The 72089-nt window shown below is 44.3% G+C and overlaps 1 protein-coding gene and 1 non-coding gene across 2 annotated transcripts; one reads left to right on the forward strand and one right to left on the reverse strand.

Annotated features, from left to right (window-relative positions):
• Positions 1 to 18479: 18479 nt before the first annotated feature.
• On the reverse strand, positions 18480 to 40179 carry POU2AF1 (POU class 2 homeobox associating factor 1). Its single transcript, XM_010985935.3, has 5 exons — positions 39880 to 40179; positions 22288 to 22418; positions 21727 to 21769; positions 21377 to 21642; positions 18480 to 18926 (listed from the first exon to the last, which is right to left on the reverse strand). The coding sequence occupies exons 1-5, from the start codon at positions 39893 to 39895 to the stop codon at positions 18612 to 18614; spliced, it is 771 nt and encodes a 256-aa protein (XP_010984237.1). The 5' UTR covers positions 39896 to 40179; the 3' UTR covers positions 18480 to 18611.
• TRNAH-AUG (transfer RNA histidin (anticodon AUG)) lies at positions 35656 to 35729 on the forward strand. Its single transcript has one exon. It is a non-coding gene; the product is annotated as a tRNA-His (tRNA).
• Positions 40180 to 72089: the final 31910 nt, after the last annotated feature.

The raw sequence follows: 72089 nt of genomic DNA on the forward strand, positions 1-72089 counted from the left end.
TTCGGTGGTGGTTTTTAGCATCTGAAAAATCCAGAAAACATACATAAGATACTATTACCTGGGTACTTCAGAGAGGAGCTCAGCAGAGGACACGGGAGAAGGGTCTGACCCTAGAAGTTCCCATGAGGTCCTGTTTGGTTACACTCACAAGAGGGGCTCCTAATGGCAAGGATTCTACAGACAGAGGGGGAGATACTCAGAAGGGTGGGAGCTTAGGCTGTTGCACCTCCCTCAGGTGGAGGCCCCTTTCTGCCTGTGTGAGCCAGAGGTCTCTGCCCTGGCAGAGAAGTGAATCTGACCAGAACACAAGGGCACAGGGCAGTTTTCTGTTTGTACAGCATCTTAAGACTATCCTGGGAAGGGGTGGGGGTGGGAATCTCTGATTCAGTGTCATCCCTTGCTCACTTCCACCCTTCAGCAGATCGTCTGAGGGGATGGGGATCCCCATGCAGGAAGGACCCCTGCTCACCCCTGATGGAGCTGCAGAGTTCAGTGAGGCTGAACCACGTGTTTCTAGGACACTGCAGATGGTCTCCTATTCAGGGAGAACATTGTGGCATCAGATCTCACAGGCTCAGGAGAGCAATCTCTAACAACAGGTTTTCTTCCTTATCGTCACCACAGCCACCAGTCACTCACGACATCAGGCCCTGGGCTAAGTACATTGCGTTACATTATATTATCTCATCTAGGGGGAGAGTATAGCTCAAAGTGTTAGAGCAGATTCTTAGCATGAGGAGGTCCTGGGTTCAATCCCCAGTACCTCCACTAAAAATAAATAAATAAACCTAATTACCTCCCCCCGAAAAGAAAACTGAAAAAAAAAAATTATCTCATCTAATCCTCATGGCAATTGTAGGCCCCCATCTGAAGGCTCTAGAGAATAAGCCATGGGCTGAACTGATAAACAAGCTGTGAGAAATGTCGCGTAGCCGGCTGGATAAGAGATGGCCTATTTTAATGTATCCAGTATGGAGGGCTGGATGGCCAGTGACAGGTAAGAGCCTCAGAGGAGGACAACCTAAGACAGGCACAGCCGGCTGGGTGAGAGACGGCCTACTTAATGAAGTTTCGTGATGAACTTTCAATCTGTCCTTGATCATGTAACAACCTGTGTTTACTGCAGGAGCCTGGAAACCTAAATAGCTTAAGATTATTAACATTGTTATAACTTAGATGGAATGTCAGGCATCGTGCATGTCCTAATAAACTCTTTTACAAGAATCAATAGAGAACTGCTTCGCTTCTCTTTGCACGGTGTTCATGTGTATATGATATCGCGCCACTGACAGCAATCCTTTGAGGAACCATTTTATAGATGGGGAAGCTAGGGCAGGGGGGCACCAAGCAACCTGCCCTTGGTCACATGACTACTAAGTGATAGAACCAGAATGTGAAACCAGATCTATCTAACCTCAGTCAAGCTCTCAGACAGTCCCAGACATCACACCCTGACCGCTGAGGTTACTATAGGATGAAATGAGGAGAGAATCACCCTCAGTGTAATTCCCAGGAAATTCTGTCTGTACTTTGCGTCCCTGGGACCAGACGGGGAAGGGTGATCTCCGGCAAGGGCTCCCAGGGACGGTCCAATCAGCCCCCCCGAGCCTCAGAGGTTAATACAGCTGCAGTTCATTTGCATTGGTATTGCAGGGCACTGCATCATCCAGGAGATAAGTCTGCATTATGCAAATTACATGTGCCAGGATTCTCCAGAAATTACCAAGCCATGGGGAAATTGTTGAACTGCTTAACCCTTTCCATCCAGCTATGGAGCAAAAACAGACACTGTTGACCAAAGCAAAGGAGTTTCCCAGGACATGACAACCTGATGAGCAGAGGGTGACTGCTCAGGGGTGATATGACAGGCACACAATTCATCAATCGGGTTTGCCCTTACAGCGGATTTGAAGCCCAGTCCCTGCCTCCCTACCTCTTGAAGGGGAAAGAATTTCGTCTCAGGGATCCTTGAGACTCACTGGAGGTCGAAGGAGTCCTTCAGTGGGCCTTGGGAGCTCAGGCTCATTTACTCTAAATGACTAGATGGTGAGGGTTTCTCCGAGAATACAGTATTTGAACTAAGCATTGGAGGTGAATCAATAGCAGAGAAAGGGTGTGTCTAGGATACAGAGGCAGGAAGAGCCACAGCTTATTTTAGGAATATCAAGTGATTGAAGTAAAGTGGACCAGCTAACAAAGGTAAAGTGCTTTTTTTGTTGTTGTTAGAAAAATAACTGTGACAAAGCTAGGAATATTTTTTAAAATCAAAGTTTATGTCTATGAGTTATAAAATTCACCACTTGAACAAAAAACAAGTAAATAACAAGCCAAAAAAATTATTGTCCAAATTCCCTAGACAGATTCCTTTCTGTATTGGAGGTTTGAAAGCAAAAGGTGAGGTCGGCACAAATACAAACTCATAATTGTTATTTGCATAGCTGAGCTCCTGGGTACAGCTGGAGCAGCCAAGCCCCAGAAGGACCAACAGCTTGGCCACCTGGGGCTTAGACTGCCAGGTGAGGAGCAAGGAAGTTCTCCTCCAGGGAAGGTCAGTCTCCCTAGGTGAGTGGCAGCTTGAGACATCAGCTTCTCTTGTGGCTTCCATCAGAAGCAGTCCTGGAATCTCAGGGCACGCAGCCAACCAGAGAGCATCTTATCCAGCCCTCTGCCTCCAGATCAAACTGTACTGCATACAACACAATGAAGATAAGCAGCTGATTCTTATCAAACGTGTGTTGTGACAGTGATGTTCGATGGTCAAAGCCCAGCCCCTCCTCTGACACTCAGAGATCTTGACTATGATGACAATGTCTCATCACATTTACAACCAAAAAATTTTTCTTTAGATTCAGACTTGAACCCAGGGAATGGAACTGTGAGCATCCATTTAGGTGACAGAAAATAAACCACCTTCTCCACATGTACTTCCTATCTTTGCCCTCATTGGTCACTTGACTTGCCACACTGGATTCCTCCAATTCTCACTCCACTGAATCTATGAAGAAAAGCATATCATAGAGTCCAAGAGCCAGGCACTGGAGTAAGACAGGAACCAGGCTCTTGTACTTACTAACCACGGTGCCCTTGGGAAAGTCACTTAATTCCTAGGGACTCAGTTTCATCTCTGTAAAACGGAGGGGGAAAAAAGCATCATTTTCCTGTAAGACTGATGTGAAGATCAAAGGAGTGCATAGAAGGAAAACCTTTTCATAAATAATACACTAAATAAATATAAAATATTATAGTGTTATTTCTACCTACAAAGGATCACTAATACCGCTGAGCAAACAGTAAGCACAAGGAGGCTAAACTGGCTATATTAACATCAAGTAGAGCAGACTTCAAAACAAACAGTACGACCGGGGATAAAGAAGGACGTTTCATAATGATAAAAGGACCTATTTGTCAGGAAGGCATAACAACCTTAAGTGTGTACGTGCCTATTAACAGAGATTCAAAACACAGGAATCAAAAGTCAACAGGATTAAATGGAGAAACAAACAAACTCACAATTCTAGTTAGAGATTTTACCTCCCCTCTTTTGGCCATTGAGAATGACTAGACAAAACTAATCAGTAAATGCACAGAAGACCTAAACAACACTTTAAACCGCCTGAACTGAATTAACAGTTATGGAACACTACATCCAACAATTGCAGAATTTGCTTTTTTTCCTAAGAGAACATGATATGTTTCCCAAGAAAAACCCAACGTTGGTCTACAAAGCAAGTTGGAATACATTTTAGAAGATTACAATCTTACAGAGTATATTCTCTCATAATGGAGTTAAATTGCAAACCAGTAGTAGTACAAGATCTAGAAAATGCCAAAGTATTTCAAGATTAAACAAAACACATTGAAATACCCACAGGCCAAAGAAGAAACAACAAGGGAAATTTTAAAATATTCCTAATTGAATGATAATGAAAGCACAGTGTATCAAAATCTGTAGAATGCAGCTAAGGTAGTGTTAAAGGCAAATTTATAGATTTAAATATGTATATTATAAAAAGCATTAAAAGAAAAATCCATGACCTTAGAATATATCTTTAAAATATAGGCCAAATATAATTCTCAACCAGGAGTGATTTCATTCCTCAGGGAACATTTGGCAACATCAAGAAGTTTTTTTTTTTTTTTTTTATGTTCAATATCATTAATTATCAGAGAAATGCAAATGAAAACTGCAATGAGGTATCACCTCACACCAGTCAGAATGGCCATCATTCAAAAGTCCACAAATGACAAATGCTAGAGAGGCTGTGGAGAAAAGGGAACCCTCCTACACTGCTGGTGGGAATACAGTTTGGTGCAGCCACTGTGGAAAACAGTATGGAGATTACTCAAAAGACTAGGAATAGACTTACCATATGACCCAGGAATCCCGCTCCTAGCCATATACCCAGAAGGAACCCTACTTCAAAATGACACCTGCACCCCAATGTTCATAGCAGCACTATTTACAATAGCCAAGACATGGAAACAGCCTAAATGTCCAACAACAGATGACTGGATAAAGAAGTGGTATATTTATACAATGGAATACTATTCAGCCATCAAAACTGACAACATAACGCCATTTGCAGCAACATGGATGTTCCTGGAGAATGTCATTCTAAGTGAAGTAAGCCAGAAAGAGAAAGAAAAATACCATATGAGATTGCTCATATGTGGAATCTTAAAAAATAAATACATACATACATACATACATACATACATATATACATACAAAACTGAAATAGACTCATAGACATAGAATACAAACTTGTGGTTGCCAAGGGGGCAGAGGGGTGGGAAGGGATAGACTGGGCTTTCAAAATGTAGAATAGATAAACAAGATTATACTGTATAGCACAGGGAAATATATGCAAGATCTTATGGTAGCTCACAGGGGAAAAAATGTGGCAATGAATATATATATATATGTTCATGGATAACTGAAAAATTGTGCTCTACACTGGAATTTGACACAACATTGTAAAATGATTATAAATCAATAAAAAATGTTAAAAAAAAAAGATTTTTTTTTAGGTTACAACTTGGGGAAGGAAAGCTACTGGCATCTGGTAGGTAGAGGCCAGCATTGGCCTTAACCATACCATGATGCATATGACAGGCTCCTTATACAAAGAATTATCTAATTTCTCCAAAGAAGACATACAGATGTTTAACAGGCATGTGAAAAAAGGTTCGACATACTAATTATTAGAGAAACGTGAATCAAAACTACAGTGAGGTATCACCTCACACTGGTCAGAATGACTGTCATTAAAAAGCCTACAAGTAATAAATGCTGGAAAGAGAATGGAGAAATGGGAACCCTATACACTGTTGGTGGGAATGTAAATCGGTGCAGCTGCTATGGAAAACAGTATGGAATTTCCTTAAAAAAACTGAAAATGGAGGAGAGGGTATAGCTCAGAGGTAGAGTGCATGCTTGGCATGCACCAGGTCCTGGTTCAGTCCGCAGCACCTCCATTAAAAGACAAACAAATAAATAAACCTAATCCCCCCCCCCAAAAAAAAACTAAACTAAAATAGAGCTGCCATATAGTCCAACAATCCCACTCCTGGACATATATCTGGAAAAGATGAAAACTCTAATTTGAAAAGGCATATGTACCCCAATGTTCAAAGCAGCGCTATTTACAATAACCAAGACATGGAAGCAACCTAAGTTTCCATTAACAGATAAATGGATAAAGAAGATGAGGTGTATATAGATATATATATGTATATGTATATATGTATATATATGTATGTGTATGTATATATATGTGGTAGAATACTACTCAGCCATAAAAAATAATGAAATATTGCCATTTGCAGCAACATAGATGGACCTAGAGATTATCACTCTAAGTGAAGTCAGACAGAGAAAGACAATATTATATTGTACCACTTATATGTGGAATCTAAAAATAATATAAATGAATCTATACACAAAACAGAAATAGACCCACATAGAAAGCAAACTTATGGTTACCAAAGAGGAAAAGGGGTGGTGGAGGGATAAATTAAGCGTATGGGATTAACAGACACACTACTATATATAAGATAGAGAAGCAACAAGGATTTACTATATAACACAGGGAACAATATTCAATATCTTATAATAACCTATAATGGAAAATCATCTGAAAAATTATGTTTATATATATAACTGAATCATTTGCTGTACACCTGAAACTAACACAATATTATAAATCAACTTATTTCAATAAAAAAAGAATTATTCAGTCAAAACTTTCAATAGTACCAAGGTTGAGGGAAGCTAAATAAATATGTCATCAAAAACATTCCCACATAGAAAATTCTAGGCCCAGATAATTTTACTGGTAAATTATATCAAACATTTCAGGGAAAAATTAACACCAATCTTACACAAACTTTTATAGAGAATGGAGAGAGAACACTTTCCAATTCATTTCTAGCATAATCTGATTCCAAAACCTGATAAAGATACCACATAAAAATAAAATTACAGATCAATAGCTCTCATGAATATAGATTTTAAAATTTTACGCCAAAAAAACTTCATTATGTCCAAGTGAGGTTTATCTCAGGAATACAAGTTTATTTAAATTTCTAGGAAACTTATCAATGTAATTCACCATATTGACAGAACAAAGAAGAAAAACTGCATAATTTTCTCAATGGATCAAAAACAATCACATGACAGATTAAGCATCCGTGTGACTTCTTTTAACTCAGCAAATTAGAATCAAAAGGGTATTTCCTCAACCTTTTAAAGGTTACCCATAAAAATCCTACAACTAATATCACATATAATGATGAAATACTGAACACTTTCTCTCTAAGACTGGAAGGAAGGCAAATACGTTGTCTCTCACCACTTCTATTTAACATTTTACTGGAGGTTCTAACCAATGCAACAAATCAAGGAAAAGAAATAATCCAAACAGATTGGAAAGAGAAAAGTAAAACCTCTGCTCAGGCATGTGTTTACATATAAAATGCTTAGTAATCTACAAAAAAATAGCTACTAGAACCAATAAACAAGCTTAGGAAGATTGATGGATACAAGGCCAATCCACAAATATTAATTGTATTAATAGATACTAGTGGCATTTAGAAAGCAAAAATTTTAAATATAACTTACTTTATAAAGATGTCAAAAACCTAAAATACTTAGTAATAAACTTTAAAACCATATAGTATTTGTACCCTGAAAACTACAAAACCTTAGCAAGAAAAAGCTTAAAAGTCTAAATATATAGAGCGACATATCACATTCATGGATTAGAAGATGCAATGTTCTAATGTCAGGTATCTACAAGTTGATCTACAAATTTAGTGCAATCCCAATCATAATCTCGTCTGTTTTTTTTAATAGGAATTGGCAAGCTGATTCTAAAATTAACCTGAAAATGAAAAGGACTTGAAATATTCAAAGCAATCTTGAGAAAAAGAGAGCAAAGTTGGAGGACTTACATACTTGATTTCAAGATTTGCTATAAAGCTACATTAATTAAGATAGTGCAGAAGTGGTCTAAGAATAGATAAAAGTATCAATAGTTCTGAAAAGAAAGTCCAGAAATAGAATCATACTTGTATAGTCAGTTAATTTCAATAAAAACATTAGAGAAATCTAATGGAGAATGGAAATGCTTTTCAACAAATGGTATTAGAAAAACTGAATGTTCATGTAGAAAAAAAAACCAGAATCTTGACTCTTACATCATACTGCACACACACACACACACACACACACAAATGGATCTTAGGTTTCAATGTAAAACATAAAACTACCAAGCTTCTACATGAAAACAGGATCATATCTTCACAACTTGGAAAGCAGGCAAGGATTTCTTAGGGAAGACCCAGAAATAAACACCCACAAAAGAAAAAGAAATGATAAGCTGTTCTGCACCAAGTTTAAAAGCTTATCTTCATCAAAAGATACTACTAAAAAACTGAATAGGCAAGCTGCACCCTGGAGAAAAATATTCACAAAACATATACCTAACAAAGGAATTGTATTCCGAATATATCAAGAACTCCTATAACTCAATAAAAGAAGACAAATTGCCCTATTTTAAAATGGGCAAAAGATTTGAACAGACATTTCACAAAGGAAGATGAATGAGCAATAAATAAGTGTAGAACAAAGTGAGACAGACCAAAAATTGGCAAGGCAGTGGAGTAACAGGAACTGTCACATGTTGGTGGTGGGAGCATAAAATGGCACAACCGCTTTGGAAAAAGATCTGACAGTTTTCTTGTGAAACTAAACATATATCTACTGTATGATTCAGTGATTTCATTCTTAAGTATTTACCCAAAAGAAACAAAGGCGTATGTACACAGACACACACCAACTTGTACAAGAATGTTCTTAGCAACTGTATCCATAACAGCCCGAAACTGGAAACAGCCCAAGTGTCAATCAATAGGAAAGTGGGCAAACTAACTATGGCATATATTCTTGCTATGGAATACTACTCAGCATTAAAAAAGGACAAACTACCTATACATGCACAAGATGGATGAATGTAAAAAACATCATGCAGAGTCAAAGAGGAGTTACACAAAAGAGTGTGCACTGCATCATTTCATTCGTGTTAATTCTACAACAGGAAACACTATGGTGAAAAGAAAATCTGGTGGTTGCCTTTAAGGAGGTAGGTTGGAGATTGACTGAAAAGAGGCATGAGTAAATCTTGGGGTTCATAGAAATGTTTTGTATCTTGATAGAAATTTGAGTTACACAAGTGAGCTAATTTAATGGTACCCTTGAGATTTATATGTTTTGTAGAGCACAGGGAGCTATGTTCAATACTTTGTGATAGCCTATAATGAAAAAGAATGTGAAAAGGAACATATACATATAACTGAATCACTGCACCAGAAATTAACACAACCTTGTAAACTAACTATACTTTTAATCAAAAAAGAAAAAGACAAATACCATGTGATATCACCTATATGTGGAATCGTAAAAAAAAAATGACACAAATGAACTTATTTACAAAACAGAAATAGACTCACAGATATAGAAATAAACTTTTGGTTACCATGGGGGAGGGGGGGAGAGAGGGATAAATTGGGAGCTTGGGATTTACTATACAGAGTAATATATATAAAAGAGATAAACAAAAAGGACCTGCTATATAGCACAGGGAGCTGTTTTCAGTATCTTGTAGTAAAATATAATGGAAAAGAATATGAAAAAGAAGAGTGTGTATATGTGTGTGTATAAAACTGAATCACCGTGCTGTACACCAGAGACTAACACAACATCGTACATCGACCATACTTCAATAAAAAAAAGTTTAAAAGAAAGATTTCTATGTTTCACCATATGCAAATTTGACTTCACCATTATAAAAAAAAAAAACCCTAATCTCAGTTTCATGTGTGCATTCTGAAGTATCTAGGGGTGAGTGTATTGATATCGGCAACTCACTTTGAAATCCATCTAAATATAAGACAGATTAAAAGATAAATAGAGGGTGGATAAATGAACTAGGCAGATTTGTGATAAAAATGTTCATTGTAGAATCTTAGATGGTGAGTATACGGATGTTCACTATAATTCTTTAAATTTCTGCACATGTTTGAACATTTGCATAATAAGATGATAAGTAGGAAAAAAAAAAGGTAATGCTGATGTGAAAGATGAAAAAACTCTCCCTGGTGACCACGGGGGATAACCCTGACGAATTTAGCCCCTGGTAGATGCGTTCTCCCTGCTGGTACCAGCCCACCAGCTCACCTGCAGCATGGACGGTTCATCCTACACCCAAGCTTCTGATAAACCCAGGTCATTCACTGCATTGACCTTTCCCAGAAAAAGAACATACAGTAAGTCACCGGTACTTTCAGCAAGTCTGTGTGGACCTTCTAATTTTAACAACTGTGGTTACTAGTACGATCAAGTTCATGACTACTGCATTATTTCAGGATATAAAAAGTACTCTTATTTCAGACCTAAAACTGGTGAAAAATGACAGCTGTAAACAGGAAGGTAAATTGTTTTCCAGCCAGGAGATTCTATTTCAACATCAGCTCTGTGAAAACTAATTTGCCTTTAAATGTTGTTTGTGTAAATGTTCCTATCAAACCTGTGAGCTGTTTTTAAATTTTAAAAGCTTAAGATGCAGGACCTTCTAAACTTCAGCTTAAAAGGAACTCACGTTTACAGAAAGATTAGGATCTGTCAGACCTTACAGTGGGCTCTTTAATTATATTATCACATCCATTATCCTCTTTCAAACCTAGTTGTGTCTGCTCTAAACCGTCGTTTTCACTTTGCTCCATTGCCTTGGATGAGGTAATGATGGTTTTTGACATGGGAAAGAGACTGTAACTCCATTTCAAAAGTGCGTCTTGTCAAGGCTTGGACATGGAACACAGCAGCGAATGCAGAGCGGCTGACTCGTCTCTTGAAGTTGGTGCTGAGTCACTGCGGTAAGCCGGCAGGTCTGCTCAAAAACCCCCTCAGCATCACGAGGCTCTCGGGTCTGCCTCCGTGTCTTCAAGTACCTAGACCAGAGTCACCGTTCCCAGGGTGAACAGGGCCAAATGCTGCAACTCTGAAAACATCTGCATCCTGAGTTACTTCCCTAGGTGTGAAGAAAGCACACTTCTAAAGTCCAGGTCTGCCGTGTCACCGGGGCATCGTTAGCGCATCCCACCCCCAAAGCCCTTGGACCCTTTTCTGGCTTGGGTAGAAAGGATTAAGCTATTTCTTTTTAATAAAATGGCTTGCAGATTTCTGTTCAAAAGGGGGAACGTGAATATGTAAATCAAAGCCTTTTGGAAAAACAAAAGAAAATCCCTTTCAGAATAAAGTGAAATACTATTTCGAATCATCTCCGTTAAAACTTCATACTGACCATATCCTTCCTCTGAAAGTCATTTTTAATCAAGTCTACAGATTAGAAGCCTCTGACAAGTAATTTACCAGAACTGAATTTTAGTGTGGAAATTGACCAAAATCTTTTCAAACATTTTATTTCAGCCCTTTAAATATTCTGATTTGGGTTAAACATGTCAGGAAACAAAGAAGTAAGGCAACAAATTCTTGATTTGTAAAGCGCCCTAGCACCTGGTCTAGACATAGTAATTGCTCACTATGATCCTGTGATTTATAATAAGAAAAATTATATGTATATGTATATATATTTATATTTATATTTATATTTATATTTAGTGTTTATCCCCACTCCTTGTCTCAAATGACAAATCTCAGGGTCACATTCCCTAGACCTAGTCCTAACTGAGAACATGTTACGACAGGGTTCTTCAGGCCAGAGCCAATGTCGTTGGCTGTACAACAAAATAATTAAAAGAATGAGCATTGAACCTGCTGGGTTTGAACTCTGATAGAGCCATTTACTGACTGTGAACTTAGGTGACTTAACCTCTTTAAATCTGTTTCTTCCTCCAATAAATAAATAAGAATTAAAATTGTACAGTCTTACTTGCTTTTTGGGAGGGTTAATAAAATGATGGTAACATCTTCACTAGTAAAGTTGGGACAGGTAAATCGCCTGCGATTAGAGCTACCGTTCTGCTTATTTCCCTGCATTACAACCTTCCCCTTGCTCCACGAACTCTGATTTTCTTGTGGTCAGGGCTATGCCTAACTTTCCTTTGAATTCCCCCAGCAAGTACCCAGCACATAAATGCCATTATTGCACGTGGTAAATGAAACAAAGGTCCCCAGTGTCATTTACCTTGCAACTGGTGACAACCTTCCTTAGGCTCCTGGGCCCCGTCTCCTCCCCTGTCTCAGGCCCTTCACACATCAACATCTTTCTCCACTGAAACGCACAGAATCTAAGATAACCAATAAGGACATTAGTCATGGCTTAGTTAAGCTCTACCATTGGGATAAGCAGATTTCTCAGTCCTACACGGCTCATCCTTTAAAGTTTGGTTTGGCTTGAATGTCCTAAAGCTCTCTGCCCAGGGAGGCCCCTGAGTTGACAACAGGCAAAGGCTAAAATGGGGGACTCGTCCAGAGCTGTTGTCCCCATTACCTTTCCAGCTGGCCCAAACTGCTCCGTGTTGAACGCATCAGTCCATTACTGAAGTTTCAAGCACACAGGGGAGGCCAGGGGAGAAGAGCCTAACATCCTGCTCTTTCTCTGTTTCATTCTCGCGTTTGTTCATGGGAACTACACATCTTGAAAAGAAAATCCTCCGGCTGTCGGATAATGGGCATCTGAAATGATTTCAGCTTCTGTCTCTCAACAGAGTGTATCCACTCCAGAGGCTTCTGGTAGTGACTGTGAAGACGACTGGGCTCTCAACCTCTAATGAAGAGATGGTGTGCTATGATAATCCAGCCTGGCTTGGTAGGAAAACAACATTAAGTAAACAGAACCCCAGTGATTCTATGTGTCACAGACAAGGTGCATCTGGATGTCGTTTTCAGCCTTCGGATGTGACAACAGTCCCAAAACCACTGGTGGGGAGGGGCAGGTGAGCAGCAGTCCTGGGCTTGGGTGACATACTGGAGTCACCGAGAGCTTTAAAACTCCCGCTACCTCCTTGGTTCCCTCTCCCAGCAATTCTGTTTTAGTTGGTCTTTCTCAGTCTGAACTTGGGTTTTTGTTTTTTTTTTTAACTCCCCAAGTGATACTAATGTGCAGTCTAGGTTAAGAATCACTCGCTTTTAGAGCTTCCCGCCTGATTGAATTGGGCAGAAGTCATCACCTTGAACTGATGAAAAACGTGCCTTCTCCTAAGATTTTCCCAGATGAGTTAACACTGTCATATTAATACAGATGCAGCTTTAGGACCAGGTGGGATAAAGAAAACCTTTCGTGAGAACTGGATTTTAGTTTTAAGACAGCATGTGAGATGTATCTCATGCTATTACCACTCTTTGTCTCAAGTGAGACAGACCAGGAGCATCCCCTGGTAGAAGCCTTGCTGCTCCTAGACCTGGAACCCACTATGACACTGCCCTTCAGACCAGAGGCGCTTCCCTCATGTGGTCCCCAGAGGAGCTTTTACTGAGAACTCTAGCAAGCAAGAAGCTCAGTTACAAACTCTGATGTGGGGTGCATGCATCCTAGGGATCGCATGTGACAATACACTGGGGTGCAGACAAATAAGCTACTAATTTACATGAAAAAACTAAGAAAAAATAAATTAATATCTACTTGTATTTAATATATGGACTGAAGGGGATAAGTTTGTCCCAGACTAAAGGATTTCCTGGAACACAGGACTCTCACTGCTAAGTCCAGGAAAGTCCCAGGCAAACCAGTACAAATCAATCACCCCAACATGGACTAATACTAGCTCCCCCCCCCCCCCCCCGGTTATGTGCAGCCCATCGTTCTGAAAAAGTCCCCAGGGACAAGCGGAACCTGTGCACGGGAGGACGGGTGACGGTGGTACCCTCGTTCAGCTCATTCGTTTCCATCACACTGCAACTTTCGAAGTTTAGGTGATTATCAGTGTGATTGATTTAAAGGCACAACAGCTTTAAATGATACAATCCTTATAATGATATGAGACTCTTCCACCACAAAAAGAATCACTGATTATCCAAAAAACTCCAAAGAGCTGTCAAACGTAAAAATAAATTGTTATTTATTTTTTTAAATACAGTAATACTAAGTTTTTAATCTCTTTTGGTTCATAAGTTGACTGTCCAAAATATGCTACCCACAGATGTTTTTAAGTAATAAACACGATTTGCATTTAATCCAGCCCATCAAGGTATAGATGACATTTTAATGGTGCTTTCAGAATTCAACGAATGGGGCAAATATTTAGAAAGTGGAAGCCTGGTGGATGTTTAGGAATGTTTCCACCATTATGCCATATTGTTACTAACAAGGTAGGTATGTGTCACCCATAAATACTCTTATCTTTACACTTTCTTTTAAAAGTCAAAGCAGAATTTTTTAGTTTATTTGAAATTTCCACACAAAGAGTTTAAGTTTTTTTTTTAACTCAATGTGTTAAAAAATAAAAAGACAACACCTTCACCGAGTTTGCAAGACTGGTTGACATCAACTAAGATGGAAATTCACTAGCCAAGTTTACACATAAAGCCTTTGCAAAATTGATGGAAGAAATTTTGAAATGATTTTTGTAATTCATTTAGCATAGCTAATAATTATATACTATGTTTATTAAGATTTAAGTATCTTTGTATGGTATCTTTTTCAGCTATGACATCTATTCAGACAAAATCCTGAAATCAATTGAACTTAGACCCAAATCTTCAAACTGGTATATTACAAAGATTTTTAAAGGCAATTAGATACATTCAATAACATTTCTCCTTCTAAATATCATTTATAGTAAATGAGGTCAAAATAACTTCTATACCGTTAATAGATAAAATAATTGGTTAAAATATTATCCATTTTGGATTTACTTCACCTTTTAAATTTCTATTATTGTGACTGTTTTATAATGTATGTTTTATTTATAGAGTAGTTCAAGGGTACAGTTTATGACTAACTAAATATGAATATATATAAATGGACACTTATACTAAAAAGAGACCACCAAGCTAGAAAATTCCTTTTTCAAAGCAGAAATCTATAATAATTTACAATGCCTGCCTATCCCAGAGTTGGCACTCAATAAAAGAACCCCTTCCTCAAGATTTATCGATGTTGGTCCATATTGCAGGATTTCTTTTTTAAGGCTTCATAATATTCCATTGTATTTATAAACTACATTTTCTTTATCCATTGAGGACATTATGCTAAGTGAAATAAGCCAGTCACAGAAGGACAAATACTGCATGATTCTACTTAAATGAGGCATCTAAGATAATTAAACTCATAAAAGCAAAGAATGGAATGGTGGTTGCCAGAGGCAAGAGGAGACGGGGAAAGGGGAGAAGCTAATCATGGGAATAAAATTTTAGTTGTGTAAGGTGAATACTTTCTAGATCTAATGTATAGTGTTGTACCTCCAGATAACAATACTATGTTGTACATTTAAAATTGTGTTGAGGGTGAATCTAAGTGTTCTTACCAAAATTTAACAATTTTTTTAAATTAAAAAAAAATTTAGCTCTTCCACAGCAGTCATAGCTGTACTTGAAACAACTTACAAATAAATTAAGAACACCAGCTTATGAAAGTTTCTACCCACACTCAAAAAAAAAAAAATCTGAGAAGCATCAAGTGCCTATAAGTCTACTAAAGGAGATTCCATTATAACCAATTGCAATCATCTATATCAGTGTTTCCCAAATGGAATGTAATAATCTCCCAAATTAATTCAGTTCAATGAGGAATTACTGAGTGTCCCATATTTGACTCCCAGATGAAGTTAATATGAAAGGAGGTATCTGTGATTTCTGATTTCAAGAAATTCATGTTTAGCTTTAGAACATGTCTTCAAACTTCCACTTATGGATGAGTACAAAATAACATTTGGAGACTTTGAACCTCTTGGTGACACAACTTCGTTATTTTGTACATGTCCAGTTTCTTCGCCTAACCCAACATTTATCTTCTCCTTGCTCCTCTATTTCATGCCGGAAGTGGACAGTCCCAGGGATCAGAATCTTGTAAAGCACCAATCTACACCAAGCTGGCCAACCTCTGCACATTGCAGAGCAGGTGGTTCACATGTCTATCACATAAGAGAGTGAGGACTGCAGATTAAATTTTTAAAAGACCTTCCCCTACAACGGTGCCTTAGCTACAGAACAAAACCTCAAATCCCTTTCCTTCCACATCTTTTTCCTGAATTATGCTCTACATGGAAAATAAGCAAAAAAGACAATGGTGGTGATCATCTAAAGTGAGCTGAATAGCTGGATGTACCATTGTCCCCCCCAAACTGGAAATAAGACATACAACAGAATGGGATGGATCATTAAAAAAAAAAAATTACCCCAGTAAATATTAACAATGAAGGCAGTTAAGTTCAGAGGTTCTCCGCAACTCGGAAAATCCAAGGATCAGTGTGAGAGGAAACTGACTGGCTTCCTGAATTTCCATTTCATTGTGATGTCTGGCCCTAAGAGATGGCTTCCTTTGAACATGGTGCTCGGCATTATACCACATGTCCCTGCATTCTGACTGGTGGATTTTAAGAACCTGCTGTGGAAATACCAGTGGTTGATTCGTCCCTGGACACCTAGCACCATGAGCAGGTTTTCACATCCCATGAATAACAGGCAGACTAACAGAGTTAAGAAGATTTTCTTCCTCTCCCCAGATCCCTACTCCGCTGGAGACCACGCCTACCGGCCTCGTGTGGTCTGCCTGGGAGAACTGGACTGCAGGCACATGGCACTCGTTTCATCTTCCCTTGCATCAGGTCACGTTGCAAAATCAACAAGACTAGTGTAACGTCCTTCCTGGAATGACATTGCCTGACACGGGACTGCAAGCTATGGGGATTAATCTGGTAAGAAATAAAACACTTCGGCACAGAAAAGTCTGAGCAAATCTTTGTTGCAAATGTTACCATCTTAGCAGAAAAACCCAGGAAGAAACCAAGAAGGACGACTACAATCAAGACATTTTACCTCCAGATAAGAAGGAAAAAGACACCATTTAAATCTTAGCCAATACGTCAAGGACTTTATTTCTTTGCTAGTTTTGCCAACTTCAGCTCCCTTATGGAGATTGCTTCTGCATCTTCTCAAATCCTCAAATAGTAAGCAGGAAAAATCTTGCATTGTGTTTTCTTAGTAGGAAACTAGGCCTTTTCATCAAACAGGCCTGAGGCCGTCTCCAAGTCCCTCGCCTACACATATCGCTGCCAACAAAGATGGAACTTCACTATCTAAAATGCTGTCTTAACCTTTTAAATCTAAAAATTGAGTCTGAAGAGAAACAATTCAAGGTAACTTGTTTTGGGATTTTCGGCAGATACTGAGAAATTTGGATCAAATAAACCCAAAGCAGAAAGAATCCAAAAAAAAAAAAAGGTAATTTTTCTCCAAAATTTTTATTTTAAATGGCAAAAAAAAAAAAAAGTATCAAAGAAAGTGCCATGTCCCAGGAAAGTGCACCACTTCTCTATGGAGTCCTCCAACCAGTTAGTGACAACAGTGTCATTAGCAGACAGATGAGCTGGTTCCCAAAGCGCATGGCCACTGACAGCAGCTGAGCCCCCTTGATGACAACTGTGCTCAGGCCCCTACAAATCTGATGATTCTCCAGAAAATAAAAAAAAATAAAAATTGAAATGAAATCTAACGGTCCTGCTGGCTGATGCTCTAGAAGCCCCCAGGAAGGATGGGGCTTGGGGAGGAGGTCTTGGCTCCACATAATTTGGGCTCATGGAGGCTCTTAAGACATGAAAGAAGCCCCTGTGGCAGCACCAAGCATGGACTCGGTCACCACGGGGCTCCAGTGGGCCTCACCTGCACGCAGCGCCACAGAGGGTCTGCACGTGGAAGGACGCAGTCAGGCACGTCCATCACTGTTTACAGAAGCGTAGCATTCCTTCCAAGTACCCTCAAGGAGAGCTCAAAACCACCTCTTAAAGCAATATTTGTCTTAAACTTACTCTCCTTCTCAACAACCAAGAAACCTAAAGCAAAGCCATTCCTCCACCCTCCTGCTCTCACCTGAAAACCTTTCCCTACCCTCACGCCCCACCTCCACCATATACACCCTCCATGTTCCCATCCCTCTTCTGGCCCTCCGATTCGGCCCCACCCGCTCTGATGTTTCTTTCCTTCCCCGATCCTCCACCCATTACCTCGCTGAGCCCCAGGCCTTGAGACTCTGTGGCCTAGCCGTAAATCTGGCCAAAGCTGAGAACACCAAACAAAGGAGCAACTGTGGGAACTGACAGCTCAAGGTCTCTGGCATTGGTTCTGCCCTTGGAGGGGCTGGCAGGGCTGGTCTTGTCTCAGGGCACCTCATACATCTCAAGATGACAGCGGGCAGTGCTTCCTCCAAAAGCACCTGCCTGAAGGTGGCTCAGCAGGACTGCTGCCCCATGGAGGCAGTGAGCACTGGGGAGATGGGGCCTTCTCCAAGAAGGAAACATGGCAGAGAGGAAAACTCTGGGCCCCAGATTTGGCAACACTTGGCATCAAATATTATCTTTAAAATCTCTATAATTCCCTCCCCAAAAGGAACAGAAATGGAAAAAGAAATGAGAAAGGGAGAAGAAGGGAGGGAGGGAAGGTAAGAGACGGGACGGGAAGAAGATAGAGAGGGAAAGAGGAAAGGGGGAAGGAAGGCAGGAAGGGAGGGAGGAAGGAAAGAAGGAAGGAAGGAAGCTGGCTTATGATTCTAGTCTGGGGTAGAAAGTGTAGCTATGAAATGGCTACTCCAAACAGATACGAATCTGAGGCTCAATCCCAAGCTCATTTTTTTTAATTGAAGTATAATCAGTTTACAACGCTGTGTCAGTTTCTGGTGTACAGCACAGTGCTTCAGTCAGACATGGATATGCACATATTCATTTCAAATCTCGAGCTCCCAGTTTATCCCTCCCCACCCCGCTGCCCCTTGGTGACCGTGAGTTTGTTTTCTATGTCTGTGAGTCTGTTTCTGTTTTATATATAAGTTCATTGTCTTCTTTTTTTTTTTTTTTTTTAAGATTCTATATATGAGTGATATCACCAGGCTTATTTTTAAATCCCAGTTTCAGGGAATAGGACTGTCGGGTGGGAGCCAGCCCTAAAAGCCTTCCACAGAAAGCGTGTGGTTAAGTGTGTAGGTGTCGCTTTCCTCCTCCTCCAAAAGCAGCTTGTCGATGGTCAGGGAACTGATGGCCCTCCTGGGGTCTTCCATGTCCTGAAGGACCGGCTCCGGAAGAGAGATGGGGAGCTGGACAAACTGGGGCCCAGGCAGGGCTGGGGCTGGAGGCTGGTACTGCAGGGTGGAGGCGGGCAGCGTGGACAGGGGCTGAGGCCACGGGAAGTAGGTGAGGGGGGCCTGGTGCTCTGGGCCCTCCAGCTGGGGCCCCACTGCAGGCGTGGCAGCACTTCTGGCCTGCGACGGGGGAGACACAGGAAGGTTAGCAGCCCCAGAGTGCCCACTGCCCACCCTTTTCTGCTGTCTCACTCCAGAGGGCTCCCCCTCCCCCTGCTCAAAGTCTCCCCACCAGGGAGAAGCCACACAAACTCCTGTCACCCACTAGCTATAAGTCCCTGCTCATGCACTTCCCCATCTGAGGTCCCTGTTTTCTCATCTGTAAAAGAGATTACACAGAGCACTGACATCATATAGGGCTGAGCAAATTAGAGAGGCTTTTCTCTGTTTTATTGAATATAAAATTTGCACCCTGATTTCAGAGATATTAAAATGTGTGTTGTGGGGAGGATGTCAATCTTAAAATCTGTGAAAATACAACACATTAAACAACAGGCCTGTCACACAGCATAGCAGCTGCATCACAAGGTGGCCACTACCGTGCCCAGACACAGGCTGGCCTGGCCATTCTCCCCAGTTCTCTGCAAGCAGTACCTCTCACCTGCACAGCAACCACCCTACAAGTCCCAGGAGAGCCTGTGAGAGAGCCAGGGCCTGGATTCTTACTATCTTCCACCGCTGAGGAAGCAAGTGGAAGAGGAAGTCTCTGCATGGGATGATGTGTGAGAGGCCAAAACTTCTCCCTCCCCGCCTGCCTCCCCATCATATCTCTGCCAGTTGCCAATGTGTCTTGAGAGCAAACTGAGTCATTTTGGGAAGAGCTTATTTCAACTTCTTGGGACCTCGTTGCAATGCAGATTCTGGGACGGGAGGTCTGGTCGGGCCTGGATTCTGCATGTCTAATCGAATCCCAGGTGATGCCAACGTGGCTGGTCCAGGGACCACAGTTTGAGTAGCAAGACCTTAGGGTATTTTTCTATAGAATGATAGAGCCAGAAAGGGTCTCAAAGGATTTCCATTCTCCCAACAAAGCCTTATTATTTCAAAAATCCAATTGGAAATCCAACATTTTTGAGTCATCAACCTGTGCAGGTCAACTGTAGCTTCAGGTTTCTCGGCTCAGGGATAGAATTACATCAACTGGTCATAACAGGCCTTCTCTGCTGCTGAGCGGGAGTGCCGATGGGTAGCCCTAACCAGCTTTGATGAGTTAATTTACAAAAGGGCAAAACAAACTAATCGCTTCTTAATAGATAGAGTTTGTTTGCTACACGGAAACTTTCACAACAAGAGGTGGGACTGAAGCAAGGATAAATAATGACAGGAATTGCTGGTCGTGAAGTGGTGGGGAGCCACTGTGTCCTCCTCTCCCCAACCCCACCCCAGGACCCTGATCGGAAGTAAGAGGCCTGAGAGAGGTGCTGAATTAACCCCTTCTTCTCCACCACCATTCAGGCCCCACACATGGTCTGCTGAGCAGCCAGATGGGCGTGGAATGGGAGGGCTCCTGCAGGCCAGGCTGGGACGATGCTGGAGAAGCAGGTGCATCAGGCTGACGCGGGACCTTGGGGAGAGGACTTGGGGAAGCAAGCCAACTCCATCGTCAAGTGTGGGCTCTGCTCACGGGGCCCCACTCCGCCTCCCACAGCCCCCCTCGGACTGGAGCTGGATACAGCTGTAACTGCAGCCTCCTCTCCTCTGAACACCTGGGGGATTCCCATTCCTCTGGCCAAACAGGCACCACGCAGGAAAAACTATTTCTCTTCCTTCCTCCATTCCCTCAGGGAGCAGGCCATTCCTTTCCTATCCGGCACTCGAAGGCAGCCCTTGGCTAATGTTGCTCGCCTACTTTGAGCCGATCATAATAACAAGCATTTATCGAGTGCTTTCTGGGACTCACGCTAAAGCCCAGGGACTGTTCTAAGCCCTCTGCGTGCATCATGCTGTTGATCCTGATCTCAGCCCTCTTGTGAGTATTCCCATTTTGCAGATGAGAATATTGAGACTCACAGAACTAAGTCACTCAGCTCAGGGTCACATAGCTTGCAAGTGAAGGGGCAGAGATTTGAACCCAGGCCATCTGACACTCAAAACATGACCCTGGAGGTGACTCTATCAAAAGTAGTTTTCTGAAAATTTGTGTCTCCTGTTGCTCAGCCTAGAAATTTTCTGGTAAATCCCAGTGTTAAGTGGAAAAATCACCCCCTAAATCATCTGAGTAGGAAGGAGACACTGGCTCTGGCAAGAGACCCCACGTAGAGATCTCACTTGCCCCCCCATTCCACTCAATAAAAAGAGACTCATGACTGAGACTCAGTGCTTACAGGGCAGTGGGGGAGACTTAGGGCAGAGAGGCAGGAGGACGTGCCAACCCCGAGGAGCACAAGCATGACAAAGGAGGCTACACGCCTTTTCCGTGGAAGATATTTTAAGTTATTGGAAATGAAAGCAGACCTCCCTGAAGGACAAGGTGGGCTTAGATGACCTGACTATCCTGGAAATCAACAGCAAGGAAGGTTAGGGGTCAGGAGGTCAGCTCAAGTTCTAAAGGGTGCCTTTGTGTGACATACCGTGACGTTGGTGATGAGCGGCTGGGAGGCATAGGTCAGCACCGAGGAGGGCCCCACAACCGTGTAGCTGGGGCACACGGGCTGCACATACATGTCAGCCGAGTAGGGGCAGCTGACAGCTTCATGGGACACATACTCGGTGTAGGGCGTCCATGGGGCCAGGGGCTGGAGGGTGGCCGGGGCGGGCTGGGAGAGCCAGCCGGCACACAGGGCCCCCTCCTCTGTCACCGTGGAAGCAGACATGTCCATGTCAAGGCAGGAAGGACCTGTGGGAAGAAGGAAATGACAGAGCTGCAGGTGCCACCCAGATGAGGGGCCTGGAGGAGGCCAGGGCTGGGGGGAGCTCTTACCTACTGTGGTGTAGGTGGCCAGGGGCTGATGGGGCAGCACCACCTGGAGGGGAGAAGTAAAGACCGGAATCAGGGTTCAGCTTTCTCCAGCTAGCCCTCTGCAGGAGGCCCACCCAGAAGGCCCCAGGGCAGGAGAGGACGGGGTTGAGGGGAAGCTCCCTTGTTAGAACCAAACACCTGCCCCATGTCCCAACCAACACCACCTACACCTTCGAGGGGCTGGTGTTTCCGTTTAGCAAGAAGGCAGTGCACTTAGAGAACTGGCAGCATCCTCTTCCCAGGGGAGCCCTCAATATGTGCCAGGAGGTGTGAGACACTTGTTCACTCGGGCCCTGGCAATAGCTGTGTCCAGTGGGCCAAGCTGGCCGGCCCATCATCCTTGTCTTGCTTCAATGGACCCCGACTTCTACCTTGGGTCCATCTCCAGCAGCCACGTCATGACAACGTGTGGCCTTCGTGCTGAGTATCCCATGGAGCAAGGATGTACCCTCCCACCTGACCCTTTTGCCCAAACACACACACACACGCACACACACACTCCAGCCACAGCGGCCCCCTCACCGCGGTCGGTGCCACCGGCGTCCCGCTGCTGGCATGGCCACGTTTCCGCCGCAGCAGCTCCTTCACCGGCTCCTTCACGCGCACCCCCTGGTATGGCCGGGGTGGGGCCGGGGCTTGCTCTGGAGCTGTGGCTGTGAAGACAGTGTCACTGGTACCCCGCTCCCTTCTCACCAGCCCCCGCCCAGGATGTCCGCTCTCCTCCAGCGTCTGCCTGCTCCCCTAAGTTGTGCCTGAACACACAGGACCACAGGAGACTTCCCAGGGTTCTTCTCCAGCATTGTCACTCCCCCTGCCCAAAACCTTCTATGGCTCCCCTCCACCCAGACGATTAAGGCCCAGGCACCTTAATCAAGAACTGAAAGTCCTCCCGAGTGTGGTCTCATTTCCCACCTCTTTGTACACTAACCACTGCCTAAAGCCTGACTCCGGCCAGAAGGTCTATCCAGCCTCCTCTACGTCTGTTTGTGTGTCTCACCTCCTCATCTCTACTTGCGCCTTCCCGTGGTCAGGATTCCTTCTCACTGTTCTCACCTTCTTGGCTCTTCTGCCCCAAGACTCCTGCAACCCTCTTAGCCAACCACAGCAGCCCACAGAATTTGCTTCATCCTCCGCCCCTTCAGCACTTCCAAACCAGTTAGCATTCATCCCAGGGGGCGGTAGTGGTCAGCAGGAGAGCAGGGACTCTGAGTCAGAACCAACAGGCTTCAAAACCTGCCCCTGCCACATTCTGGCTGTGTGATGCTGGGTAAGTTACTAAACTTCTCTGTGCTCCTTAAGGTGCAATTTCTTATTGAAGAGGTGTTGTAAGGAGTCCCTGACATAGCAAACGGGAAACCTGATATATGCTTAGTATAAAATCAGTAGCCATTCAATCAGTTTGTAATCTGCTATGTGATAAGTAGTAACCCTTTCAGATGTAAATTTCTTATACCATGAACTAGATTATCAACTTCTCATGGCAAATATTGGACATTATTTCTCTATATCTTCCCAAGTGGCATGTCTATAAGCTTAGTAAGGCATTGGTTGACTAATTGGTTGGATGATTATTCAAAATGTGCTTCCATTCATCCCCAATTCATCTCTCCTGGACCCTTAGAATGGGCTGCAGTGAGTGGTCCCCAGGTTCTCCTTGGCTCCCAGGATGTTGGACAAATACCCAATTGTGATCCATGTGCCCTGGGCCCAGAGTGTCCAGCCTTGGTGCTGAGAGAAGGTGCTCTCTGCCTTTTGTCGTCACTGCCGAGAAACCAAAGCAGCACAGGCTGGAACACAGGGCTCTCCCGGCCAGGAGAGCAAACCCAAAGCAGCGACCGCTGGACAGTGCCAACCTGCCCACCCAGACAGCCCACAGCCTGGGGCCTCGAGTCTGGGGAGCCCCGGTCAGCCAAGAGAGGCGCGTAGCACCGGGCCTTACGTCTCACACGGGGAGTCCGTTATCGCCCACTGATAAGGGCCCAGGGACCCGGGCTCTGTAACAAAAGCCCGGAAGCCTGGGTATCTATTAAACCCGGATCCGCAGAGCTGCCCTCCCTGAACTTTGCTCAGTAAATACCAGCTGATAAGACCCCAAGCCTGCCTAGCTCCAGCCCTCCATGCCCAGCCTGCCCCCAAAGCTCGAGCAGAGAGGGAGGGGGCAGAGGGCATCCCAGGAACAGAGGACACAGAGCCTGAGAACCTCAGACTCAAGTTCATCCACAGGGGCTTCCTAACCTGGCCAGGTAGCACAAGCCACCAGGGAGTGATGCCACATGCAGATGCCCGGGCCCTGCTCCTGGAGAGTCTGATTTGGGGGTCTGATATGTGCCCCTGCTTCTGTATTTATAAAAATCCCTCAGGTGATGCCGAAGCTCTGCTGATTCATCCCTGATCCCATACAAGAATCTCCCTCTAACATCCTAAGAGGAGACTAATTCTCCTCTTTCGAACGTCCTCCATTATAACAGGGGATCTCTACTGGTATTTATTCATTCTTTCAAATATCCCTGGGCACTAGGAATACAGCATGAGAAAGATGTGGCCCCAGCCCACATGCCTCTTGGAGTCTAGTGGAACAGACAAGCAATGAAACAGTCATAATTGGTGACATTCAGGCTGAAGCAGGAGTGTGTGGCAGAGACAGTCAGCCTGGCACCTGCGCCCTGAGACCCCCTGTGCACCATCACCATTGTTTAAGCAGCAGTGATAAAGGATTTAAGGACCAAAGATATTTGTATTCAAATCTGGGCTGCCAGTTTCTAGTGAAAAGGTCTCTGATGATTTATTTTACATCCCTGGGCCTCAGTCACCTCATCAGGAAAATGGGGATAACAATTCTCGTCTCACAAGGTGCTTGGGAAGATTAACTGAAATCACACATGGGAAGCTCCCAAAGATTCCCCTTCCCCTTCCTCCACTCCCTCCCACATTCCTCTGGAAAGCTGTAATGTCCTAAAGCTCTCCTCCTCCTGGACCTGCCTCATGGTGAAAAGCCCCATTTTTCTTGGCATTACCTTCTAATGAAACTCACCGTTCATAATCCATTTACAGCTTCCTCATCTATAAAATGAGGATCATCATGGTAGGTACTTGGGAAGGTAATTTGAGAATTACATGTAAATGCTTAGAATGGAGCGGCACCGAGGAGGCACTGAACAAGTGGGAGCTAAGAAAATTATCATTCGTAGTAGCAGTCATAGCTCTTTCCAGCATCTGAAGACAGACACCAGGTCCTTGGAGAGTCTGAATGAACATCCCATTCCTTTCACTATTTCTTAATGACATGTTTTGAATTTCTCTAACCTTCCTTCTGGCTGCCTCACTCCTGCACAAGTTCCATTTGCCACCTCCCCTTACGATGGGTGATGCCCAGCGGTGACCACAGACCCCCGATGTGGCCTGACGTGACAGAGAAAGGGCGCCTGGCCTCCAACACTCAACCTATGCTTGTCCCCAGTTGGGTTTCCAGCTATTTTTAGGCATAAAGTGCAGCCTGAGGCATCGTGCACTCAGGAGAAACTCGGGGGACAGGGCTACTTGGGGGTCCAAGCAGTGTGTCACACTCTTCAGCTGGGGGACAAGAAAGGCTCAATTGTACATGCACACATCACAGGCCAGATCAAAGACAGTTGCACGGCTAACCACCCCCCTCTGATTTGCATGTACACTTCTGGGGAAGGGCCCAGAGGACGCCGGATCCCACTCCCTCCCAGGAAGTGGACACATGGATCACCTGGCTGCCCAGGGGCCGGCTGGGCGCTTCCAGCATCTTGTCAAGCGAGAGCTTCCTGCCTCCTGTTGTTTTTGAATCAATGAACAAAGAGGCCTTGGGGAGGTGCTGTGAGCTGAGGTCATCACCCTCCGAGGTCTGGACTTGGAACTCACAGTGTCAACAGCTGTGCACTAGAACAGCCACCATATGGCGAGCAGTCTCTGAGTCCCCACCTCTTCCTATTGCAGTCACAAAACCCCCGCAGCTCCCAAGGATCTCCTGTCTGCCCACCACGAGTCCACGACCAGCTGCCGAGGAATCCTGTGAGGCAAGAGCGAGGGTCCTCCTGATGGTGTCTTTGCAGAGGGCCCACGAAAAATCAGAATCTGAAGCTTCAGGACAATTCCCACCGGAGCCCAACGGCCAAGTGCATTTGCAAAGTGAAAACTTGCAGTGGGTGCCTTTCACACCCACCTTTGTGAAGCAGCAATAAACATTATCGAACTCCACAGTAAACACTGGACTCCCTACCTCCGGGAGCATGAGAAATGAGCCCACACGTATAAATGTAAAAGAGGAAAAGAGGTTGGTCTGAAGTCAGGATTGCTTCGCCTTGGGTCTTCTAGAACCCTGAATACAACTGAACTTAAATATTTAAAAGAAAATTTCAGGATGATTAAAATAATTTCTTAAGATAATAATAATCAGTAAAAAAAGAGGTAAGAAAAATAAAAGAGGAGATCAAAAGAATAATACACAATCACAGAAGATGAAAGTTCAATTTCCCAAAGTAGAGTTGACCAGAGATTTTAATAGCCCCCTGATCAAATTGCAGCTCCAGGAAGACGCTCGCAAAGCCTAAAGCTTTCTCACCATTTATCTTGTGGTTTGAGGCCCTTTAAGTCTCCTGTGGGCATCCAAGTGTCCGTCACGGAGAAAAATCTTTCCACCTAAACACAGACCTCTTGACGCTCGTTGGCAATCTCCTTTTTTAGGCTGAGAAGTTCAGCCGAACTGTCTTTCCACCACAACAAGTCAGTCAGCGATGTTGTTTGGGAAAAAAGAAACAAAACTCATTTACAGAAAACCTATGATCTTGGCCCCAGTGAGGGCTTCCCTTTTCCAAAATGAGCAACGAAAAAAATCTGAAGGTATAAAAAGTCAGCAGAGGCTATTTCAGTTCCCCCTGCCACACACACGGACATGCTCTGCATCACAAAAATAAGTGTCCTGCAGCTGCTGTTCCACTGGAGAGCACAGACCATGACAGACGCAAGCCAAACGGTCACCTGAGACAGCGCTCTGGCTGTGTGTGGGCACTGCGCTTGCTTGGCACCGAGCTTGGGAAAGCATAGGAGTCCACTGATTTAAATAAACGTGGCCCTTGGTTCCTTGATGAAGGTATAATCAACATGACCGAAGAAATATGCAAAACTGTCATCACTTGTTTATTTAATGACTCCATGCAAACCATGTTCACACCATCGGGAGAAAGCAACCCAGCTAAGGCTTAGGAGGTAGGTCTTAGTGGATCCAACACCCAGGCATCTCCCTGGGGCAGCCTCGAGAGAGCCCTCTTCAGGTAGGCATTACCTAGAACGGCCCCCAAGACAGTCTTGCAAGAAAACTCCTCTCCCACTTGGTGTCCTGTTAGAGGTTTCCCATGAGCCACCAGGGCCAGGCAGTCATTTGGACACGAGTTGCGGCTGCTGCCCTAAGGGCTGGGCTCTAAGGTAGACTCCAGGGTGAACCTACATCTCCATCATCAGGGAACCAGGAAGAGGAGCCCATCCCACGCATCTTAACGATCTAGCTCCTGAAAGTGATTTCCATTTCCAACGACGGGATGAACCTTGAGGCTGCAGCCGCACAAGGTCCTTTTGAAAGATCAAGCTTTCCTGGCCTGGAAGGACACGTAACACATTATCAATAGCTCCAAATAACCACAGTAAATGTGCTTCTCTTTTGCTGCTGAATGCTCAGTGTTATTTAAAAAATAAATTAAAAAGACCCACTAAGGATAAATACAAGTAATTTTCTCTTTGCTCATAGCAAAACTAAACAAATCATTGAACAATAGGAATTCAAGCCTAGGGTTAACAAACTTGTCCTAGCTCCTAACAAAGTCACAGAAGTTGCTAACGCTTTTCACTGTAACATAAAGAAGCTTGTTTGTGTTCTTGACCTAAAATAGTTAAGGACTCCCAGGAAGTTAGCACGGCTCAGCTAAAGGATTATTCACATCCTTCACTGAAACTCTACTGCAAGAGTTCTTTTTATGAAGGTCTGAGTCAAACTTTTTCAATGTGTTCTTTGCATTCATGGACAATGGCTGATTTTTTTCCAAACAGGAAGAAAGAACTTGGGTTTTGGCCAAAGATTGGACTTGACACGCTACAGAAAGGCTTTCCCACCCAATTTACACTAAATTGGCGTTTACTTTTTTTTTTTAACATAGGTCAACAAAAAGATCCCATATGCATGTAAATGTGGATTTTCTGTTTGCTAATGTGTGAGCTGAGAGACCTTGCAGCCAGGAAATATCAACCTGTCACTCACATGTTCTAGCAATCTGCAGAACACTCAGGGCGGGCAGAGGAGAAAAAAAATCAAAGGACAATGAAAAGATGGTTTTAAAGGTGTACAGAAGATATGGGAAAGTGGAGCCTCCACTGAACAGGGATTTGGTGTTGCTTGTAAGGCTGCCCAACAGGATTAAGTCTTGATGTCTTCCTGTGAAGACTGGGGTGCCTCTGGCAGGAGACCTCAGAGATGCCAGCCCCATGACTGTGGTCTGGTCCATTCACTCACAGCCCACTCTCATCCATAAGCGCCTGCCTGAGGTGTCCCACCCTGCAGCTCAGGGTTACCTGGGGTGTCCTCAAAGTTCTGGGTGTCACACCCGATGGCCTTGGGTAGAGTCGCCCACCAGGCGTCCTGATTCCCTCCTCACAGGCACTGCCCCCAGCCAGAGCTCTCAGCACCACGCATGCATCCGCCTCCCGCCAGACCTCCCACAGAACAAGCAGGGTGAGGGAGGCTCTTGGATTCCGCTCCCTACTCCCAGAGACGGTGTCAGTGCAGGGCCTCTTCTTTGGGGAGACTCAGGTATGTTGAATGAATAGCTGCTGAAGGTCTGTGTGTTTCCCAGTCACGATCATAACTCCCAGGAACTCAGAAACAACCACGCGCTCACCTTTGCAAGATGCCGTGTGGCGCACAGAGACTTTGACACACCTGATTTCATGTGAGGCCTCACCACAACTTCTGAAATAGGCAGAAGAGGTCTTTCTCTCACCCTTCTTTTCACTGATGAAGAAAGTGATGCTCAGAGGTGTTAAGTGACTTGCCCAAGGGCCATGCTTGTACACAGCGGTGCTGTCAACTAAACTGATTGCAAAGGCATTTACTTCCGCCTCACATCCTGCCTCCTCCCTGCGCAGGCAAATCCCGCTTATTTCTCTGGGTGACACTGGAGGCCAATCTTCAAAGGGTCCCCTGCTCAGTTCTGACCCTCCTTCCTCCAGGCTGGGGGTCTGGCTTGCCCCACCCCAACCCAGTCTCCCTCGATTGCCAATTCCCGCAAGAAATGACGCCTCCCAGCCGAGAAGGGAGGGAGACGTCCATGAGAAGCTTACCAGCAGTCTGCTCACATGAGGGGTGACGAGAACTGAGAGACCCAAACAATTCCCCGCAAAGTTTTATTTTTGGTATTTTCGACTGAAATGACAGCGGAGAGGTCCACCTGAGAAACCAGCTGCATCTGCCCGCCTTTTACAGAAACTGGGGTCACTAGAGCAGAAAGGGGTCCCGTCTCAGACATCATGTCCCAGGGTGGGAACAAGAGGAGGAGACCCCCGGCAGAGCATTCATTGAACAAGTCCTTGCTGAGCAGAGGAAACCACATCTCCGCCATCACGGAGCTTACAGTCTAGTCTAGGAGGACGTAGACTTAATCGAATAATGGCACAAGCAAACCTGGAGTTACAAACTGTTACGGAGCTGGATCTGCCTCAGAGTGGAAGCATCCTGGCTTGTTTGGCTGGTTCTCACCCTCGCTTGATTCAATGGGACTTGAATGAGCAGCAAGTCAGGGGCCCCTGTCTAAGAAGCTGGTTAAAGAGGAGGGTGCAGGAGGCATGACTGTTCTGCCTCCAGTGCAGGGAGACTGCTCTGCAGTCAGGCTCAGCCCATACCTTGAATGTAAGCCTTGCCCAACATATAACAAATTGGACCCAGATGTTTGAGATCCTTGCCCAGCCTAGAGACCCTGCATGGACCCCAAAGATATTTCACTTCTCCCGTCTTGGCCAATCAGCCCACTAGAGGAAGAGCAGTCCAAAGAATTTAGATTCCAGGATGGAAATCCGCTGACTTTAGACGTTCTAGACTGAGTCTCAAGTCTAACTTTCTGAGATTCATACTTGCAGGGGCTTCTGAGTCAGGCTACAGCTGCTCTCAATGAAGTCAGAGACCATCTCCTTCTAATGGTGGACGCATTTCAGCTGGGAAGGGAAGAAGCATTTAACGCAACCTTGAAATGCTTGGCATTGAACGTGGTATATGATGTTGTTTGGGACTCAGACAGAACTAGTCTGGAAAACCTACTACACAGTTTATCACCATGTGACCCCTGGCAAATCCTTTGACTTGTGTGTGACTCCATTTCTCCATTTGTTAAATGAGCATCATAATCTCCACCTCAAGGGATTATCGTGATGATTGTATGAAATTAACACAAACACCTAGTATGTAATAGGTTTTCAAGAAATGGCTGTTTCTCCTTTAATCTCAGCCCAAATCTGTGACCCCTCACTCATCAGAGAAGTAGCCCTGGTACCGTGACCCTGACTTGCCCTGATCCTGCAGGGTCCTGACACTGAGACTGTCTGTCCCTGACAAACCCAGAGCCTTGTACTTGCAGCAAAGCCCATCTCAGCCTGCCTTCACTGTATTCCCGGAAGCCATCCCTCAGGCCCTTGGAGCTGATGTCCCCAAGCAGCAGAAAGGACATGCTTAGGAGACAGGGAGGCCAATGATGCTGCAGAGAGACTGGCCAAAGGCCTCATTTGCAAACAGAACCAGCCTGGACAGGAGATATCACAATTCTTGCCTTGCCCTCTTGTGAAGATTTCATGAACTGAGCAGAAGGACTTCTTTCTTCCAAAGCCACCAGAGGATGAGGTTTGCGGTAGACTGGAGATTTTTAAGGACTCTAAGTACCTTGGAGATTTTCTGAGTGGCAGACAGAGTAAGATGGTGTGCCTTGTCCTGACCTCAGATGTGGCCTCTAAAGGAAACTGTATGTATTTCCACAAGGACAGGGGTGCAGCCACTTCAAAGCTAGGAGCACATATCACGTATGGGATGGAAACATGGCAGTGCACAAAGGGAGGGCTCTTTAGTGATCAGAGAGGGGAGTTTTACCACCTGATAGAGGAAGACAGACTTCTCGCTGACATATTGGGCATTGCCTCAGCTTTACTGAGAGCAGTAGGGGTCAAAATGGGAGAAGAAAGGACTTAACACTCAGAGCACAAGAACATATCGGGAGTGAACTGACCGAAGGTGCCCACCCAAATTCTACAGCAGGGCAGCACCAGAGTGAGGAGACGGAGCAGAGGAGATAGACCATCTTCCCTCACTAGATTAAGACCCACAGCCTCAACCTAGAGTTGCCATTCTGATCTAGAACAGGAAAAACCGATGCAGCTGGAGGGGAGGACATTCAATTGTTTCTTCCTTGATTTAAGCAATATCTCATTTGGGATTTTCCAGACCAAAGAGATTCTTATTAAAGAAAGAAACTTTCCCTGATACCTTCAGGTAGGGACCACTTCCTTGGAGGAAGGATTCTTCAGACCCAGCGTCAGTTATATATTTAGGGTCAGACCCCACTGCCCAAGCCTCAAGACTCGTGGTGGTCTGGGGTACAGCCTACGGGAGTGAAGGTAGCCTTAATACTCGATTCATGATGTGAGATATAACTGTCAGTCAAACTAAGCCTTTTTGTTGAGTCTCTGGTTTACTAACCAATGGTCTCATGATGGGGGTGGGAGGAATCCCCTGTGAAGGACGCCAAAGAAGTTCTTAGACTAGCAAGCCTGGGAAATCTTTGAGGATTAGATCCCCTTCCTTATTCACAAGATACCGACATAGACTGAAAACATGACTTCCACAGCTTCAAAGCTCATGGAGACCAAGACAACCTGGGTCACCATGACTGACTTCTCTCCAAGCCTGAGGTCCTTACCCCCAGAAGAGTTTAAACCAAGGACCTGTGACCAGCTATCAGGATTCTTGCTGAAGGAATAGAGGATTGGTCCAGGTCAGGGTTGTCAGGCTCTGATCTAAAGAATAGAGTGAAGATGCCTATAAAGGGAATTTTTTGCCAATAAAGGGAAGGAAGCAGGGGAATCTGGGGGCAAATAAGCAATCAGAGGTCCAAGATCCTCCCCAAATGGCTCCCTTTTGATTTTTGTATCACAGTTCCACAGTAGATTTGGTTTGAATAGAGGGGTTTGTGACAAAAAAGTTGTAAACACCAGCCTAGATATCCTTGGATTTTCTTCCCATCACTAATACCTTATGTCCTAAGATGCCTCTTCATTCCCCAGAATCTAAGCAAGAAGTCTGATTACCGTGCATTCTTCAGGCTGCGCACCCAAAACTATGTGTGCTCCTCCCTGAGCCCATTTTCCCATCCCTTCTGCTGAAGATAATTTATTTCATTGATTGACTTCCCTAGCTGGAAATAATCCCATCATTGGGTGGACACAGGCTTGCATGAGACAGTGAGTGAGTGGTTGGTTTTCCTTCTACACCTTTCTTTCCTAAGTTGCTTTCGTCCGGCATTAAAACTTGCTTCTGTTTTCAACTTTCTTACCTCCCTTTTTCCTTTCTTTTCTATCTCCCCAGCATTTTTCAGTCTTGGAAATTTGCCGCAAGTTTGGTCCTCTTTTCCTCTTCCAATTAAATGTATGATTCTTTCTAGAGGATTCAAAAGTAATTCAGCATTTCTTAAGTGTGGTCAAATCCTTTTCGGTCCCAACACCTGGTCTGAGAATGACTCTGGTTTATCATTCTTTGGCTACCTGCTCTTCCCAGAAAGTGATACTAACGAAACCATTACTAAGAAAAGGAGGCAGCACATTGCTGTTTCAGTTTTCAGTATCACTTGTGCTATTTCTTGCTTACTTCAAACTAGATTATAACATCCAACCTTGCGAATTTCAAAAAAACAAACACAAGTTTGCCTGTCAGGACAAGCCTGCCGCCATCCCACCTTCTGAGGTTGGCTGGAAACTGTGGCCCGAGTTCCAGATTTGGTCACAGAATGGCCAGCTTCACCGTCAGCGTCAGCCCTGATCACTCACCCAGCCCCACCGTGAGTGACAAGACAAAATGTGCATCCTGCTATTTCACAAGAAATGCAGAACTCAGAGGGCATACAAATTACAACCTAGAATTAGTTGCATCAACTTTGCCCTCAGAGGTGGTGTGAGAGAGAACAGGAAAATAATAATAGTAACTAATAGTTATTGAGTGTTGACTTAATGCCAAGCCCAGTAGGAAACACTTACCACAACCCTGTGAAGGACCACATTCCCACTGTGCTTATAAGGAAACAGCAGCAGGGGGCTTGCCAGCATCATACAGACCAGTGAGGCATAAACCTAGGATTCAAACCCACATCTGCCTGCCCCAGAGGCTAAGCTTTAAACCACTCAAGGGAAAGAAAGAGCAGAGATGTCACTTTCTAATTCAAAATAATCCCCATACTTTGCTTGCCAGACTTCATCTACATACACACACAGGCGCGCGCGCAGACAGACAGACAGACACACACACACACACACATATAAAGGAATAGCCTGACTCTTCTAAAATCTCAACAGTTCAGAATGAAGGACCCGCCAAGGAGGCAAAAGCCTTGGCTCCCACCACAGGCTGACACCCGGGGCTCTCCAGAAAACAGATGGGCTCTGTTATCTCAGGCAGTTCGAGGTCCCTCCCTCCGCCTTTGAACCCTCCATTGCAGCTAAAGTATGAAGTGCAGGAGGTAAAAGAGCAACTTCATTTCCTTCAATAAGGAAAAGCTGAGACACACGCCTCAAAAATGAGTTTTCACAGTGTGAACAGACAGCTGCCCACTGGTGCACTGCATTATGTCCTCTGTGATTTACCTAATGCGCCAGAGCATCTTCCTTGGCCCTGTGCGTGAGCCGGGCACCGAGCTGAGCAAGATGACACTCAGGGTGCATTACTAATTTCATCTTTAAGCTTCAGTTTTCTCAGCTGGGAAACTGAGCTTAAAACAGAACCTGCTGCCATGTGCAGCAACATGGCTGGACCTAGAGATGGTCATATTGAGTGAAGTAAGTCAGACAGAGACAAATATCATAGGATGTCCCTTATATGTGCAATCTAAAAAAAGATACAAATTCTGTTTACAAACCAAAAACAGACTCACAGACATAGAAAACAAACTATGGTTACCAACGGGGAAAGGGCAGAGAGGGATAAATTAGGGGTTGGGGGTTCACAGACACACATTACTACATATAAAATAAATCAGTAACAAGGACTCACTGTATAGCACAGGGAACTATATTCAATTTCTTATAATAACATATAGTAGAAAAGAATCGAAAAAGAAAATAAATATATGTATGTATATGTACCACTGAATTGCTTTGCTGTACACCTGAAACTAACATCGTAAATCAACTACATTTCAATAAAAAAATTAAAAAAAAAAAAATACCAGAACCTACCTCCTGGAGTTTGTATGAGGATTAAATGAGATAATACATTCAAAGTGTGACAAAGACTGGCGGTTGCCACACCCAACACCTGCCCTCTCCTTCCTTACTGTCAACTCCTACATTTGAGGGGAGGGGGGAGCAATGCACCCAGCTAAATAGTGTCATAGAATGACACTATTCTCCCTTAAAGTTAGGAGTGGCCATTAGACATCAGCAGAAGTTGTGTGTTGGTGTGGAGGGGCAATGATAGAGAAGCATGATGTTTTTGCCTTTCCATTTTCTTCTTCCTTGTCTGAAATGCAGATGTGATGGCTGGAGCCACAGCAGCATTTATGAAGCAACTTTGAGGACAGGGTCACATGCCAAGGACTGTACATCAGAAAGACAGAAGGAGCCTGAGACATTGTTGGAACTGTGGAGCCTCCATACAGCCCTGCAGATAACTATGGACTTCTTTTGTGTGAGAGAAAGTATACCGCTGTCTTATTTAAATCCAGGTTTCTTCTGATCTCTTCAGTAACAACCAAATGTCATCCAGACTGATCCAACAGAGCACTTAGTATACTGCATGGCTCCAGATAAGCTCTCAACACCCCATAGCTGATTTGTGTCCCTCTGAAAAAGATTGAACATGCTCGGCTCATAGGAGTGTAAAGGCCAAAAATACATCAGAAGCCATCAATGTCAGCTTCCTGTCAGTAGTTCTCAGCTTGACTGCACAATAGAATCACCAGGGATGCATTTGAAAATACGTATTTATTTTTTATAAGCGCTCGTGAAGACTCCGCGATTGGAGCTGGAAAAGGATTTCAGTCAAGTTCAGTCTCCTTGCCCTCAGCCAGCAAAAGAGAAGTCCCATTTTAAAGGCAAAGCACTTGAGACGCAGAGTGATTAGATGACTTGCCTAAGGCCCCACAACTTAATTACCCAGAGATCGGAAAGTAGAACCCATGCCTCCTGCCTGCAAGAATAACGCTTTGTCATAGCATCACATGACCAAGACAAGAGGGTTTCAGAAGAGGCCTCTTCAGCCTAGGCAAGCCCACTCTTAACAAACTGTTATTCTACAAAAACAAGAAAACTACAACATTGCTAAGTATTTCGTGAAGCTGAAAATTCTGTTAATGATCATAATCAGTTACCCAATTGGTTTGATTGGCTCAAAGTGAAAAATTGGTGGACATCGTCATTTAGTGGGAAATAAATTACTTTAGGAAGAAGTCAGAGGAGAAAAAAAAAAAAGTAACCCTAAGATCTTTACTTTGTAATGGGAAAATTTGAAAGCAAAAATGTACAAGACTTTTAAGTGAATTAAATGTCCAGATATTTAGCAAAGAAGTCTGGACAACTTTGGTTCTTTTTTGTTCCTCACTACAGGTTTGCAGCTTTGAATCAGAAGAGAGCTTTTGGGGGAGGGTATAGCTCAGTGGTAGAGTGTATGCCTATGGTGCATGAGGTCATGGGTTCAATCCCCAGCCCCTGCATTAAAATAATAATAATAATAATAAAGAAGAAGAAGAGAGCTTTCAAAACCTCTGACTCAGGAACTTTTGGGGTAAAGAGGGGGACAGGTTGGCTTTTTCCCTTAGTTAATATAGGGAGAAGAAAGTAAAGGGTCCACCTTGAAAACCATCGGCTTTTTTACTGATTAATCAGGATGCTTAGCAGATGGGTCATTTATTTCACCTCCTCCTGTGCATGTGAATTCATGAATGTCTTCTGGATCCTGCCATCCTTATCAACAAGAACCACTGAACCAATAAATACACTTAGTAAGAAGTAAAGGTGTTTATTAGTCTTACTAGTAAGCAAAGGCTGTAACACAGAATAGAAATATTAGAAGCAGTCCACAGACCTACATTACTTCTTGTTATAAGTTCACCCGAATTTTTGCAGGAGAGAGAGTTCCAACACTTGTATGTATATTACAGATGTTTCTTATCTTAACTTCACTTTTAACTGCCCTCAAAAAGTTGCCTATTTACTGGAATCTTGACGTAAGTGTAGAGTTCTAAGTTGGTGAGAATTTTGAGACCCTAGTTTATCTACTTGGTGAAACCCTGCTCTGTTCACGTAGTCTGAAAGCAAACATTCATGCCATAATAATTTGATAATAAGCATTGCCTGTTCTTAAGATGCCTCCCTGAGCACCACAGCAAAGAAACACCAAGGTCAAGCCCATGGGACATAAAGACAAGCAGTCAGTTCAAAGAAAATCAGTCAAGCCTGCCTTCTGTTACTGGGTAGATCTTTCCCTAACACAAGGAACAACCATAAAAAGCAGTTGTTCAATTCATTCATTTGCTAACAAGTGGTGTTGAGTTTAGGATACCCAGTTCCATTGCTTTTAAGGAAGAGGCCAAGCAAACCAAATTTCCACGTTGTGTAAACCATGTAACCAACGAACTGCAAGTTTTATCTCCCCTTGGCATCGGCGCTGTACAAATCTGATACCAAGTAACTTAGGAAAAAGAACACCTAAAGTATTACCCCAATCATTTTAGACCAGACGTGGGCAAATCTGGTCTGTAAAAGGCTGTGCAGTCCATATTTTAGGCTTTGCAGGGCAAATGGCCTCCGTGGCACCCGCTCAACCCTGCCATTGCCACAGACGCAGCCCCAGACAGTAGGTAAATGAGTAGACATAGCTGCGTTCCAATCCATTCTTATTTACGAAAACAGGTGATGGGACTGGTTTTGCACCCAGGCCAGAGTTGGCAGGCCCCTGATTTAGACCCTTGGGAAACTGTATATAAAGTCCCATCAATATTTTCAGGTGCCCGTTGAACTATTCTAATCAAAGTGTGGGGAAAGCTGAGAAGAAATTTGGTATAACCCTAATCACTCAAGATGGGCCCACAGGAGGTGTCAGGGCAGGAGGTGAGGGTGCTCTCTTACCATCATCGTTACTTCTCAGGAGGCTTGATGACACTTTTCCTATTCTCCACTTTAGTTCTGACAAAAACTTGTAAGGCAGGCATCAGAACCCCTATTTTCCAGATTTTCAAGAAGGTGAGAAGGTTAAATAATTAAGTTCAGAACCAATTTTCAAACCCAGACCTGTCTCACTCCGTTGCACCTGCTACTTCCACGGAACCTTTTCTAGTTGACCTGAAGCAGTGCTTCTTGCTGAGATGGATGTGATTTTGTCACACCCACTGGAGACCTGCCTGCGGACCAAGTGAAGAGCCTGCGAATGGGGAGGTCAGGAAGCGGGATCTGCAGGGAGAGTGACTTCTTTATCCAGATGGCCACTCAAACAAATCTCAGATTCATGGTTGTGACTTGAAGATTTCCACCTCCACCTGCCAGCAGTTCTGAGCTAGTTTGAACCAAAGCCCATGCTCACGGTTACTCCACAAACAGGGGTCATGGGCCTGGTAGGGAGGAGGCACCATCTACAAAGTGAATGTTTTCTTAACCCTTTCCAGAACCCCAGAGTACAGTCATTTCAGCTCATGCCTCGAGGGTGTTTTCTGAAAAAAGAAAGTGTCTTTTCAGCACTCTTGGTGTCTGATTTCAAATTCTGCCCTTCCATCAGGTGATTCTAAGTGGGCTGACAACACTGCCCTGTTTTTACCGGTTTTCCCACAGGGTTTAGTCACCCAGGTGCCCTCAGTGCCCTAGACAAAGTCCTCACTTGGGGTAAGGGGATGGGTCCAGTGCCCAGGGCCCTTCCTAATTTCCTTTAACGTGCCAAAGGGCAACTAAAGAGAATTTTGATTATGTGCATCTGAACACCTCAGTTATTCCACTGACAAATTTACAATGTGGTCTCCCCAAGGATGGAGTTTTGTTTCACCTGACTGACCTCCAGGGAATAAGCAGGAAACATGCCTCTAGCATCCCCTTAAAACAAAACAAAACAAAACAAAAAACCAAAAAAAAACTGTTAATCTCTCAGGAGGCATTAGAGGAGGAAAAATGCCATGTGCAACCAGGAGGAGGAAATATGGCAGCTCATGAACACAGGGAAGCAATCCAGATCTCAGACGCTGAGGCAAAACCAGAGCAGTCAACATCATTTCAGTGGCATCTCAGCTTCCTTAAGGGGAGCCTTGGGAAATAAGTATCATTTTTTCACCCCATTTTACATATGAGAACCCTGGGGATCAAAAACAAGAAGAAAGGGGCTTGCTCTGAGTAGGTAGGAACCAAGATAGAATCCTTCCAAGGGCTCACATAAAACCCATCACCTGAGCTCTGAGTGTCAAAACATATAGTCACTCAGCAGAGACATTCATGCCCGTCTGCCAGCATTAATGCCCCCACAGGGCCGGCCACCTTTGGTCCCAAAGGTGAGGTTCTTGTTCTACCCTCCTTCAGGGAGCAGTGGCCACCCACCCATCCTAGAATATGTCTAGTTATCTTGCAAGGATTCCATTCCTCTCAAACCCAAATTAGAATTCATTTTTTTAATTAAAAAATAACTGCATCTGGTCAACATCAAAACAATCATGAGACTTCACAGTTTAAGTTTTGAGATCGTCCCTTCTCATTATACATTAACCCGCTCAATTCCAGAGAATTTACACAAGAGATGAAGGAAACAATGAACTGCTGATAAAGAGGCCGTGAGTTCTGTTTTAATCAGTGAAGGTATAAATTCAGAACTTTAAGGGCTCCAATAGAATATCTTCTGCAAAATAAATAAACACTCCCTAATTTATCTTTTCCCGTAAATCCAGTTTCTCTCATATTCACTTTGCTTGAAGTAGGGTGTACCTGAATTCATTACAAGGCATTTTAAAGACCTAAGCACCTTTAAAAGGACAAAGCAATTTCTTGGTGCCACCTCCCTCTCGGGGAAGTACAGAACTGAGCCCCAGGAAGGCTCAACCCTCATGAGGCCATTGAATTGGCTTTGCTGTTCTGAGAAAGGAATGTTGTAGATAATATTCGTGCGATTTCAGTTATTAATAACACAAGTCTCTGTTCAGTCCCACATAATGGAAAATAAAGTTCATGGTTGTTCCATCCAACTCCAGGGATAAACATTAAGGTGAAAGATAGACCCCGCTGCCCCCTTGTGCCCCCTTGCGTGGGGACACAGAAGCCCTGCCACAGGGTGGGGAGATGTGTGGCAGGAGACAAGACAGCCCAGCGAGTGAGGACAGGCTCCCAGCTCGGCAAAGCCAAGCTTCCACGCTGTTCCGATGCAGTCCCACGAACGTCACACCGTAGGCAGAAAGCTCGGTAACTCAGAGAAAAACAGGCCCACGGAACTGAACCCAGGCTAAAGAGTAGCTGTTTATAAAAATAAAGCCATTCATGTAAAGAACTCCACGGCGTCCCCCGCCCAACCCCAAGCCCAGATCACACTTGGCTTTTGTTTTGTGAATCATAAGCTGCCCTTTTCACCACGGTGATTCATGCAGGCGGCGGGGACAGGATGCGCTGTCCCACCTTGGAACACTAGTTCGTTCCCCTCCAGCCTGGAAAATCAGCATCACCTCTGACAGGTTGGTTTCTCCACCAGGCTCCATCTCGCCCACCTCAGCCCTCCCCGCCACCCTGGCCGGGGACCCAGACCCTGCCCATCCCCACCAGTATCTCCCCAGCTACAGGCTGGCTGGTGAACCCCGGGCCCTGCCGAGCTGACACGGCCCTGACAGCCACGGCCGAACCACTTACGTTTTTGCCAGAGCATGGCCTGTGACAGGATGTTGCCTTTTCTCTTTGAAGCAGACAGTTTGGCTTCTTTAATGTGAGACCTGGGTGTGCTTGCCTCCAGTGTAGCCACTGTCTGCTCAGAGGCTGTTTCCTCAGCTTTTTAAAGGCGCGAGTTCCCGCTGCGGGGGCACAGCGTCATCACATCCTCCCACCCCGGGCACCGGTGCACTTCTTTTCCAGCAGGGCCGCCCGTCACCCCGTTGTGAGCACCCTCAGAGGCCCACCGGCTGCAGCCACTTCGCGCGCAGAGCCAGCCAGCTGCATCTGCACAACAACACGGCCCAGAAGGCCGCGGTCACTGGGACGTGAGCCCAGAGTGTGCGGGGCTGCGTGGGGTGTGCACAAGTGTGCGTGAGTGGGAACTCCGGGAGCATGTGTGTCGAGTCTTGGACCTCCCTGCACCTGGGATGGGTCCAAAGACCACCCCCCTGGAAAGCTCTGGGTTTTCTATGGTGCCCATTCGGGCCTCTCCATCACCAGGATGTCGGCCGGGCTCAGTCCGCCCTGGGCTCTGCTCAAGGGGAAATGCGGTTCCCAGGGGTCACTGGTTCTCAACACAGGAGGAAACACCTGTAGACTCTTCAAGCCTCACTAAACAATCTCCTCGGTCTTTTAATATTGCTTTTCTGTTTATTCCATTTTGAAACACGTTAGCCCCACCCCTTGACCCCCAGCCACCACCAAAATGGCAATTTTTCACCCTGCTTGAATAGGGGGAACAGTGGCTCTGATGGTCCATGTGCCCACGGAGAAGGAGGCCAACTCACTCAGGGAAGGAAGAAGAGGACCACCCTCCTCCACTGGAGCTGCTACCCAAGGAGAACTTGCAGGCACCGTGAGAACAGAGCCTTTCTCAGAGTGCCCACCGCCTGTCAGCCTGAAGCTTCTCCGTGGAAAAACAAGGGGGTCACAATCTGCTAGCATCCAGGGCGTTAGGCTGCAGACGCCTTCCCAGTCTGGTTGCCTTCTGCCACCATGAACCTGAAGCCCACATGCTCAGGACCTAAGGACCCCATCAGTTTGGGGTCAAGACCCCAAGCAGGTCTGGGGTCTTGCTGCTCTGCCCTCCACACTGCCTCAGAGCCATCTCACACAGCCTACAACAAATCATGCCATTCTCCAGCTTAGAAAGGCTTTACCTCCTCCCTTCAGCCACAGAGCTGGAAGCAGAGAAGGCCCCTAGCCATCTCATCTTTGTCTGCCTTTCCGGGCTCATCACCACGGTGCCCCACCCCTGCCACGGATCCCCAGAGCCCGCTAAGCACGACTCTGCACCGTGCAGCTCTTTGCCTTTGGCATAGCTGTCCCTTCTTGTTAGGTTCCTCTTCTCCAATTCCTCACAGGAAAATCACCTCCCTATTTTTCAAGATCCAGCTCAAATAGCCCCTTTGTGGTGAGAAATATTCTGCCCTTCCCCCAACCTCCTAGCTCAGAAAGTATTTGCCCCTCTTTCCCCAGCTTCTGCAGCATTTAGTCTGTTCATCACATGACGGTGAATTGTTGCATGACTCTGTAGTTTCCTCAAGAAGGTTTCATCTTTGTCTCCCTGGTGCCCAACACAGGACCCAGAGCTCACGCACCTGTCCCTCAATGAAAGTTCATTCAATGAAGTGATGAGTGTAATGAATGACTGTCTCTAATGGGTTGTTGGTTCTAGGGCAGGTCTTGAGAAGAGATGTTGTCCATGCAACAAGACTCCCTCAAAAAGCAGAGAAGTCTGTTTCCTGCCTGAGTTATGAGCCCTCAAGACAAAGCCTCTGGACTTTTTAGGACATGGGGGCTCCAGTCAGTGGCCTGGCAGGTAGCAGCATCCTTGGGCCTTGGGCCACACTGAGAAGTGTCCTCGGAAACAGGGACACATATGTCAGGCCTGGCTCAGTCGTAGGAGACAGGTTCCCATCAAGGCTCTGCCACTCACTGGCTGTGCCCCTGTAGCAAGTCACATAACTCTTCTGGGTCTCAGTTTCCTTGTTTATAAAATGAAGAAGCAGCTCTCCAACTGTCTCACAGGGTTCTCAGGAGGATGTGTGACCTCAATTGCCCTCTCTTGCATTGCTTTGGAGTTTGGGCATCTGTCTTACTTCTCCAAGTTCCATGAAATTGAGAACTTTTTCTCATCTTAGTCTCTCCCCACAGGCCTAGCATAATGATTTCCATAAAGTAATAATAAGATTAACTACTTATCGTGCACCAGGCTCCATGGGAAGCCTTAGCTACATTATCTAAACTAGTCACCATTTTGTTCAGAGACACAGACAAATGCTTAGGAAATTTAGTTTGCCCAGGATCATCAGGCTATTAGGTGATGGGCTCGGTCTAAGACACAAGTTCATCTGACAAGAGCTTTAAACCATTACATTAATATGTATTTGTTAATCGAAAGTCAAATGCAAGTTATGTTGATTAGTAGAAATATAGGATCATTCCTATTAAACCCTGGGGCAGATCAATAACATTTATATCCCTTAGGACAAATCTTTGTCCTCTGGAAAGAGGGGAGAAAGAGGACCAACCCAGAGGTGCTCTGAGAAGTCAAATCCTGTACAGCAGCAGAGAAGAAAATGCCAGCAGGCAAGTCCACCCTCACGGGCAGCTTTAAAGCCTGCCACCACTGACCACCTCAGAGCTCAGGAAGCAGATTCCAGCTCAATGCTTCCAGCAAAGATCCTGGAGAGCAATGACCACATATAGGTAGGCTTTTGGGATCCAAGACTTGATCAAAAAGGCAAATATTTGCTGGGAAGACATTTTCTGTGAGTCAGAATCAAAAGTCAAACTACATGGCATAGTTGGAAAGAGGACTAGATGTCCATGTTTATGCAATATCTCAAGAAGTGGAGGAAAAGAAAAGAATTCTGTTAATGCCATCCAGATGTCTCCAAATGCAGGTGGGCTCACATTTTTTTTTTTAATTTGATATACCAAAATCAAAATCCTAAAATAATTCAGTAAAGAACTCAGCTTGGCAAAAAAGAATCGCCGGAATTTATTTCTTCACTCAACAAAAATTTCTTTTTTTTTTCTTTCTTTTTTAAAAAATATTTTTAATAGACTTTTTTCTTTTAGAGCAGTTCCAGGTTCACAACAGAATGGAGCAGAAAATACACAGAGTTCACACATAGCCCTCCCCATCCACATCTATATACTCCCCTATCCTCAACATCCCTCATTCAGCGAAAATTTCTAAGTGCTCATTATGATCCATTGTCTATATTAGGTTATTTTTCCCTTTTCATTTGGGCTTTGATCATTCTCTTCATCCATGGCGCTGTATCATCATCAGGCCATGCAAGTTCCCTCTCTTATTTATTTATTTCTCCACTCATTCATTTGTAAATTAATTTATTCATTCATTCACATTCCTCCCCATCTTCCATGCCTGTTCTTTTTCCTGTTTCCCCTCACCTCCACCAGACTCCCACATTCCAATCAAAGCAACTATTTTCAGCTGGTTGATATCAAGCCTTTTACTTGTAGACATTTGTATCTGTTTTTACAAAGTGTATACTGTTTTGCACATTTGGCTTTTTAATTCTTGCAAGTGGTGTATTATAGAGCTCAAACTGTTTGTTACTTTTTAACTCAGGACTGTGTCATAGGGTCCATCCACAATGCTATATATACATTCCATCTGTCACTCTTAACGGCTTGAAAGTATTCAGTGGAATGCAACACTGCATTTAACTCAACTCTCTTAACCAGATTGTCTCCAACCTCTCCCTGCACAAACAAAGCAACAATAAACATGCTGATATGCATCCTTTTACAGAAGCATGTGAACATTGCTTTGGAATTATGTGCTCAGAAGTAGACTTACCAGGTCAAAGGATATGCATATATTTAAGTTGACTAAATATAACCAGGATTCTCACCAGTTCATGAGAATTTATTTCCATTTCATTACCAAGCTTGGTATCATGCAGCTTTCTAGTTTTTGCCAAACTAATGAATGTAGTGATACCTCGTTGTGGCTTTATTTTATGTCACTAATACTCATAAATTTGAGCACCTGTTCATATGCTTCTTGACCTCCTGGGTGTCCTCTGCTCTAAAATACCTGTTCATTTCTTTGCCAGTTTCTCTGTTGGGTTTGCTATCTTTTTCTTGCTGATTACCAGGAGTTCTTTGTGTATTTCACATGTACCATTCTAGATATTGTCATACAAATTTCTTCTCCTAATTTGTCACTTAACTTTATTCATGGTGTCCTTTTTTGGAATAGAAACACCTAGGTTGTGTAAATGGGCCTGCCTTGAACTCTACTTGATTTCACTGATCTCATTGTCTGTTCTTGCATTTACACTTTACAGTTTTCACTATTATTTATCACAGTATGTCTTAAAATTTTTAAATAAGTTTATTAAGTCCCTCAAAAAAATTCCAACTGAAGTTTTGGTTGGTTTTCATTTAAGTTACTGACTGCTTTAAGGAGGACTGATATCATCACAAGAATAATTTAGCCCAGCTAAGCATGGGATAGCTCTCCATCTACTAAGATCATACTCTATGTTCTTTATTATTATTTTTAAAATTTTCTCCACAGAAGTCTAGTGAATTCGTAAATAAGTAAATTTTAATTACTTTATAATTTCTCTTGACATTGTGAATACTATCTTCCTTTTTATTATATTTTGTAGCTGGTTATTATTGGTATAGAAAAATTTTAATAACATTTGTGATATCTTTTTTTTTTTTTTTTGGCTAATTTGCTGAACTCTCATTAGTTCCAATAGTCAGTTGATTATTATGGTTATTCTAGAGAGATGATCATCTCTTCTGAAAATAATGGTAGTTTTATCTTTTTCCTTCCAAACTTAACACTTCTCACTTCTTTCCTTCCCTTACAGTGTTGGCCACCACACTGACAAACAGCAATGGTAATAGTGCTTATTAACCATCTTGTCTGGTCTTGAAGACATAAGAAGATAAATTCCTAAAACTAAAAATATTTATGAAATATCTAAGGTTAAAAGAACTCATGAATGGTGAAACAACAGCAGTAAAGGAAAACTAAATCTTTTAGGACACATTATATGCAATTTTTAAAAAACTAATATAAAGAGGAAATCCTAAAACTTACTGAGAAAAAGATCACATTAACAACTGAGGAACAAGAATCATACTGACAGTATACTTCTCAACAGCAAAACTAGATGCAAACAGACAATCAAAAAATGTCTTTAAAGTATTGAACAAAAGACCACTGAACCTATAATTTTTTTACATTTTTTGTTGAGTTATAGTCATTTTACAATGTTGTGTCAATTTCCAGTGTAGAGCACAATTTTTCAGTTATACATGAACATACATATATTCATTGTCACGTTTTTTTCCACTGTGAACCTATAATTTTTTAATTGATGGATAGTCAGTTTACAATGTTGTGTCAATTTCTGGTGTACAGCATAATAGTTCATTAACACATATACATACATATATTCGTTTTCATATTCTTTTTCATTATAGGTTATACAAGATATTGAATACAGTTCCCTGTGCTAAATAATAGAAACTTGTTGCTTATCTATTTTTTACATAGTCGTTAGTATCTATAATTTTAAAACCAACCAAACCGTCATTCAAATATTGTAGCATAGCAAAAGTATCTTCAAGCAGACAAGACCTCACATCAAAACTGCTCTCAGAGGAAGCTCTCAGGTAGAAAGGGGCAACCGAGGAGGATGCTGCAAAAACTATGGGAGCAAAGGTGGTCAAATACCTGGATAAAGTTTATTGTAGGAATTTTCTGAATGCTTGGGGGAAAAAAAGAAGGAGGAAATACATCTAAAAGAATCCAGATAGACTAGAGTATAGGAAATTTTATGCCTACAAGTTGAAAAAACCCACATTATAAAAACTGTCTATGGCCCAAAGATTCAGAGCAATTTGTAAAGTCATGTATCTACAGAAAGATTTCTTTTTTCCCTTTTATTTTCTTTTTAATTCTTATTTTTTATTGACATGTAGTTGATTTACAGTCTTAGTTTTGGGTGTAAAGCAAAGCAATTCAGTTTTATGTATACAACCTAGATTTTTTTTTCAGATTCTTTTCCACTACAGCTCATTACAAGAAATTGAATACAGTTCCCTGTGCTATCCAGTCTTTGCTGTTTATCTATTTTACAGATAGTGATGTGTATCTGTGAATCCCAAACTCCTAGTCTATCCCTCCCCGCCACCTTCCACTCGGTAACCAGCTTGTTTTCTATGTCTGTGAGACTATTTCTGGTTTGTAAATAAAATGTGTATCTTTTTTTTTAGATCCCACATATAAGCAACAGTATATGATATTTGTTAGAGAAAGATCTCTTGAAGTTAGAGGTGTGGTGGAAGGGGAGGGAAGGACCTGGGTGATTTTAAAGGGGGTCCTATGTGTGTACATACATTTTCCTTGGGACACAATCCATAGAGTTTATGAGGATTCCAAGGTTAAGAACCAATGTTTATTTTAGAGAAATATTAGGACATCAGAAATTTTAATATGTGAAAGATAAACTAAGTTCAGCTAGAACAGTAATGAGTCTCCAAGTGATATGAGCGATCAACCCATGGGTATTACATCAGGTTCCATTGCTGCCTATATTCAGTCTCCTGTGTTTCCTTTACACACTGAGTCAGCTATGTCCATTTCTCATTTCTCCTCAGAATAAATATCATTTCAGTCTTCCACAGAAGCTGCCTTGGGGCAAGGCAGAAGGGCATAGTGAAGAAATTATTTGAGAGAGCCTGCTAGCAGTGTGGCCTTGGGTAAACTGTTAAACTCTCCTAGCTTTAGTTTCCTCCTCTTCTAAATCAAAATGATAATAGCCATAGTTACAATAATTAAATGCAAGAGCCTGGTGTAGAGTCCTGGACTTACACTAATTTTCATTGTTTCATTCTGATCAAGAGACTTCATCATTGAATTCCCCTTCATGCTTTTGTTCTCAAATGCACGCACGCTAGGGACCCCTTCAAGCTTCGCAAATTTGTACTTTTCCGAGAGATCGGGTCCCACTACCCCCGTCAAAGAAGTAGTGGGATTCACACCGCATCTTATCTCGTCATCCCCAGTTCCCAGGCACCAACTACAAATATGGCTGACAGCTACTTGGCAGGTCCTTATCAAAGAATGGCCTTAATGGTTGAGACTTCCAGCTTTATTGTGCTTTAAATAATTAGATGTTATAGCTAAGAACAATTATAAAAGGAAATCACATCCATTCTGATCAAATAAAGATTGCACAGACCCATGCCAGAGTGGCTTGGATGAATGCCAGCGTTCAGAAGCTAAGGCTTTATTGTATATAATAGCCTGGCCTTCACTGCAGGAGGGAAGATGCCCAACTTTTTATGGCCACACTTGAATGCCCTCTGATGCTAGACAGATGGTCTCTAGTCATACTGACAATCTCTCCCCAACACAGGCAGCTGGTATGTGTCCATGCCCCCATTTTGCAGATGAGAAAACCAAGGACCAAGTGGCTATAATTATTATCTATGGCCTAAGAGTGTCATAAATAATCCTGGAAGATAGTCACGAAACTCTATTGGTTATTACCTTTGATGCCCTCATTACCATGAGCTTTGGTAAACAGCCCTTGCAAAAGAAACATCTCCAGTTTATTCTATTCCACCATGTGGTCCTTCCATTACTTGGCAATACACGCTGAATAACAGGCTTAATTAATTTCACCTTCAAGTCACTGACAACACTTTCCCCCACAGTTTTACATGGTTGATGGCCCACCTTCGAGAAATACTTTCCAAAATCCTTCCACAAATGCTTATTCAGCACTTACTCTGTGCTGGTAATTATGCTAGATGTCAGTGACACCAAGGCGAGGAAGACACAGTCCCTGTGCTCAGGCAACTGTCACTGATACAAAAAAACCTGACTTTTTTAATGATGGAAAGTCCCACAAGAGTTCCTAGAGAGTGGTTCCCATCCAAGTAGACGGGACAATTACTATAAAGAGAGATTTCTAGGCCTTGCCCTCAAAAAACCTGGCTCAGTAGATCTGGACTGGTCCATGGTTGGTTGGTTTTTGTGGAAAAAAATAAAAATCAGGTGACATAACTTGGGATTTAGGAAGCACTAACCTACGCAATCAAAAGCTAGTCCTTTCTTTTTTCGCAAGATTTATTTTTTTTAATCTATCCTCTTTCAACTCTTGTTCATTGGAATGCCCCTAGAAAGCCCTAACTGAGAAGAAAAACAAAATTCTCCAGCTTAAGTATAGCATGGAAGATTCCTTGTCTACTTAAGCACATAACCATCATTTCCCACACATGGGAGGGAGCTTTGGCACCATGAACGCTCTGCACCCAGAGACAATCCCTTTCCTGTAGTTTCTCCCACAGGGAATAGTGATCAGGTGACCCTGTGACCCAGCACTCAGCCAGCAAGCTCATGACTCAGACCACTCTGTCTTGCTGCTTCTCTGCGTAGCATTAAAAGGCCTCCTAAGTGACCAGAGCCCCCAAAACAACAGACATCAGAGATGATGTTAAACCCTGTTCCCCTTGAACTAAAGGCTCAAAGGAGTAAAGGGAAGAGAGTCTGTCCAAGTACCAAGGTGATGCTGGTCAACCATCCTTCCTTCTGAAAATGCAACAGAGGACCTCCTCCTCTTCCTCTTTCTGAATCACCAAGCCCTCTAGTGACTCAGAATTTTCACTAAGCATAGTTCATGATTTGTGCCCAAATGCTATCGAAATAGGAATTACAATAAAGCCAAAGTCCATTTCCTTGTGAATCAAAGGTTTAGTTTACTACAAAAAGGAAACGGCTCCAGCACGTCAAGACAAGTCTATTTGCATGCGTGCCTTGCTCCTGGGCAACTTTCAGTCACCGGTGAGCGCTGGGGCGGGCAGCTGTGCTGCTTTTTTTGAACTATCGCTTCTCTAATTTGGTAGGAGAGCAGCTTGAATTAATGAAGACATGGAGAGGTTGAAGAAGAGATGAAATGTAAATGGAAGAGAAGGGCAAGAAAGGGAGAAAGACAACTCAGAATTTTAGACATCTCAAAGGTCCAAAGGAAAAAAATGTTCTCCCTCCAAAGACAGAGTAGTTAATTCAACCAAACGATAACTCTGTGTGAAGCATGTGTGGCCAAAGTAACACCAGAAACTGGTAAATGAAGCTAAGCCTGGCCTCAGCAAACCCAGAGACAAAGTCAGATACCTGGTTATCCGTGACCTCTGATGCAGGCAATTACTTAGCCAATCAATTATGAAATGCCCAGTTCTCGGTAAAGACACTATACAGGGTAACCACTGTTGTCATTAGTATTTTTTGATTAACAATGAATATGGAAGCATTTGACTTGAGCCCCATGTCTCTACCACAACCTACAGGAGCAAATACAAAGCAAAAACAAGAACAGGGTAAGAAACATAACAGGCACACGGTAACTATCAACTGGTTGGCATGGGTACTTCTTAGACAAAGTTTTCCACAAATAGACACAGTCAACCATGAAAGAAAAAGTGTGTGGGTTGAGGGGGAGGTGCAGGGGACAGAGATCAAACAGCTCCAAGAGCTCCATGTGTACCTTCCCGTTCACAAAACCAATGATAACCAAGGCTCTGGACATTTGCTATATGCCAGCAACTCTTCTAAATACTTTTGCACATATTATTTTATTTAATCCTCAAAACAATGCTTTGAAGTATTAGCCTCATTTTACAGATGAAGAAATAGAATGAGGTTAAGAAATTTGACTAAAATATACAACTCATCGAAAGAGCAAGGATTCCAGCCTGGACAATCTGATTCCACACCTCTTCATCACCATATGGTGCTCCCTCCCTAGGGAGTTAAGTTCCAGACAATCAGTGATTCGTCCCTCAATCTTTCATCCGTCCACCCATTCATCTACCTAGTCGTTCAGCAAATATTTGACTGTCACCCTATTCTTACCCACTCTGTATTTGGGGCTCAAAATACAGCAGTGAACAAGGAAAGTAAGGTCCCTGACTTCAAAGAGCTTCCATTCTAGTGGGAGTTGTGGGGAGGTGGAGGAGAGGCAGCCAACACAAGTTTCTTTCCACCAGAACAAGAAAACCAGTGGATCAGAAAGCATCTCTTCAGATAAACATCTTGAGGCCTCATGCCTTAAATTTCCACAGGGCACATTTAGAAAAATATTTCTAAAAATTTAGCAAAAGGATACAGAGAAAACTATCAATGGCATTAAACTCAGAAATTCTACACTCAACAAATTCAACAAACACCAGCCAAGCACCAGCCACAGTCCTCACAACGGCAGAGTAGAAGCTGAGCTCAGGGAGGCTCAAGCCCAGACCGCAGGAAGTGGGACCAGGCTCTGGCGAGCTCTCCACCCTACCACCGATGCCTAGAGGGGCTTTACCAGGACATGCTGAGCCCAGAAGCTGAGTCTAATACAACCCAAACATCCTTGCCTTCCTTCTTTTTCCAAAGGTTTCCAGTCTCACAGGCACAGCCAAGGATGCAACTCAAAACACTTACCTCTCTGAAACAGTGGGACCGTTTTGTATGTACCAGTGAGGTGGCCTTCACGGGACAATGCACAGACTCCAGACAGTTTGCCAAGCAGCCCCAGAGTGTGGATTGCCTTGTGTAGGGATGACACCAAGCTGGGAGGTGCAGAAACCTTGGAAGGCTGCCTCTTCTAGTGCAAGAAGTGTTGAATTCCTTGGAGAAGAAGCATCCAGGTTTCTTTTGTATCCAGAAGAGTTGACGCGATGGCAGCTGTGGGGTATGTGCTCAATAAAGTTCCATGGATCCATTGATCACCGGTCCTTTGTTCTTTTTGAGAGGGTGAGACAAGCATGTAGACCTCAGCTAGCTGCACCTGAACTTGAATTTCTCCAGCACATGGAGGCTAACTGCACTCGCTAAGTCCCAGGGACTTTATTCAGGATGCGGCTCCAGTCGCCACAATAGACTCAAACTCAGGCTGTTGAGTCTTGAGCCAACACATCCATTCTCATCCATTTGCCCCAAACGGTTTGTAGGTTTTAAAATGCACGCAGGACGTTTAACCAGGTTTGTCTGGGGAAACGTCACGTGAGGCCTGAAAAAGAGCAGAGTTTTGCCAGATGTTGTGTAAGAATCCTGCCCTTTCCTTCTTTCAGCCACGGATCCTTGTTCTGTAGAATCTAGGACCTCTGCCGGCCAGGACTCCTTACTCCTCACCATCCTGCAGGCCTGTGTGTCCTGAGCAGAGCTGTATCTGAGACACAACACTGATGTTTCCAAGGGTCACTAGCAGCCTGGTTCTTCACCGTAACCCATTTGGAAAGCATAGACGACAGGGAGCCACTGGCGGGAGGTAGAGACAGAGTCTTTCTGATAGTTGTCTCAGCAAGAATTATCTAGGCTGGAACCTAGAGTGGTGACCACAGATGATCCCAAGCCACCTGGTTGTCATTTTATTCCATTCTGGAAGAACAGTGCCTGAGCAGCCTCAGAACCTGTCACATTGCAGGTGTTTGTTGGATTAACACAAAGTAAATGAATCTGGAGTGAGCCAATCATTTTAAAGATGAGGAAACCAGAATCAGAGGGATGAAATCACCGGCCCCTGGTCATCTAGATAAAGGCAGCGATGGGCCCAGAACCTAACCTCCTTGACTCCCTATTCCAGTGATTTTCAGACTTTATCATGCGTCAAAATCATGACTTGCAGAGTCTGTGGTTTGCTAGGTCTGAGATGGGGCCAGAGAATTTGCATTTCTGCCAAGCTCCAAGTGGTGAGGCGGCGGCTGCTGGTCCAGGAATCACACCTGAGAATCCCTGCTATGACACCTAGCTGTCTTTTTCAAGAAAAAACAGGGCTGGCCCTTTCAACCCCCATGGCTTGGCTCTGAGCCTTGGGGAGGACAGGCATTCCAGCCCCTGCAACGGTATACAGCTCGGTGGTTGAGAGCCCAGACTCACACGCCAAACACCTGGGTGATCCTACCTCCACCAGCCTTAGGCAGGTGACTTATCATCTCTGGGCACACATTATTTTTCTTTTTTTTTAATTGAAGTATAGTCAGATTTACAATATTGTGTTAATTTCTGGTGTGCAGCATAGTGTTTCAGTTTTATATATATATATATATATATATATATATATATATATATTCCTTTTCATATTATTTTTCATTATAGGCTATTACAAGATATTGACTATAGTTCCCTGTGCTGTACAGTAGGACCTTTCTGTTTATCTATTTTATATATAGAAGTTAGTGCAAATCTTGAACTCCCAATTTATCTCTCTGCCCCTCTTCCCCCCTCACTGTAACCATAAGTTTGTTTTCTATGTCTGTGAGTCTGTTTCTGTTTTGTAAATAAGTTCATTTGTGTCTTTTTTTTAGATTCCACATGTAAGTGATATGATATGGTATTTTTCACTTTCTTTCTTGCTTAGAATGACAATCCCCAGGTCCATCCATGTTACTGTAAATGGCATCATTTTATTCTATTTTATGGCTGAGCAGTATTCCATTGTGTACATATGCCACAACTTCTTTATCCAGTCATCTGTCGATGGACAATTAGGTTGCTTCCATGGTCTTAGCTATTATAAATATACTGCTATGAACATGGGGGTGCCTGTGTCTTTTCAAACTAGAGTTTCCTTCAAATATATGCCCAGGAGTGGGATTGCTAGATCATAAGGTAATTCTACTTTTAGTTTTTTAAGGAATGTCTATGCTGCATTTATTGTTTGTGGACTTCCTGACAATGTCCATTCTAACTGCTGTGAAGTGATACCTCATTGTAGTTTTGATTTGCATTTCTCTGATAATTAGTGATATTGAGCATTTTTTCATGTGATCACACATATTATGAGATTTCTATGAAGATTAGCTTAATTGTATGTAAAACACTACAACAGTGCTTGGCAAATAATAAGCTTGTAAAGGAGAACTGTTACTATTACAATCCCAAAGATGGGCTTGAGGCTGGGTCCCAAAGGGAGTCCCATGGTACTGCCTGGACCACAGAGAAGCATGAGATCACATAACGGAGTGATGATAGATCAGATAGAGTCACCTGGATGCATAAACATACATGCCAACAAGTACAAAGATGGCTAGAAGGACAGAGATCACCTGGGCTGAGGCCATCTCAATCTCCCCCAGGCTTCCTCCAAGTCCACACCATGGAGCTCTCCTGCTATGCCTCTCAGTCCAAAAACCAAGTTACTAAATCACAGTTTAAAAATAACATTGAGTCACATAACCTAATCTAGGCAGCCATGTGCTCCCATCTGTCAAAGACTGTAATGCCAGCTTGGACTGATGAGATTGATCAGAGCAAATGGCAGACACCAAACATTTTCATACCTACCCTGTCCAGCCTTCCAAATGCCCTTAGGTGGCATCCACTGCTGACTGTGGGTCTCAGTCCCTGAGGACGCCTGAGAAGGACACACTGAATCCTGGCAGGAGCTGAGTGTGGGTCCCTGGGATGCTGGTGTATTTGGAGATCTTCTACATTAGCTATAAATTTCAGATGAACCATCAGACTCAGAAGGGAACTTCCTCAATAGCCACTCCCATCTTTGGGGGACAGCTGGGCAGAGGTTGCAGAAAAAAAGCCATGCAGGGTGGCTCCCAAATTACTAAAGTCAGACTAGAGTATCTCAGGCCTCGCATGGGGAGGCTCTAGAGGGGCAGGATGATGGACCAAGGGGCATGACCTGGCCCCCAACCTCCACCTCACCCTGCAGCTCTGCCTCCCAGGGCGCTCTGCTACCCCTTGAATAGCTCCCTCCAAACGTGAACTTGAATCTCCCCTCTTAGTAACACTCAGCACAGTTGAGACAGGCTGATACCTTCTAGAAGACTCCATAGTGAAATGCAGTTAAGAATTTGATCTCTGGATTAGATCTGGGTTCAAATCCTGAATCTACTGCTTAACACTATGTTACCTTGAGCAGGTGATCACCTGATACTCCATGTCTCAACTTCCCATCTATAACATACAGATAGTAATTCCTCTCCAGGCTGTTGTGAGAATCAAATCAAATGCTGCATGCAAAGGAGTACCACAATGCCAGCGATGCTAGGTACCCAACAAATGTTAGCCATTATATTACTGGACACTGGGACAGAGGGACTGCACTGGGAACCAGTCCAGGGGGGAGTGGTGGGTGAAGACCAGCCAACAAAGTCCAGCCTTCAGAACCTGCCATGCCCAGCTCTTCCCATCGGCTCCCAGGCCCTGCCTTTTCCATACACAATGTTCGGATTAATGCCAGATCCACGTCCCACCTCCACAGCCCCTTCATTTCCACTGTGCATCCCCACGTGGGCGCACCCCAACTCCTTCATAGACACCTGCACCCAACCTCATACCTAGTCGGAGAGGCAAGCCTCACCCCCTGGTGAATGACAACAGGCATGGTGCTGTCTTGGCTCCCACCCACCAAGATATGGTTCAAATTGTGTTGACCCAAGAGTCTTCACACAGCGGGAGAGCCCCAGCATCCTTATAAAGCCAGGTATTACATGGCGATGAGAGCCTAGAGGCGCCTGTCTCCTTCGGACCCTTCCCCCTTGGAAGCTGTTTCATTAGATCTTAGTCCCCCAGGCCCGCCCCCGGCTCAGGGAATGTCTCCTGGATAGTGAGGTCATGAGGTGACCAGGGAGGAGTTGAGCGACCTGAACACAGGGAGAATACCTCCTGGAGCGGGGGGTGGGGTGGGGTGGGGGGCGTCGGAGAGCACAACCAACCAATAAGGGGCAGACTGGCCTGGCCAGGTGGGGGGACAGGCTTCCCAGAAGCAGCTCCTGCCACCTCCCTCCTCCGGGGCCAGAGGCTCCGCCGCAGGTGCGGTCAGGAGCTGTGCCAAGGGAGGCTGGCGCGGGATCCCCTGTGGCTTCCTGCCTGGACAAACACGCCTCCACAGCCCGGGTGGACTGTCACCTCCATGGGGCCCCCGGGCAGCACTGACACTGGCTCATTGTTCCCCCTCCTGTGGCAGCTCTCTGGCACTTGCTCCCCATCGCTGCCCCCAACGACTCCCGCGGAGCCTTGCCGGTCCTGGGGCTCAGCACCACCACCCGGGGGGGCACCATGGAGTTGGGGTGCTCAACAAGTCCTCTCCTATTTAGGGACACGTCTTCAAGCCTGAAAGCAGGTACCAAAACATCGTGCTGTGAAAGTCGTATCATTTACAAAGACTCTTAACTGATTTCTGTCATCAGAATCCTTTTCTTCCCCCCAAATGAATGATGAAGCAGATCCCCAAAGTATAAAACAGATAGAAGAGGACCAACTCTAGTGAAAACGAGGTGGGGCCCATGCGCTGCCTTGGAGGTCTCCCCACTTTTTAGCTTCTCTGGCCGTTAGTCCAGACAGCACATGCACAGAACACACAGTTGGAAGCACTCTGTCCCATGACATCCCTTTTGAACTCACTTCACAGACTTTGAGACACGCTCCCTGCATCGCACAGCTGCATCCTGGCCTGCTGGCCAGGACAGGTATCTCCCAGAAGCCACCTCAAATACACACCTGTCTTCTCTCCTCCTGGCCCAGACCTGCCTCCGCTGTTGCAGGGTCTCCTTTCAGTCCCCCGGCCCTTCAACCTCCTCCCTATGCCCTGGCCACGGCAGTGGCAGGTGGCCATCAAGAGGCAGCTTGTACCTGAAACCCAAGGGCAATCAGAGCCGAATCTCCCCTTCAGAATAGTTGAACTTCCTGCCCAAGAGCAGGCACTCTCAGTGCTAAGGGGCAAAGCCCTGGGGCTTCTGGGGAGTGAGGGCTAGGACTTTAGAAACTGCCCTTTCTGTTATATGAAACTTCCCAACTGCCTCAGTACTCGGTAAGGGTCTAAAAATCAGAGCACGCTGATTTCTCGTCTGACCAGTCAGTTACGGAAGGCCCACTGCGCTCCTCTGAGGTTGTGCACTGGCCCCCCACTCGCCCGTCCCAGGCCCTCTCCAAATTAGCCCCACCTGCCTTTCCAGCAAGTCCACTCATAGGCCTCTGTTCTGCTGCAGTTCCAGCAAATACACCAGAAAAGTGACCACTAATTAAGACAGCCACATTTGCCACGCCCTTCTTCTTGGCCAAAACCTAGCGCGGTTTACTATTGTGCCTGAGGTTTGGTCCACTTTCCTTGAAAACCAAGACAAATTGAAACCACAAATGTGGATCCAACCGCAGTGCCCACTGCTCACACACCTCCCCCAGCTAGGATGTCCGTCTCATGCTTGGCTGTCGACTCACTTCCCAGGATCCTCCAAGCCTTGCCCAAATCTACATGTTTCACGAAACTGCTTCAGACACTCCTTTTAGCATATTTATGATTCCGTCCATCCTCAATTTTTTCTTCTTATTAATCACATACTGCTTGAATTTTCAATAAACATGTGTTTTTGTTTATTTCCATAACTCAATTGTTGGTTTCTTGCGGTCAAGGTCTAAGCCTGCTTGGAATCCCCCACGGTGTCCAGCACGATGTTTTATACTGTGATTTGCAAACAACTAGCATTTAATTAGTGTTAGGCGTCTTACTTACGCACTGTCTAGATACGCCATGTATCCAATACTTACACACTCTTTGAATACGGCTACCATAGATCCGGTGCCTCCAAAGCAGCATAACTCAGGCTGAAAAAGAAGGAAAGTGCAAACACAATTTTAACCTCATAATTTATTTCATTTCAGATTTTTCCTAAGCAAACATTCATACATTTGGTCTGTACAACACACATCTCCTGTCTCCCAATACCCACTCTTCCCCTCTCCAATCCAAACTGCAGCCAAGAGATTTATTTTTCATGCAAATCTGTCATCTTCTGCCACTCTCAGAGGCTTCCAACTGCCCTTCGGCCCTCGTCCAAATCCCTCATCTAACTTCCTAGGCCCTCGGGGATCCGGACTTGCTACCTTTCTAACCTCACCTTCTAACATCCCCTTGTGCTTTCTAAGATCGGTATATTCAGCTGGCAGTTCTTAAAACGTCCATTCCAGGCTCCCTCTCAACTCCAGGCCTTCACACAAGCTCTTCCTCTGTCTATAATGTTCATCTCCCCACTCTTTTCTTCCCTCCCCTGAGTGCCTTCACCTGGTTGATTCCTGTTAAACGTGCAGTTTTCAGATTAAACATCGCCTACCCAGAGGGGACTTACCTGAGCCCCAGAAGTTAGATCAGAGAAACAGCCAGATGCTTACACAGCATCCTTCCTATGTCTTCTCTTCATCAGCTGTCTTCTCACCTGTTTGTTTTCCCTCCTACATCCTGAGACTATGGACAACATCCCTCTTGTTCATCGATATATTCCCAGGACCAAGAATAGTGCTGGTCCAATAGAATCGAAGCATCCTCACGTTTTAGCCAATGTTCAAGACATCTTTCCCACATACGATGCTTCAGACTGTGAAGACGTTACCCTGTTACCAAAGGCAAGGTCACGTGCCTGCTGCATCGTGATGTTAAACAAACTGAAACATCGGCGTTTGGAGCAGAGAAAGGTTTACTGCAGGGCCGAGCAAGGAGGACGGGGTGGCTCATGCCCAAGAAAACCCCAAACTCCCTGAAGGGTTTCAGCAAAGTATATTTAAAAGCCAGGTAAGGGAGGGGGGTCGCAGGGTACACGATCAACTTGTGCACAGTTCTCTGATTGTTTGATGTCGAGGTAACAGGGTGGTCAACACTATCAACCCCCAGGTATCAGAAGTCTGGGGGCCACATGCTCATGATCATCAAGTAGCTCATTTCTTCCCTTGGGTGGTGGTTTTTAGCATCTGAAAAACTCAGGAAATGTACATGAGATACTATTACCTGGGTGCTTCAGAGAGGAGCTGCAGCAGAGGATATGGGCGAGGGGTTGACCCTGGGAGGCCCCACAGGGTCCTGCTCAGTTACAATAGTGAGTCCTTGAGGATCACTATTTTTGCAACAAAGTTTGCAATGAAAGAAACATTGCACGTAGATTCCATGGCCTCTAATTCAGTCCAATTTAGCTTAACAAATCAAATCATCTACTTCCCCTACCACAACTTTATTCTCTGCCTCCGCCCTGTCCACCAGCCTCACTTGTGGTCTGTGGCTTATGGGGCATAAGAGGAAGGAAGGTAGCCAGTTATGACCACCAACATAACCACCACCGATCAACACTACCACCCAGTATGTTGCTGCCACTCTAAGTAAAGCTGTCCTTCCTATTTGGAAGACAAAGTTCTGACACTGCTGATGGTCTAGGAATCGGAGTCACCTTCAGTTGACTGACCAACAAGTAACCAGAGATGGCTTTACACATACAGAGACCAGCCCACCACTTATGGAATGTGGCTTCAGAGGGCACTCCTGCCCTCCATCCACCTTTGCCCCCATTCCCGATCAAAATGTGCCAGTCAGATCGTTGGTCCTTTCCCTGAAAACAGCAGTTGTCAAACTTTAACACGCGTCAGAATCACCTGGAAGATTTAATAAAACCCAGATGGCTGGGCCCCACCCTTGGAGTTTCCAATTCAAGAGGTCTGACTCAGGACGCCAGACCTGCATTCCTAAGTTCCAGGTAAGACTGATGCTGCCGGTTCAGGGACCACACAGAAGTTCTCACCGAACTTGGATCAGTTGTCAAGCCTGATTGTGCGTCATGAGAATCACCTGAGGCAATTTTAACACGTATAGAGTTTGAGTGGGGCCAGGCTTCCTTATTTATCAACAAACCACCAGCAATACTGAGGCACAACCAAGGCCGAGGACCACATGGACGTATTTACCCCCATTTAAAGGCAACCGTCCCTCTACAGGGCTTACACTTTGAAGGGCAATCAGTGATTTACACGCTAGTATGAATGAGTCCCTCCTCTTGCCTGAGAGATTTTAACGGAGGGAAGGCAGTGAGTACTGAAGACCCTTGTCCAAGGAGGACGTGTGGACGAGGCACACGAAGGGGAGGGAAACGGAGGCACGCAAAGCCGGCTTTACTCACTTCCCCAAGAGGGTTGTCGGGCTGCTGAGTGCCTGTTGCAGGAGCCCTTGATACTATAATTACAACCGCTTCCTTGGACACTCTCCCCAGTTTTTCTCTGCTTCTCAATCTCACCAGCTGTGGCAAGACGGTAAAAATGGGCCAGGCAAAAAGCCCAGGTGGTCAGATCTTCTGACTGAACCCCTGCATAACACTTAGTTTCCAGCCCTGCCCCTGACCTCTTGTGCCCTTTCTTGTCCAGAGAGCTCCTGGAGAACAATTCCTTAAGGACCCGATCATTGCCGCTCCCCTTCTGCATAGGTGGGGAGGGGACTTTAAGCTTCATTTCCTTTACTAGGAGAAAAATGACAGATCTCCTGGGCTGAGCACACTCAACCAGACTGTAATAGAAAAGAATAAATCTGACTCCATATTAGATCTGTTCCTTTGGCTTTAACACACGCTCTGTTCCCTGGGCTGGTTCTGCATCTTTTGTAAAAGAATGTTGCCTATACCCTGAAATATACAGGATCCCCCAAGGCTCTGACCTTTAAGGGTATTAACACTTTTGCATTCACATAAAGATAAGAAGTTGCAGAACAGAAAATAACATTTGTTTGGTTGGAGGTTTACAGGGACACCATGACCTGACCCACGTAGACAGCAGCCAGAACAAAGGGTTCGGACACCAAGAAGTTTGCAACAAGCATGCCCGCTCCCCTTTTTAGTATAAAAGGAGCCTGAATTCTAACTGGGGGGAAAATGATTCTCCAGGAGATTAGTCTGCCATCTTCTTGGTCTGCCGGCTTTCCAAATAAAGAGGCTATTCCTTTCCCCAACACCTAATCTCCTGATTTATTGGCCTGTTGTGCGGTGAGCAGAATGAGTTTGGACTTGGTAACAAGCTGTTTATCTCACTGCCTTTCAACCCCAGTTGGCAAGAGAGGTAGAGGGGAAGAGGACAACGTTTTTCCAAATTCTTATACCAAATGCAAGCTTTGAGTTCTCACTGCCTCTCGGGAAGGAGAGACCTGTTAGCTTAGTCCTTTTCTGGCTTTAAGCTGGCTCGGTCTTCTAAGGGATCTACTCTCATTGTTCCTACAACAGCAGTCTCCAGCAATAAACTCCCAAATTCATGGAGAGTTTCCACTTTCAAACTGCAGCATCTCCAGCCAGGGGCAGAGCCTGGCTAAACTGGGAGTGAGGCTGGTGGGACTGGGATGCAGGGAAGCGGCTTCAGGACAGGAAGTCCTCTTGCCCCCAGAGATGCAGATGTGAGCCGTGTGGGAGTGGGGCTGGAAGGTATTTGCAAAATGTGTTTCTCTTAATCCTGTGTTGTGCTAAGGGTGTCCTACGCAGACCTTTTTCCTGATCTGCAGAAAGAATGGAAGGCTCTGCTCTGTGGAAAGAGCTGGGATGGGTCAGGGGAAGAGGGTACAGAGTCCCTCAGTTGCTGGAGAGGTCAGACAGAGGATTTACAGGAAGAGTCCAGCAGGAGACCTGGGCTCCATCTGACAAGCTGAATGACCTCAGAAAAGCCATGCTTCTGTGTGTATACACCACATCTTCTTTATCCATTTATCTCTTGATGGGCGCTTCAGTTGCATCTGTATCTTGGTTATTGCAAGTGATACTGCTATGAACATTGGGGTGCATGTATCTTTTTGAATTAGTGTTTTCTTTTCTTCAGATATACACCCAGCCATGCAGTTGCTGGGTTATATGGTAAGTCTATTTTTAGCTTTTTGAGGAATCTCCATACTGTTTTCCATTGTGGCTGCACCAATTTACATTCCTACCAACAGTGTACTAGGGTTCCCTTTTCTCCATATCCTCACCAACATCTGTTGTTTGTGGTCTCTTTGATGAAAGGCATTTTGACAGGTGTGAGGGGATAGCTCACCGTGGTTTTAATCACTTACTCTTAAAAAAACTTAAATTCTGCCATTTGCAACAATGTGGATGTACTAGAAAGTATTATACTTAGTGAAATAAGTCAGACAGAGAAAGACAAATTCTCCATGTTATCACTTATATGTGGAATCTAAAAAATAAAACAAATAAATGTATATAGCAAAACATAAACAGACTCACAGACATAGAGGACAAGCTACTGGTTACCAGTGGGGAGAGGGAAGAGGGAGAGGTAAGATAGGGGTGGGGTGGGGGATTAAAACACACAAACTACTGTGTATAAAATAGGTAGGCAACAAGGATATATTATACAACACAGGAAAATATAGCCATCGTTTTTTAGTAACTTTAAATGGAGTATAATGGATACAAATATTGAATCACTATGTTTTATACCTGAAATTAATAGTGTAAATCAACTGTACTTCGATTTTAAAAGAAAAGAAAAGAAAAAAAAAAAAGCCATGCCTAATTGCAGGGCCTCAATTTACCCATCTGTAAATTGAGGAAGCTGGAAGAAATGATTCTTACATCACCCAGGCCCAATGTTCAGTGATTCCACAATTGAATTGTTATTGAGCCACTGGCCCTAAAGAACAATGAGCAATTGCTAAAACTGCATTAAACTGAAGACAAATTACTTCATGTGTAGTACTGGAGTTAATTCACAGATAACAAGAACTTCAGAACCCTCCAGCGAAGACCCTCCCTCTCTCTCTCCCTGATAAAAGTTTGTGTAAAATGATAAAGGATTTTCTCAACAAGGTCCTGTACAAATTCGATTGATGAACTTGAACATCACTTAAAGGGGAAATAATACTCTGATCCCTAAAGCCTTTAATCCCAAAGATTAAAGGACTTATAGGACATATAAGTGAGGAAAACTCAAGGGGAAAGGAAGCCTTCCACGGGGGGGGGGGGGGCTGAGTCCCCCTCCCCTTGAGCACAGACTGAGTGACTAGTTTCTAACATGCAGAGAATACAAAAGGGAAAAGAACTACAGTGGAGAAATCTGTACAGTGAGTGGAAGCATCACCTTAACCAAGTGACCAAGGTCAAGAGGACCTGTGATATGTCATGTTGATGTCATGCCCCCCTGATGCGATGAGAAGGGCACGTCACCTCTGTGACATTCTTGTCCCCAAATTCATAACCACAGTCTAATCCTGAGGAAACAGCAGCCCACATTCAGGGATATTCCACAAAATGCCTGAACAGCACTTTTCAAAACTGTCCAAGTCATAAAAACAAGGAAGGACTGAGAAATTGTCACAGATCACAGGAAATTAAGGAGACATGATGACTAAGTGCCACGAGGCATCCTGGATTGGATCCTGAAACAGAAAAAAACGACATTAATGGGAAAACTGTTGAAATGCAAATGAAGTCTGTAATCTAGTTAATAGTGTTATACCCATGCTCATTTCTTAGTTTTGATAAAGGTATAGTTACCTAAGATCTAAACATTAGGGGAAGCTGGGTGAAGGGTATCTAGGAATTCTCTGTACTTTATTTTTGAACTCTTCTGTAAAGCTAAAGTTATCTCAAAATAAAAAACCAAGAAAAAAAAAAAGGCTGTACATGAGACAAAGTTATGTATGTTGAAAACGTGTCGACTAGCAGCGAATATGGCATTACTCTTGAGCTGTAAGATTTATCTTTTCAGATGTAAGATTTTAAACGTGTACATCAGTAAACCTGAATGAAATGTCAAAAAGCTGCGGCATTGCGGGGAGGGTATAGCTCAGTGGTAGAGTGTGTGCCTAGCAGACGCGAGGTCCTAGGTTCAATCCCCGGAACCTCCAACAAGAATTAAAAAATTAAAGAAATAAATTAAGAGACAAACCTAATGACCTCCCTCACCACCCCTCCCCCCAAAAAACAATTATGACATCACTGTCTTTGTCCCCATGTTCACTGAATTACATTATAACCCATATGAGAGATTTTCTGTCCTGTTCATCATCGTAGCACCATCTCCTAAATCAGAGTGGGCATTCAGAAAGAATGTGTGGAGTGAATGAATGCTTGAATGACTGATTTTATTCTGGGCTTTGTACACAGATAATGAGATAAAGTCAACTGACGTAGTCTTGGAACATACAGCCTATGAAGATATATTAAAAATTTTTTACTTATAAATATATTTATATTTATGTGTTATTTATATGTAAATCTGAGAAATCTAAGATTTATATATAAAATCTAAGCATGTATACATATTTTATACATATACGTGTATACATATATACATACACACGTATATGTACATATATGTACGCATACACACATGTATAATCAAAGAAAACACAATAACAATATTAAGCCAATCCTAGGAAAAGTGAATTTATATCAGGTGGGATATTTGCCTATTTCTGCTCACTGCTGTATTCTCAGCGCCTAGAAGAGCTTTGGCATTAGCTGACACTCAGTAAATATTTGTTCACTGATGAATGGATCAGACCCCATGTGCATGCCAGAGGGATGCCTTCCAGATCCTTTCAGTTGAGTGTGTAGGCAGAGCAGCGTTGCTGCAGAGAAGCGCTCGGTCTCCCAGCCTTGAGGCAAGTTGGCATGTGCTGTATTTGTGCTCAGCGTTCCCCTGAGATGCCTTAGAGGTCCTCCCACTCTGCCACCCATGGCCTTTCAGAATCCACATTGTGCACAAAGGTCTGACTGTGTTTTTATCCAAAGGCAAGAAAAGAAATACCACATCGGAAATGTCTCTGCACTCATTTCCACACTGCAATCCATGTCGACTTGGTGAAGAAATTCAGCGGAACTGAACAGCCCTTTGCAGAGTGGAACTTTGACAGCCCCCAAGGAAAAATTGCAGAATGAGTCCCTTTACCCTTCTGAATTACCAAATAAACATCTCTCCAGGGAAGGACTTCTCTGGTGGGGTCCTCCATTGATATTTATGTCCGTATTCCTGTGAGTTCTGAACTAGGGCCTGACTCCAGACCCAGCACAGGTAATTTCTCTACTTCAGGAACTCTCAAAGTATAGCCTCAGGTGATAAAGACGCAACACAATTGTGTACACAGAAATCTGTCCGGGAAGCCGAAGGTAATTAACTCCATGCTTTTTTGGTTTCAGAATCTCAACCGCAAACATTTCTGCTGTTCTCCTCCAGGCACTCCCACTATTAAGGACAAAAATTGAAATGAAGCGTCTTTTCTTCACCATGACACTGTAATTAAGGGAGAAAAGAGAAATACCTTTAGTGGGTTATGGTCTCCTTTACCTACATTATCTTTATTGTTACTCATGGGGAAGCGGAGAGAAGTTGGTGAAAGACTTTATCTCAGGGACAGACCTAACAGCTGCAGGGGAGGTGATTTGAAGAGCATCCAAAAGTCCATGCAACCAAAACCAGCTTCCTTTCCTTCCCGCCACAGGGACTAAAATCATCAGTGTTAATTTTCAGCGAGTTGCTCCATCATCTCTAGAAACTTGAGTAATGATATTATCTGAGTGGGGTGACAAATTGAGCCATTGTCATACAAGGAGAAGTTGATATTTATCAGATTAGCCAGCCAGGCATTTAAAAAGGTCTTAAGAGAAGGGAGATGAGATGCTCTGGTTAGATGATGACAGTGATGAGGAGGTGATGATGGTGATACTGCTGCTAATGGGATGATGCTGGTGGTGAGTGACGTGAGCACATCAGTAGGGGAGCTAATAACAGAAAAGTGCCATTCTCAAAAAATGTACTCTGTACCTCTCACCGTAATAAGTACTCTGTATTAATTTCACTTCATCCTCACACTCACTTTTACATACCCATTGTACAGATGAGAAAAACTAAAGCTGAAAGAGATTAAGCAACTTGCCCCAAGTCACCCAGCTAGGAGAGAAGGGGTTGAAGCCCACCAAAGATTTCAGATGGTCCCCAAGCTAAAGCACCCTAAGTTTCCAGGATTGGGAAGCTGCTTCAAGCCCTGGGGAGGTAAGAGCACACCATGAAAGGAGGAAAGGGAAGGGCATCTTCTGACTTAACCCCTTGACCTCAAGTCCCTTCTGCTGATGACAGTTATTACAGGGGTAACAGACCTCACATTGACTTCTCTACCAATTCTGATGAAAAAATACACAGGAAAGGACAGAGTCGCTTCCTGGTGAACATGGCATGAGCTGCTGGGAGAAGTATATTCTTCCTCATGGATTTTCTTTTCATCCCTGGGAAGGAGGCCATGTCACCCATGCTGCATACAGTGTCCCTACAAAAACTTAGACCTTTGAGAAAAAGACCAGGAGATGAACGGGTCACAACATCACATTTCACCTCCCAAAGTCTCGTCATCAACACTGAACAATTTTACGTTATCACGTTGTTACTAAATGATACTTTTCACCTCGGTTATTAATCAGTCTATTGGTTCATCTGTTTGATCTTTCCAACTAGACTACTAACTCTTCGTGAAAGGAGACCATGTCCTGCTCTTTTTAATACAGCAAGTCCCCGTGTCCCTGTTCTGTCCTGGGTGTGGTGTAGGTGTTGAATGAATAGCTACGGTCCGATTTATTGAGGAACCTCCACCCAGCCAGGGGCCGCTACTCTGATGGACCCTGAGAGATCAGAACAACGAGAACCCAGAGAGTGTTTGGAGAGATTATCTGTCCTACCTATAAGAACAGAGATGACACCCTTGATATTTTTCTGCAGATATCAGGCAAGCTTTCCCAAGGTTTGGGATCTGCAGCAGACTCAAAACATTTCTCCAAGAGGCAGATTTAGCTCAGTGTGAAGAATTGCCCAAGCTCCCCTGTGCCAAGGAGTTGCCCTGTATGGGGAACAGGGAGGACTACCTGAGATGATAGCTATAGATGTACCTTATAAATGCTTATATTCATCTTAACTACATGGCAGTAAAGGGCATAGACTTGGAGCCAGATTGCCTGCATTTCAATGTCAGCTGTGCTATTACCAGCTGTGTGATTTTGAACAATTTATTTAACCTCTCCATCCCTCTGTTTCTTTTCTGTAAAATGGATATAATAACGCCACTTACAATACTGTTGTCAGGACTAAATCTATATTAAGCACTTAGAAGAATTTCTGGCCCATAGCAAGTACTGTCTATAGGTTAGGTGTTATTATTGTTATTATTTATATTTATTATTATTATTATTAAAACATTCTGCAGATAGAAGGTATCTTTACCACTCTTCACAATGAAGACATTTCACTTTCTCCCAAATACTCAGGAGACACATTTTGTTATCATCCTCATCTTAGGAAAGAGGAAAATTAAGATCAGAAGACTTAAATGACCTGCTAACATTGCTGTACTCATCTGGCCACACCATTCTGACTTTCGATGATGGTGCAGAGAGTGGTCTTCAGACAACGGTCAGGTCTGCTGTGCCTGGAGTGGGGCGGGCACAGCTGGCTCGGCAGGGCCCTGCTGGCCCACATGGGCTTTTCTCTTGGATGGAATCCTGAGAATCATCTCTCTTTGTAGGCTGACCAGCATGTAATTAAGTCCATGTTTGTGCCCAATCTCTCACCTCTGCTCACTCCTCAAATACAGTCCCTAGCTGCAGAATGAACTTCTGTTTTGTCTTGTTCCAACTAGCTTGGTGGCCATTTTGGCCTGTTATTGAAAGCCTGGTTTACTCTAAGTGCTTTTCCCTGAAGGAAAATTCTGCCATCTGCTGCCAGGCTCAGATAGAGCCTGCTTAGTTGGGTGAGACACAAGCAGGAGGGCTCTGGGAACGGGGCCCCGGGATATGCCTCCTGGTCACCAGGAAGCCAGCATCCTCTCTCCCGGGGAAGTTAGCTACTAAAGACCTGCTATTTTTGCCCATGGCATCTCCTTCGTACAGGCATCCAAGACCAACACAAACCTGGAGCAAGGTGCTGGGGAGGTTACAAGGACGAATCAGATACAGGCAACCCACCCATGAGACAGACAGCCCAGGGCTGGGTGCAAAGCCCACGGGCAGCAGACTCTAATACTGGAGCCAGCCTGCCTCATTGCAAATTCTGCATTTCTCTTACTAACTTCATATCCGCAGGCAAGTTGATTGACTTGTTTATGCCTCAGTTTCCCATCTATAAAATCTGGGTAATGGTTATGCCTATCTTGGGAAGATTCAGTGAATTAATACATATAAAGCTCATAGAACAATGTCTGCACATAGTAAGCATTTAATAAAAATTGGTAGTTGTTATTACTATTATTGTTATATTATAGTGTTAAATATATTGTTAAGAATATAATATACACAGTACATACTACAAAGCACATGCTATATACTTATAGTATATACACTATACATAGTTATACCATATATATAACTGATACATGGGTATAATATGTGGCGTGGTATAGCATAGTATACATATATAACATACATATACTATACAATACACTATATATATGCTACACAGCTTGTAGCCTATAAGAAGCATATTATTATATACACTATTATTAAAATAATTGTGTATTATTATTACAATGTTCTATAGCAACACCAAGGAAGGAGTGATTATTTCTGACAAGGTGTATCCAAGATAGATACAGTTATAAAACAACATAATATTCACTGTTTGTTAAGAGCTCAAAATATGCTAAGCCCTCTGTAAGCATTATCCAATTCGATCCTCACGAAACCCCCGTGGATTTGGACGAGAAAACTAATCCTGAGAGAGGATAAGTCACTTGCCCGGCAGTCCATGGTGGGGCTGGGGTTCACACCTGGGTCAGGGTGCCTACAGACGACGGTCCTTAACCACCCCGCCTTACTCCGCAGGACACACGACTTCTGCTGCAGGTCAGAAGGCAGGAAAAGGATAGTGTGGGGGAGAATTAGGGTGGAAAGGGACACTGAGGCCTCTACAGCCAGAGAACAGAGCTGGGCAGAGGGGATCTGTCAGGGGAAGTGAGAGAACACCAAAGGCCCCCATACACTGAGGCCAGGCTCATGGAACACTCAGCCACTCCCCCCACCATCTGAAGCCTCCAAGCTCATGTCCTACACCAGGTGGGCGTTCCCGGGGACAAATGGAAATGACTGTGCCGAGTCACTGGAGCTTGGACCACACTTGGTTGATGGAGTGTAGGAGGCAAGAGGCCACTCCCAACCCCTTCTCATCTCTCTCTCCTGCGTCCCCCACGGCCTTTGGTCTCTCGGTTGCTGTGATACCAATCACCGATACCAAACCCTGATAGACACCAACCGCTGATACCAGTCACCACGACCTGCTCAGAGGCCCATGAGCCTGACTCACTGGCCCTGGGGAAAGACTCTCTGAGGGCGGAGGCTGCTGCAGCATCTCAGGGAAGGCTCACAGCAGAAGAAAGAGGAGGAGCAGGCTCACTGCTGGGAGAATCAGGAGCTTCTAATTATTGGCCAGGCCAGGCCTGCGTCCTCCAGAAGCCATCCTTGACCTCATCACCCCCACCATCCATGGGAGGATTTCAGTTACACAGGGACGGATGCACAGTGGGGCGCAGTCAAGGAGAGCAACTCTGCTTCCATCCATCCCTGCCCGGGGCTGGGAGGTGCACAGAGAGCCTGGACAGTGGGAGACTCTTCTTTACCAGGACATTCACACCCATGAGAGGTGATAAAACAGAAGCTGGTGGAGCCGTCTGCAGGGCAAACCAAGTAAGCATCACGCACACATTCATTTATCCGAAAAACATTGATTGAGAACGTATATTGCCAAGCACTAGGTGCATATAGAGACAGAAAGAGTCCCTACATTCTTGTAAGGGAGGTTTTCAAGTAAAACAGATATGTAAGACGATGGGGTTTGTGCTTGATAGAGGAGACACGGGGTGCTCTGGGAGAACAGAAGAGGGGTATCCAGTCAGCCAAGGGAGGGTGGATAAGGGCGGGTGCAGTGACCTCTGAGTGGGGCTGTGACGAGTAAGTGGGAATTGGAGTTAACCAAGGGAAGAGGCGGGCTAAGACCATTTCAGAAATGGGAGAAGGTAGAACTGAGGGTTTATGCAGACGTTTGTCAGCTGTGGTCACGGGAGATTGAAGGATTTCACATTTGAAAACCAATGTTTTCTCTGAGAGGGATGGAGGAGGTGGTGGAAAAGAGAAGGAAATCACGCCACAGGGAGATGAAGGGAGCGGATAAAGGAGTTGACTAGATACGTCATTGCAGTGCATGCCGCATTCCACGCCACCGTCCTCTTCCCAGTGGGGACTCGGTTTGGATTATGATTATTTCCTCCTCTCTTCTGGATGGTTTTGGCATAAGAAATGCTGCATTTTATGGTTGGAAAAAAGCAGTTTCATAAAAACAGTTTTATGTGAATCATTTCATTTGATCAACCCCATTTTACAAATGAAGAAGCTGAGGTCTACAGGGGTCGGTGGGGGCGGTAGGTAAGTGGCTTGGCTAATGGAAATGATGAGAGACGAACACTCTTTCAACTCCAGGTCTTAAATCTTGTGCTGTGAGTCAGGAGACTTAGCTCTGGGCTCAGGCTTGCTGCTAACCTGCCGTGGGACCTTGAATTAGTCACTGAAATTCTCTACGCCTCAATTTCCTTATTTGCAAATGAATCTGTGAGCTTCTCTTTGAAACCCTTTCTTAATCTCAGTTTGCACAGACCCCTCTTTCAGTGTCTTAGAAAAGAACTTGCACCATCACTGTCCCTTACCGCTAAGTGTTTCTTGTTTAGGGCAGATGTGATTAGAGATTCAAGAATTGTCTCGTGGGAGCCAACCCATGAGCCTCTAATTCAAAGGTGAAGCTTTGACAGAAACTATTTCCTACAATTTCCACAGCCCCCGAGGGTTTGGGAATTCCCCTAAATAAACCAACTTGCCTTAATAATTCACTGACCTAGACACCATGTCGGAAAAGATGGTGTATCAAGAGTAGAAAAGACCAAAATGAAGCTCTACAACCAATTAATTGTGTGACCTTGGTCTAGGCCTGTTCACTTCACACAAACTCAAGTTTGTTCATTTGTGAAATGAGGTGGTTGAAATAGATGATCATCGGAGTCCAGTAAATGTCTCCCACAAACCTAAACCACAAAAGCAACTGCCTCCTCAATATGTCTGCTGGATTTTCTGGTGAGAATTTCCAGCTTAATGTACCGCTGACCCACGGATGACACTTTGAGCAGCAAGGGTCTACAGTGCACAGTATGCACGAATTTGCTTATGTTGTGTCTCCCCCCACAACCAAAACTCCAGGAAGGCCAGAACTTTGTCTGTTTACTTCTAAATTCCCTAGTACTTATATCAGTGACTGGCGCAGAAGAGACATCAAATAATGTTCATTGAGTGAATGAATGAGGGTCTGGGGCAACCATGGCGAGAACACCAGAAAGCCATCTAATAAAGCCCTGGGAGCTGAAGTGGAATCTAACAAGCTGATTTCCAGAAGCAGACAGAAATGCCCTGAGCCAGAGAAGGCAACAGGACCAAAGCATTTCAGCTGAATCCAGTCATGAGATTGGAGAAATGGGTTGGGCGAGTTACGAGAGGTGAGGCCCAAGAGTTAGGAGCTGGAATGGACTAGAAACCTAGAGAAAGGGCAAAGAGGAAGTGAGCCGGTTCAAGAAACTCGCTGCAGTCATAGCTGCAATGCTCAAAGTCCAGTTTGTGGTGTGGAGGGTACTTCAGTGGACTGTGCTGGTTTAAAGGCACAGAGTTGGGATGGACAAATTCCATTCCATTTCAACCCATCTTGGAATGACCTGATTTTAGAATATAAGAAACATGTACTATCCACTGCATTTTATTTAATTTGTTCTAAATTTATTCCTTTCCAGCTGAAAAGTTGTCCTATAACTCAAATTCCCCCAGTATAACATGGTAATTTCATGGTACCTCATGTAGCACTTAAATGTCAACGTGATTTTTCTGAAGATGCTGATGATGAGGATAACAAGGTTGATGGTGATGACAAGTATACCCATCTTGCTTTTCAAAGGATTGGGGTCATTTTATAAAATAACAACAGTTGATAACATTTACATGGTCCTTATCCTGTGCCAAGCACTCTTTTAAGGACTTCACAGATATTAACACTTGTAATCCTCCCAACAATTTTCTGAGGTAGATACCATTATCACCCCCATTACAAAAGGGAGAAAACTGAATCCCCAGGAGGTTAAGTGACTTACCCAAGATCACTCTGCTAGCAAATGGCAACATATACAATAAAGCAAAAAGTAAATATTTAAGAACCAAGTCATAAAAGAAGAGAATCATGGTACTTGGGAAGAAGCTAACTTTATCAGAAAACTTGGGGAGAGAACTGTGCTAAAATTCGCCATCAACTTAACTATAAGCTTCCTAGCAGCCCAGGGGAAAAAAGAAATGAGATGAATTTTAGCCAAAGGTGACCTCTGGCAAATGGTGAAAGAACCTTGGAGATGGAGCCAGAAACATTAAAAAAGGGTAGTCAGTGTGAGCAGTGCCACCCTAGACAGCAGAGTCGAACAGAGAGAAGTGTAGAGTGTAGAGGCCAAAAAAGTCAGTAACGGGGTGGGGCAAAATAGAAACCAGAAGGATGAGGCAGGAAGTTCCAAATACAGAGAAGGCAAGAGTCAGTGTAAGCCGCAGACACCCAAGGAAATACTGGAAATGCGGGGTTCTGAGCATGAAGTCTTCAAAGTGTGATCCTTGGAGCAACAGCCTCTGCATCAGTGGGGAACTTGCCAGAAATGTCAAATTTCAGGCTCCATCAAGTTCTACTGAATCAGAATCTGCATTTTTAACAAGATCTTCCGGGGATGAACGCATATGCAGGTTTGAGAAGCATAACTTTTGTGAATATAGTGACTTTGGTGAATTTCCGCACAGCAAGATACTCCGGGCATACGCCAGGCATTTCATGTTCATGATTCCTTTTGACCCTCAAAACAATAATTCAATAAAGACATCAATTTTGTACCCACTTTACAGATGAGGAAATTGAGGCCCACAGGCACAGCCACACATCTAATGAGTGGCAGAGCTGGGATTTGTTCCCAAACCAATTTCCTTCAAATTCAATGCATTTCTATCAATCATTTGGTGGAAATTCATCCTTCGGGTCTGAGGAAAGAGTGGCCTGGATGAGACAGTAACAGAGAAGCTGATGTAGCAGGTATTAAGGTGCAGGACAGTGGACTGTGGAGGAAGGCTCCTGCAGTAGGAACGGAAAGAATGAGGGCAGATGTGAGCAGGCGTGACTGATGTCGGAGGACACAACCAGGGCCTCTGAGACCGTGGCAAACCAGGCCCCGAGTGCACTTCAGAAGACAAAGCCTTCCGACAGCAGAACAGGGGACCCAAGGAGGCAGCACCGGGCGGGACCCCCTGTCCCACCCAGAGCGCCCCTCCCCTTTCCTCCCCCAGCTCAGCCCGCTGCCACAATGTCTCCTCCT

The sequence above is a fragment of the Camelus dromedarius genome, chromosome 34, assembly GCF_036321535.1.
Source record: "Camelus dromedarius isolate mCamDro1 chromosome 34, mCamDro1.pat, whole genome shotgun sequence".
NCBI classification, from domain to species: Eukaryota; Metazoa; Chordata; class Mammalia; order Artiodactyla; family Camelidae; genus Camelus; species Camelus dromedarius.

Coding starts and splice junctions, on each gene's coding strand:
- POU2AF1 (XM_010985935.3), bottom strand. Junction 21,770..22,287: donor CGCCGGTGGCACCGACCGCG/GTGAGGGGGCCG, acceptor TCTCCCCTCCAG/GTGGTGCTGCCCCATCAGCC. Junction 21,643..21,726: donor GGCCACCTACACCACAGTAG/GTAAGAGCTCCC, acceptor TTCTTCCCACAG/GTCCTTCCTGCCTTGACATG.